Source organism: Humulus lupulus, chromosome 3 (assembly GCF_963169125.1).
Source record: "Humulus lupulus chromosome 3, drHumLupu1.1, whole genome shotgun sequence".
NCBI lineage: Eukaryota > Viridiplantae > Streptophyta > Magnoliopsida > Rosales > Cannabaceae > Humulus > Humulus lupulus.
In genome coordinates this window covers 250861165-250933253 of record NC_084795.1, presented here as the reverse complement: position 1 = coordinate 250933253, position 72089 = coordinate 250861165, and the positions used below count along the sequence as shown (strand labels likewise).

The window sequence follows — 72089 nt, the reverse complement described above, 5'->3', positions numbered from 1 at the left end:
TCTTGGAAGAGAAAACACTTGCTGGACTTTGCATAAAATTGGTTGGAGGCTAAGCAATGCAAAATTGTTTGAAGATGATCAACATGATCATGAACCCCCTTGCTATAGACGAGTATGTCATCGAAAAAAATGATGACGAAGTGACGGAGATAGGGTCGAAATATCTGGATTATGGTAGCTTGGAATGTGGACGAGGCATTTGATAGACCAAAAGACATCACCACAAATTCGTAATGGCCCTCATGAGTATGAAATGCCATTTTATGAATATCCTTCTTGTCCATGCGAATCTGATGGTATCCAGAGCAGAAATCCAACTTTGAGAAAATGGTAGCACCACCTAGTTCGTCAAGCAGTTCATCGATTGTAGGAATAGGAAATCGATCTCACGTCGCAATGGTGTTCAAAGCTCAGTAGTCTACACAAAAGCTTCACGTTCTATCTTTCTTTTTAACCAAAAGAACCGGAGAGGAATAAGGACTAATGTTGTGGCGAATGAACCCGTAATCAAGCATTTCGCGAACTAATTTCTCCATGAGATCCTTCTGGAAGTAAGGATAGTGGTAGGGTTGAACATTGACCAGAGAAGAGCCATCTTGTAAATGGACGCTATGATCGATGGCCCACTACGGGGGAAGCCCAGTTGGTGTGGAGAACACCTGTGCAAAGCCACGGATAATCATCTTATCACAATCCCGATAGTTGTGATTCTAAGGAGGCTAAATCAGAGGTTGGCCAGAATGATGGGCTGCCAAGACTTCAAAACGGAGTAACCAAGAGACCCGATCATCACACAGTAAGGAATGGAGTTGGGACACGAAGCTGGTTGTACGGACACCGGGGTATTACCCTCTAAACAAACTATTTGGCCATTCCACTGAAATTCAATTGTGAGCTCTTTATGATTATGAATGCAAGGTCCCAAAGTCCATAATCATTGCATACCCAAAACCACATCGAGCCCCCAAATAGGTAACACAAACAGATCCACAAAAAGTCAATAACCCTGTAATGATAACTCAACATGTTGGCATTGAAATGAACAAGTAGAAAGATGGCCATTACCCATATATACCTTGAACTGCTTGATCGACACCATTGGAAGTTGCAACTTAGAAGCCAAATCCTCTTGAATGAAATTGTTGTTGCTTCCTGTATCAATGAGTACTTCGAGCTTAGCTTCACCATGGGAGGCAAACAACTGGGAGATGTGAGAATGAGTTGAGTTCAAAATTGAATTGAGACCAACCTCCTTCAGGGGAGATTCTTCCTCAACAACTTCGGGTGTAGAATCACCATCATCATCATCAGTACCACAAAGGAGAAGGATTCGATTCTTACACTTATGATTGAAGTTGAACTTCTCATCACAAGTGAAGTACAAGCCCTTGTAGCGGCATTCCTTAATTTTGGCTGGAGAGAGATACTTAACCGATAGTGACAGAGTCATAACAGTAGTGCGGTGAGGGGTGGCTGAAGGAGTCTGAGATGGGGTGGTCACTGAGGTCTTCGCAGAAGGTTTGTTCGAACCATCGTCCCTACGACTAAAATAACAAGTGTGAGAGCTGGCGGTTTAGTTGCGATCCTTTAGATCATCATGCCGATCCTCAAATAATTGGGCCTTGGACATAGCATCGCCCAAATCCACCTGTGTGGCTAGTAAGAGCTCTCGGCGAATTTCCAATTTTATCCCCCAAACAAAAAAATTAAGAAACATTGATTCCTCAACTCCAGTGATATGAGTCATGAGGCGTTCAAACTCAGCTCGATATTGGGAAATCGTACCTGTTTGGGTGAGCTTAGCTATCTTACCCAATGTATCATCATAAACCGATGCTCCGAACCTCTTGTGTAATTCGTGAAGGAAGACCTCCCAGTTGGTGAGGGTACCGGCCTTCTCCACCCACTGGAACTAAATCGCTGGGTCACCATCAAGATGGAAAGCCACAACAAATAATCGAAGAGCTGGATCAACTTGATGTAGGGTAAAGAACTTGTTAATCTTATAGGACTAGGTTTCCAAATCCGAGCCATCGAAGCGCGGAACCTTAATGCGGAGGTTCTTGAAAATGGTGTTAAAGTCGCAAGCTAAACGAGGGTCATTGTGGTCGCGATTGGGCGGAAGCTCCATGGAGGCAGGCGGTGGAGTGACCACCGAAGCAGAGTTAGCAATGGGTGAAGTGATATGTGGAAATCTTATCATCGGTAGAGACTCGATGTTGATCCAAAAACGAAGTGAACTTCTCCAGCTGCGAATCAACATGCTGGCGCAAATTGAGCTCCATAGCCTGTAAGAGTTTTGCGATTTCCTCATTACGCATGGTGGAGGAGGAATAATGACAACACCAATTGATAGAAGAAAATGCATACTTCGAGTCTGTGCCAAACTCCCAAGTCTTAATTCGGCAATTTTATTCAACATGAAAATCAAATACAAACAAATCTCCATATTTAAATAATTCTAAAAACTAAAAACAAAATTGTAAGAAAAATTGGTTTGGCTTCCCAAGCCGATACAACAACAAATTAACAACTCTCAGCAAACGTAAACTCCTCTAGCCAACTTGGTTTCTTGCGTTGCCTCATTCCGAGCCCCAATGTGTCACCAGCTTCACTGTGATCGGCTTTAGCAGCCATTGATGTATCTTGAGTCATTCCCAACCCGTGGTTCAGCTCCCTTTGTTCGTTCTCAAGAGCTTGGGCTTTCTCAACATCTTGGACTTCTTGTTTTGTAGAATTTATCTAAGTCTTGGGCCCTTTTGTGGACCATTTGATAGTCCAAATGGACTTGGGCTTTGGTAACACAAACACGTCTAAAAACTTCACATTTACTTCAAATGCAAACCAAACAATAAATTTAAAGAAAAAAACTTTCAAAATTATAAAAAAAAAATTTAATTCTATACACTAAAAATATAAAAAAAAAAAATGAAAAAGTCCAGTACGTGAGGTAAACTCCTCACTCTTTATTCCATTCGTATTTTTTTAATATTAAATCAGTAAAAAAAAATATAAAATTTTAAGAATAATAATAATAATAAAGCCGTCTAACTTCTTTTTTTTATACATAATTAGTCCCCTAAAAATATATTTCTGGCTCCCTCACTCGTCACTGCTTGAAAAGGTCTATTGTGCTCTTATTATTACTCGTAGAAAAGTGACTCAAAAAAGAAATAATCCGAAAAATGTCATTTTTGTAATAGATTTCTTAAAAAGTTGTTTGACCTTAAACAGCCCAATTGAAATGTTGGGCTTGGATTTGACCCTGCAATGAAGATTCCATTATGTTTAAGTTGCAGATGAAGATTAGACTGTTCTTCACTCACTCTTTAAGCTCGAATTCGAACATGACGACCGTACGGATGATAGGCAAGAAACTCTTTTCAGACTCCTTATTATTGTTTTATTAATTCATTATTAAATCCAAACTCACACCTCATTCCGTCTCTGTGATTTTGATCTTCGCGGCCCCCTCTGTCTCTCACACATTTTCTGAACGCTCAGATATAGCAGTCAACTTCACAGGTCAGGCATTTCATCGAAGACCTTATAGTTTATTTATTTCGACAAAATTTGTCTTTTTTATACTTCTGAAATTCGATCACAATGAATGCGCCAACAGATGGAATGTTTAAAGGAATGTATAATGGAAAACAATGCCATGTTGCGGATATAGCCACGGTTTTGAGCAGAGCTTGGAGGGCTGGCGTTGACCGCATAATTGTATTTCTCTCTTTAAATTCATAGCTTTTCCATGCTTGATTGGCTCAGTAAAAGCTTAATTAAGTTGGGATTTCGTGATTTATGGATTCAGGTTACTGGTGGTTCGCTTGAGGAGTCAAGGGAAGCTCTTGCCATTGCCGAAACCGATGGTTTTTCAGTTGCCACGTCCTTTTTTCTTGTAACTCAAATACAATATCTACCACCGCAGTTTTGTTGAGCTGAAATAACTAAAGGGTATTCATGGGTTGTTGCAGGAAGGCTTTTTTGTACGGTTGGAGTGCATCCTACGAGGTGCAAGGTTGTTCTTTAGGGGTTCCTTTCTTTGCTCAAGTTTTTGGAAAAAGGTTCATAATTAGTGTTGGTTTTGGTTGAGTCATCAGTTATGATTGAGCATGGCTTGTTTTGTAATTTTCGTTAGGAGTTTGAAGAGAGTGGAGACCCGGATAAGCATTTTCAGGCTCTTTTGTCATTAGCTCAAGAGGGGATAGAGAAAGGGAAGGTATGGACTATATGATATATCTATCTCTTCATAACCTAAAAAGAATGAAATGCATTGAGGACTGTGACTAGTTTATATTCTGTTGTGGAGGGAAGTTTTTGAGATATGGTTATAGTAATGAATTTTTTAACTTTATGTTTCTGTTGTCTTTCGAAATTTGTACATAAGGTGGTTGCGATTGGTGAATGTGGACTAGACTATGATAGGCTTTTCTTTTGCCCTGCAGAGGTTCAAAAGAAGTAAGTTGGTTTGTCATATATAAGAACTTGTGCGTTATCAGTTGCTCATATGCATTGTTTCATTATGTGACTCATTGGTTATTATTTGTCTTTTTGGGGAAAATTTAGGTATTTTGAGAAGCAGTTTGAATTGGCACATGCCACAAAGCTACCCATGTTTCTTCATATGCGTGCGGCTGCTGATGATTTCTGTAAAATTGTGGAGAGAAATAAAGACAGGTGAGATTGCTGAAAACATTGGTTTATAGAATCTAAATATGAATTTAATCTAGTTTGTTACGAGTAAAACTGAGAGCTTTGTGTTTCTCTTAGTTTTCCTCTTACAAGGAAATGTGGAAAGCGAGGTAGTTGCTTCAAATTTCTCTTATTATTTGAATTTGCCGATAGATTTATGACAAATATTTTTACTTTTTGTAATGGCAACTGCAATTATGGTGTTTATGGACTTTTTTTTGGCTCTTCTTTAGGTTCACTTCTGGGGTCACCCATTCATTTACTGATAGTGCAGAAGACAGAGACAAACTTCTTTCCTTTAAGAATATGTATATAGGTAGACATTGGAGTAATCTCTCATCCTTGTTGAGCAAAACCTATAATTACACATTTAATACTCGTTTAAAATCCCAGATGGTCGTCATGAATGTCTTAACTTTTTTCTTTTTTGCCCTCCGGTATGAAACAGGTGTAAATGGTTGCTCTCTCAAAACAAAAGAAAATCTTGATGTTGTGAGGGACATTCCAATAGAGAGACTAATGATTGAGACGGATTCGCCATATTGTGATATTAGGAGCACTCATGCTGGAAATACTTTTGTCAAGTCCATTTGGCCTTCTAAAAAGAAGGAGAAGTATGAAGAAGAAAGCCTTGTCAAAGGCCGCAATGAACCCTGTTTAGTTCGGTAAGAAACAGTGTTGTGGCTTCTTTTGTGTTGATCTGTCGAACGGTTTTTTGGTGGTAATAAATCATTTAAATTTTGGCAAAAGAAGATTATGGAATTGCTTATACTGTAATAGGTGCTTGTTGGATGTTTGTTTGAATCACTGTCATTATACTCATTTTATCTATTAACTTCTATACTCGCAATGGCTAATGTTTCTAGGCAAGTTCTTGAGGTTGTGGCTGGTTGTAAAGGTATCAGTGACATAGAGCAGCTGAGCAGGACAATATATCACAATACTTGCAGGTATTTTGTTATGGTTTTTCTGGAGTGCCTTGAATTGATATCACAAGCAATGGATATTTTGCTGAAGTTTCTAATTGTTGATTGTATCATTATCCTTCTGATCCCTACTCAGTCCTTAAAACCAAATTTACCATGATATCGAATCTTATTTTACTATGTGCCAGAATCTTTATCAAAACATGTTTCTTTTCATTCAGTTTAAGGTGTGAGATCATGTTGTTGTGCAGGGTTTTCTTCCCCCAGGATCTTGATTCTGCAGCAGATGCCCTTCTTTCATCAGGGCACAATCCATAGCCAGCTAATTATTATTAGCTCCCGTAATTTCAAAATCTTGATGCCAAAGACACTCATCATTATTATTGAGTATGCCATGAGTCAGCTTTTTCCCGTATAGAAGATTCTTCATTAAAATGAAATCTCTCTCTGAATTGCTCAGGTTATACTTGCATATTGTATTGTATTGTATTGCTAACCAAGTTCAGTTCTAGAAACTCGCAAGCGGGATCAACATCACTCCAAAATAAATAAGTCGATTTGAATTGATTTTTTCTCTTATACGCATGCATTGCAAATCTCACAGGAAAAACAGAACAAGCTCAATAAGCTTTTATTTATTCCCTAAAAAAATGCTTGCAAATTGTAAAAAATTATTAAGAGCTGGGATTTGGGGACTCATCAAAAGGGACAAAAAGAAGAAGAAGAAGAAAAAAATTCCAGAATAATTACTTATGAATTAACGCCAGCAAACAACTCATCATTATCAACAACTTCTGTTACAACTGGTGATGGAGGAGAAGCCTGAGCAGCTCCTCTGTCAGTGGCTATGTTTAATCTCAATGGCCTTCCTTCTACCTCCTGTTTTCCATACATGAAAAAAAATTTAACAATCTCATCAAAATTACAATAGAACTATACAAGAACAGAGTCAAATAATATGATCACTTAGTTTTTGCTCACCATTCCATTCATGGCAGTTAAAGCAGATTGCGCGGCCTCGGCCGTTTCAAAGGTGACGAATCCGAACCCTCGAGATCTTCCGGTGTCCCTCTCATAAATGACCTTGGCGCTCAGCACGCCTGGCTGCGTAGCAAAAGCACTTTTAAGAGCCTGAGAAGTTAGAGCCCAACCAAGGTTTCCTGCATAAATTTTGTGAGGACTATCCACAAAGTTCCTGTTGATCTCCCGTATCTTTGGCCCCATTAGTTCCTTTTCTCCTCCTCTTGGCACTTCTGGGAAATTTACCTTAATAGTTCTGCCTGCAACTTGCTGCGTCAACAGATGAAACATAATGAAGACATTCATAACTGATTATACTTCTTAGTACACAAAATCAAACTAACTTAAAACCTAATATTTGTAAGAGATAAAGTATAATTTGTTACCAAGATCATCATTAAGATTCTAAGAAAAGTACATTTGTAGAGGTGTTCATAGCTCTTTTTATAAAAACCTTGTTGGGAATAATAAACTAGAACAATGTCGAAACAGCCAATGTTCGAACAAATAACAGAACACGAATGATAAATATCACAACAAGCAAAATGAATGGCTAAACAATAGGCAGAAATTGCAATGGACCTACGTCCAGCCTTTCCTCTAAGAGAACTATGTAAATCACCAATAATTGTTTAAGTTATACCAAAAAAAACACCATAGTACACTCTGCTACAAATGGTTCTACACAAACCCCTCCAAAAATCACTTTCTTGGAGCTAGCCAACGGTCTCTCTTGTCTCACAAACTCTCTTGTGATTTCTCTCTACAGAAGTTTCTCTCTGATCTTTTCTGAACTCTCTCCACAAGTCTAACTCATCTTTTTCTCCACTTTTGAAAATGCCTCTCAACTCCTATTTATAACACAACACAACTAACTTTCCTAAAATAGAAAACCTCTAATTTGGGTGGATTACATATCCCACAGCCCGTTTCATTTCTGAATTTGGGTTAATAAAAAAATGCATGACAACGAGACAATTTTCATCATAAATTGAAGTGAAACTCAAGCTTAAAAGCAGACGTATATATAGATATATTTATATACTTACAGAACCATCGAACTTTCGAATAGCCTCCTTAGCTTCCTCAAAGGTCTCCATTGTAACAAACCCAAATCCCCTGCTCTTATCTGTAACTTTATCATGTATCACCTAACAAAACCTCGAATAAATATCCATAACATCATATTAAAACTCCATCATTAACCATTTTTCAAAAATAAATAACAAGGAAGAGGAAAGTCTCAAACCTCAACAGAAATAACGTTACCAGCCTCAGCAAAAACCTCAGCTAATTGTGTAGAATTTATAAAATAAGGCAAACTTCCCACATAAAGTCTTCCAGCACTGCCACCAGAGCCTGATACTTTGGGCTTTTTTGCTTCTTCTCCGACTACTTGAGCAACTTCTGGTTCTAGGCATTCTTCATCTGAGCTAGGGGTGTCGTCTTCAAGCTCTAGGCCATCGTATACAGACGAGAATCGGCGGAAATGGGGAGGAGAAGAGAGTAGTGAGATAGAAGCGAAGTTGGGGAATTGGGTGTTGAGGGTAAGGTGTTTGGTGAGGTTTTTGGAATAATGGGTGGAGATGCGAGTGGGGATTGGTGCGAGCGAATGAGTGATTGAGAGGTTTGAAATTTTGTTGCACAGAGAAGAAGAGGAAGCGGCATTGGTGGCCGCCATTGAAGAGAGTATAGAGACTAAGAAAATGTCGTTGGGAGAACAGAGTCAGAGAGCTATCGACTGTGTCTCCCTTTGGATAAGACTACTTTCTTTATTTATTTAATGTATTAATATGTGATGCTGACCTTTTTTTTTCTTTAAAAAAATTATAACAAAATAAATTCAAATTTACTTTTTTGTTGTGAGATGCACATACGACGCTAATAAGCCTACTTATGATTAGTGTCCACACTTTTAGGGTGTTTCGTAGACTTGTTTAAACAGTGGAGTATCTCGATGAATTATTCTATGTTTGTTTAAGTAACATGCCATCCATATTTACTAGTTTTAAAGTTTTAAAGTTTTAAAATTGTAAATATTATTTATAATTACAATAAAAATTTATTTATTATTTTTTAAATATATATAATATAATTAATTATAGTTCTATAATATATAAGTATTTATATTAATAATTTTTACATATATGATATTTAAATACAATAATGACTAATATATATTTACATGACTATATGACATATATATATATAAATTACAATAATATTTAAAAAAAAAAGTAATAATAGAAATAAAACAAAAATAGAAAAAGTTTTAGTGTAGACATTAATATACATGCATCAACTATTTTTAGTTTCTAATGTACTTACAATATCTTTTGGTGAATTTGACGAAGAAAAAGAGTTACAATCACTTAATAAAAAATAAACTATCACACAAATTTATAAGATAAAAAATAATAATATGTATGCATTTATTATTTAAAAAAAATATGATTTAATTATTTAAATTATCATAAAATATCTTAAAAATATCATGTTTTAATTAATTTTTGTTTAAGTTTATGTTTGTTCTAAATTTTGAATTTGGCAATGACAATAAGAAATTATATATTATATGTTTAATATAATATTAATATTATATGTGGATTTTAAATTTAAGTTTGTAGCTAGTTGATAATAGATTATATTATATTATATTATATATTTAATATGATATTATTCTAATACGTGAAGTTTAAGTTTTATTCGCCTGGTGATCTTCCCCGAGCACTGCAGGGGAGAAAAGCTAGAAAGGTACAAGGCGGTGGTGGAGTACTTCAACACTTGCTTGGAGGAAGGGGTTGAAGACTTCAAAGTACTGGTGAAGTATCTTCACCAAGACAAGCCTCCCTAAGGCCAATCTCCCTAGCTCCCCATTGGTTGGGTGGAGCTGGAGTCCCTCTTCGCAGGGAAGCTTGGGTGTCACATTGCTCCGTTGGCAGCGGAGCTTCTGCAAGGGGTGAGCGCCTCTTTCTGCGATATGCCTTCTCGCAGCTATGCGCGGTTAGGGGGCGACAACGAAATTTCCCTCTTCGCGACCTACCGCTACGCCTCAGCCTGGGTAAGCCTCTGATCCCTATTTGATTTGTTAGCATACTTGTGATTTGGTACTTTGTCTTTGTTCAAACTGCTGCCTTATGCCAGCACATGGGGGACGTCATGACCACGAGGTCCTTCGATCTGAGCCAAGCTCGGGAGGAGCTGGCCGTGCTAAAGGCTCAAAAGATGATCTCTCCTGAGGAGCATTCGCGACTCTAGAATGCTTTCGAGGATGAGAAGGCTCGATCATAAGGGATGGAGAAGCGAGTTGTGAGGAGTAGTCCTGAGTCCAAGCTGTGGAGAACACTACATTCAAGCTGGTCGAGTTGGTAACTATCCGTTACAAAGCTACCGAGGAGGCTGTAGCTAAAACACTAGAGGACGCCAAGGCTGCTTGGGAGGAAGTCGCCAAGGCTTTGGGAGAAGCCTCCCATTCCGCGGATGAGGCTGCCAGGGCCCGAGGGGAAGCCTTGCAAGAGACAGCGATGAGAGCACAACTGGTTGCGTTCGAGGTGGAGGACCTAAGATGCCAGGTCGATGATCTCAACGAGGAGGTCACTAAGCTCAACCAGGAGGTCGATATTCTCGCCGAGATCACCCTCTATGTTGCATGGATGAGCAACAGGGAGATGGATTTGACCTTTACTGATGACCCCAACTTAAGGTTGCTCTTCGAAGAACGCCTTCATGCGGATGAGGCCCCCGCCGTTGCTGCTCAGGCTTCCATGGAGGCATGTCAAATTCCTTAGGTTGATCCCATCATAGATGTTATCGAGAAGGCCCCTCTTGGCGAGATCTAAGCTGCCTCTTTGTAATTTTTGTTTCCTTTTAGTTGTAAATAGGCCTGCGTGCCATCCTTCCCCTTTTCTAGGGTATAAATAGTTTAATGCTCGAGCCCCTTAGCACAAATGTGTATATATATTTTTTGAGAATGGTTTTTTCTTGCTCTATTCACTTGCCTTCTTTGCTTTTTCACTTAACACATTTTAAAAAAATGTTTAGTAATACTGCAAATTGGACTTAAAATTTACAAGATTTTCCTTCAAACTTTTAATTGTAACGTGATATCACGAAAAAGATTTATTTGTTTAACCTTGTTTTGTTCACCATACGTGGGCCTTAGTCTCATGAGGCTAAAGTCTTGGTTGCCTAGTTGGTACAACTCGGGACTTGTGCTCGAGCTAGGCGACTCGGGTCTTGCACATTCCATTTGTGTTTGGCTTCCTAACACACATTGTTGCTTCACGGGAACTTAGTCCTTGGTAAATAACTTTAGGTCATTACCAAGTTTGAGCAACTTGATGCTTGTACCTAAGTCTACGCGACTCGAGACTTGGAAGACCAAAACAACTTAGGATGTTGGGAACTTAGTGTTGTTTCAAAACAACTTAGGATGTTGGGAACTTAGTTCCCCCCAGTCTGAGAGATGGGTCTTTTTTCAAAGTTACGAAAACTTTAGGCTTGCCTCAGAGAATAGGCTACTCGGGGTTGCTTAACTTTCTGGCAACTTAAGGCTTAGACCCGAGTACATGCGACTCAGGTTTTATACCTTTGTCCTTTTTGAAAGTCAGGAACTCGTACAACTCCGCGGGCACACAATCCTCGGGAGACAAGTTGAGTTCTACGCCCTTAGGATACTTAGGTTTTGTGATGCTTAAGTTTTGGCAACCCAAGGATTTAACCTGAGTACAAGTGACTTAGATTTTATACTTTCCACCCTTTGGAAGTCAGGAACTCATTATTGCTCTGTGGGCACATAGTCCTCAGGAGATAAGTCAAGTTCTCCACCCTTAGGATACTTAGGTTTTTATGACGCAAGGTTTACCCCACTCTTAACAAGCTTAGTTCCCTAGGTCATTTCGCTAATTCTCACAAGACTCGACTCTATGTTTACTCCGCTCATAATAAGCTCAGTTCCCTAGGTCGTGCTCCGCGAGTGGTTACCTTTCGAAGTGACTAGCTATGCCCCCCAAGTGATTAGAGACTAGCCTGCGTTCACTTGTCCAGGCCAGCGAGCGGATACTCCTCTGGTAGTGAAACATAAATAAATAAATAAAAAATACAAGCAAATTCTCTTAATTTCATCTATAGTGTTTTGTACACACGATTTCCATTAAAGTGCCTAGAGGCTACAAATGATTACAAAATTTAGAAAATAAAATTACTCATATCACTGGTAATACCGCCGAAGATGCTCAACATTCCAGGTGTGGGGCACTAGCTCCCCGTTCAGTTGGACCAGTTTGTATGTCCTGGGACACACAATGCTCTTGACTTGGTACAGACCTTCCCAGTTAGGGCCCAACACTCCAGCCCCTTGATCTCGGGTTGCTAGGAAAAATCTTCGCAACACCAAGTCCCCAACCTCAATATTTATGTCTTTTACTTTTGAATTGAAATATCTGGACACCTTTTGTTGGTAGGACGCTACACGTAGCTATAAAGCTTCTCGGAGCTCCTCAACAAGGTCCAATGACTCTCGAAGTAAAGCATGATTCATGGTCGGGTCGTAAGTAGGTGGGTGGAGATTGCTGACTCAACTGGGGGCATGGCTTCATACCCGTAGACCATGGAGAATGGTGAATTGTCAGTGGAGGTCCTAGCAGTGGTGCGGTAGCTCCACAATGCCTTAGGCAGCTCCTCGGTCTAGGTGCCTTTCGCCTGTTCTTCAAAGTGGCTTTAAGCATCTTGTTAACTGCTTCCACTTCTCCATTTTCCTGAGGATGAGCTATGGAGGAGAAAATCTTCATGATTCAATGACTTTCACAAAAGTCAGTAAACAATTCACTGTCAAATTGCAGGCTGCTGTCAGAGATTATCTTCCTCGGGTGCCCGTAATGGCAAATGATGTTTTTGATGACGAAGTCCATGGCCTTCTTGGAGGTGATCGTAGCGAGAGGTTCAGCCTCGACCCACTTTGTGAAGTAGCTGAGTGCCACTATAACATACTTTACTTCTCCCTTTCCTGTGGGCAAGGATCCAATCAAGTCAATGCCCCAGGCAGCGAAGGGCCAAAGACTTGTCATCTGAGTGAGCTCATTTGGTGGAGCTAAGGGGACGTTGGCGTAACGTTGGAGTTTGTCACACTTCTTGATATAATCCATCGAATTGCCCTTCATCGTAGGCCAAAAGTACCCTTGTCTTAGAATTTTCTTGGCGAGGCTCAGCCCCCCAGCGTGGTCACCACAAAAGCCCTCACGCACTTCTTGGAGGATGAGTTTGTCTTTTTGCTTGGACACACATCGGAGTAGTGGCAATGAATATCCTTGCTTGGACAATTTGCTTTCCATGATTACATACTAGGCACTTGGTAAAGTAACTTCCGAGCCATTTTTTTGTCCTGTGGTAACTCTCCGGAGATAAGATACTTCACGGTGGGTTCCATCCAACCATCGTGGGGCTGGACCACTTCTACCTCCTCGGGAGCTGTGATGCTCAGAGAAGCCAAGTAGTCAATCGGGACCACATTAAGGAACTCTGCGTCCTTAGTGGTAGCAAGTTTGGCCACAGCATCAACATTGAATTATGCTCCCTTGGTACTTGTCAGATGGTAAACCTTTTGAAGTTGTGCAGGATTTCTTGGTTCTTGTCCAAATACGTGGCCATCGTGGTTCCCCAACCTTAGTACTCTCCGAGGACTTGGTTCACAACAAGTTGAGAATCGCTAAATATTTTGAGGCTCTCAGCTTTGAGGTCCGGGGAAACTCAGAGATCGACAATTAAAGCCTCATACTTGGCTTTGTTGCTTAAGGCGTCAAAGCAAAACCTTAAGGCACTATGAACCCTATGCCTCTCGAGGGACACCAAGATAAGGCCTGCTCCGACTCCATTCTCATTGGGGACCCATCTACAAACAACTTCCATATGGTCTCGATAATCTAGGTCTCCTCGGGTCTCTCATGTGTTCCCGTGCACTCGACAATGAAGTCTGCCAGTGCATGCCCTTTTATGGCAGTCCTCGAATGGTAGGTGATGTCGAACTGGCTCTGTTCGACCGCCCACTTGAGGAGTCTCTCAGAGGACTTCGACTTCTGGAGGACTTGCCTTAAAGGCTGGTTGGTGAGAAGCTTGATTGGATGCGCCTGGAAGTAGGGCCTGAGCTTCTGAGAAGCTATCATTAGGCAAAAAGTCATCTTTTCCATAAGCGGATACCTAGACTTCGTCCCAAGGAGTCTTTTGCTTACATAGTATATGGGGTGATAGACGCAGCCTTCCTCGCAAACTAAAGCAACACTAATGGCATTCTCAAAGACAGTCATGTAGAGGAGGAGGGATTCTCTATCCACAGGCTTTGACAGAATCGGGGGATTCACCGTGTGCGCTTCCAACTGTTGGAATTCTTGTTCACATTCCTTCGTCCATTCGAACCGCTGACCTCCTCGAAGGGTATTGAAAAAAGGAATGCACTTATTGGTAGCCTTGGAGATGAAGCGGTTGAGAGCGGCTATTTGACCAGTCAGACTTTGCACGTCCTAGTGCTTTCTTGGTGATGGCATCTCAATCAAGGCTTTGATCTTCTTGGGACTTGCCTCTATTCCTCAGGAACTGACAATAAATCCTAGGAACTTCCTAGAGGCTACCCCAAAAGTGCATTAATGGGGATTCAACTTCATCCCAAACACGCAGAGGACTGAAAAATGCTTCCGCCAAATCTTTCACGTGCTTGGGGGCTGTCCTAGACTTCACTAGCATGTCATCCACATATACTTTCAATTTCCATCCCAGTTGGTTCTTAAACATCTTGTTACTAGACTTTGGTACATGGAACCATTGTTCTTGAGGCCAAACGATATCACCTTGTAATAGTAGAAGCCTTTGTCTGTTCGGAAGCTGGTGTGTTCCTGATCCGCAACATGCATGGATATCTGGTTGTACCCCGAGTACGTATCCATAAATGATAGGAGCTCATGCCTAGAGGTAGCATCGACCATTTGTTCAATCTTTGGCATAGGAAAGCAATCCTTTGGGTAGGCCTTGTTGAGGTCGGAGAATTTGATACATGTTCTCTAGGTGACGTTAGGCTTTGACACCAACACTGGGTTTGACAACCACTTTGGATATTATGCGTATCAGATGAAGTCATTTGTGAGAAGCTTGTCAACTTCAGGCTTCAAGGCCTCCCCCCTGGTTGGGTCCATTGTCCTCCTCTTTTGTTGCACCACGACAACATTCGGGTCTATGTTCAAGGTGCAACAGATAATTTTGGGGTCAATTCCCATCATGTTTGCGTGAGGCCAGGCAAAGACGTCCTGATTCTTGTGGAGAAAGCTCATCAAAGCTTCTCGGACCTCCGCCTTGAGGTTCTTTCCTGCTTTTACTTTCCTTTCGGGGTTGGAGTTGTCAAGGATGACTTTTACAACTTACTCCATGGGCTCAATAGCCCTGTCATCTCCAACCCCAGGGTCCAATTCGTTGGACTCCCTCTCTTTAAGAACAGCCTGGACCTCCATCTTCGCTGGAAGAGGTTACTCGGGGGCCACCGCTTCAACAACCATCACTAGATTCTTTAGTGACACATTGTAGCACTGGTGGGTCCCATTCTGATCCCCACAGACAATGCCTATTTCTGCCTCCGTGGGAAACTTCATGCACAAATGGTGAATAGAAGTGACTACCCCAAACTCCACCAAGGTCGAACGTCCCAAGATGGCGTTATAGGCAGATGTTCAGTCCACCACCACAAAAGTGCATTACATGAAGGCCTGGAGAGACGCTTCTCCAAGTATCACTGGTAGCTTGATTTGCCCCATTGGAATTAGACCTTCTCCCGAGAACCCATATATTGTGGATGTGCATGGGGTAAGGTCACTTCTCGTCAGCCCAATCTTCTCGAACGCTGAGTTGAACAGGATGTTCACAGAACTCCCACTGTCTACCAAGATTCGAGCCACCATCTTGTTGGAATTTGGCTCTTGACCACCAAAGGATCATGGTGGGGAAAGTGCACTCTCTGAGCATCATCCTCGGAGAAGGTGATGACCTGGTCCATCATCTGAGGCGTTTGTGTTGGGAGACGGGCTAGCTCCAATACTTCATCATCATGATTTAGGGCTTGCACATAATGGTTTTGCGAGCCCCTTGACGTGCCACCCAGGTAGAGTCCTCTAGATATTGTCCCTACTCTTCCATTCACCGGAGGAGGTCCATAGGCCGCTTGCTGTGGGATAGTAGGAACTTGGCCTGGGGCCTGAGGAGGTGCCAGCTGTTGTGGAGGAGGTATGGCCATGGATAGAGCCTGGTTAAGGTGTGCTCTAGCCCTGGTGTACTGGTGAAGATGTCTCAACTTGATGAGATTCTCAATCATATCTCGAAGTTGTTTGAACTCGTTGGTGTGATGTCCAACGTCATTGTGAAACCTACCGAACTTTGTGGAGTCCATTCGCTCCCGGTCCCTTCGAATAGGCTGAGGCTGCCGATAGTGGATTTGCTGCTCCGTGGCAAGGAAAATGTTTTCCTGAGTATCGATCGAGTCTGTAAAATCAGAGTACTAAGGATTATACTTCTTCTTGGGAGCGCCAGCTCTCTTGGGCTTCTTGCCCTAGCCTTCCCCCACCCCCATGTTTGCTCCTACTGGGGCCCTTGCTAGGTGTTGCTGACTGAGCTGGAGCCGCTGTTCCATACCCAGAAGGAGTGGTACTAAAACCAGCCTGGGGAACAGCTGGACTGTACTGGGAGGCACTCATGACACTCATTTGTACAGGAGTGTATGGTGAGAACTGTGGTCTCAGGCCTACGACAGCTGAGACTATCGGAGCTAGGAATGAAATTGACCCTCTAAATGCTCCAATCTGGGCATCTTCCCAATGAATATACTCGTGGGCCTGGCGTACAAATTCGTCGAGCCTGTGGCATCCTCTCTGCGGAAGGTTGTCCCATAGCGGAGATCTTGGTTGGATGCCAGATTGTAAGGCCATAAACTGTTGGCCATCATCGACCATTTTGGTCCTGGCTGCTTCTTCCTTAAAGCGTTTAATGTATGCCTTAAAGGTCTCAAGAGGTCCTTGCTTTATATTGGCCAAAGCATTGACCTCGAAATGTACCTTTCGAGTAGCAATGAATTGTCTTCGAAAGGCGGCGGAGAGTTGGGACCAGGAATGGATGGATCTTGGTCGGTGCTTCTTAAACCACTCGTCTGCTGCTCCCATCAAGGTTAACGAGAAGACGTGGCATCTTGCGTCCACGAAGACGCGGTGGACAGACATCAATCTGTTGAACTTAGATAGATGGTCGGAAGGGTCTGTGGCTTCGCTGTGGGGAGTTATGTATGGCATCTTGAAGCCTCGAGGTAATGGTTTTGGGATTAATGCCCTTTAAAGCATATGTGTTGAACAATGTTTTGTGAAATAAATAATTAAAAATGAAAATTTGCATTTATTTATTGTTTATTATTATTATTAGAATAATATTATATGAATATCAAAAAATTTCCAAGTTCGTTATTGGGACTACAATCTTGTATTGGTATGAGAGGATTAAGATTGTAGGGAAAAAATTTAAATAGTTCCCAGCAGATCAACGTTATATGGAATATTTGGATTAAATAATGTGAGTAAGGTTCACTAGTACTATGAATACATGCAATCTAGATCCGGATTACTGATATAGTAAGACATCTTAGTGGAGTTACTTTGTATAAAGTGATTATACATGAGCTGGACCAGATATGTTATTAATAATTAATAATATCATTTAATTTATAAGTATTAATTAAATATATAAATTATATAATCATATACAAATTGATCTTAATCCTGAAGTTATTATGAACTCCTGTTTATGTCATATGAGTTCCTTGATTCACTCGTTATGGTTTGTCAAAAAGATAGGCTGAAAACTTTTGTTTTGGAAACTCATTGATGTAAATGGTTGTTGACATAATATATAGATATAGAATCTATACCTAAAGTAGGGTACGTCTGCCACATACTCGTAATACAAGGGTTTATAAGTATGTTAATCACTTGACCAAACAAATTAAATATAATGATACTATGAAATACAAAAATTTTTAAAACTTTTATATAAACTTATTAATAGAAACTATTACACGTGTGAATACTTTAAATTTAAATATAGCAATTAGGAAAAACCCTAATCCACTATTGCATTACTACTGAGTCCGTGCTCCACAAGTTGCCAAACATCTAAAGCCACACCTGGAAAAATGTTTGAAAACAACATAATGAGCTAACACTCAGTAAGTAAATCTCATGCATACACATACACATGAATGTCGTGAGTTTGAAGTGCACATATACTAATATGTTGACTTATATACCTATGCATTTCATTTATTGATTATGCACTTTCAAACTTTACTTTTATGCTTTTTCTTTTACTTTCACATTTTTATGGACCCATTATCTTTTGTGCACACTGTTCGATTAAGTCAATGCCTACAGGGCTTGTTGCACATATAATATAAAATTCCATAAGTTCTCCTTCAGCTAGCCATCATCGCAGTCGGGCTCATCATATTACTCATTTCATCGTTGCCATATTTACCATAATAAGTACACATATAAATGGAGGAGAAAGATGGGAACATGACAAACATATCTGAATGGTCAACTATGACCTAGCCCACATTAGTGGGCTGCCACTATAAGCCTTATAGATCTCCGTCTTCTTTACTGAACTTACTTAATTGCTTCCTCGAAATAGTGGCATCTTTTTTAACATCTTATTATCACTTTGCTTAAGCCTTGTTGTCAATAAAGTGTTCAACTTTACATAAGACTTTTCAAGGCATTTCATAACTTTTCTCATATTATTATGCATGGTCTTATATCACATAATAATTTTCACATAATTGTACATGCCATGCATACATGCTGATGTTGAAATGCCAATGTTCATGATTCATGTTTGATGATATTCAATCAAGGCACTGTATCACATTGTTGGGGTTTTATGCCCTAATTAAATCCCATTTTCTTTGTAATCTCATTTATTATCAATAAAAAAATAGAAATTATTTTTTGACTTGGTCAATCACTTTGCTCACATGTTTTATTTTCATGATTATTTGTTTAATATAAACTCTATTAAATCCCAAGCATATAGCTAATCGTATTTATAGTGACGTAATCACAGTGGAATATAAATATGATTATATGTTCAAAATACGTTAGTCCTAAGATTAGTCAGTGCACAGGATTTACACTGACTTGCCAATCTACGATATGATCTGCTTACACATTGTAGTGTTATGTTCTTTCCATAACATTAGCAAAGTAGATAAGATCGGATGCATTTGTTACATCGGACAGGACTGCTATTGATAGTTGATAGGATAAGTAAACATACCGTTATTATCTATTCTAGTCATATAATATAGTTGACCATATGTAAATTCAATCTCAATTCTGAGTGGTTAGTATTCTAACTGATTGTTTTATTTGAGTTCTTTGACTTGTTCGTTACCAGCTTACCCTACGGACTTGCCCATACTTACATCTTGGGAACTCGGTAGTATAATTGAGTGGGAGTGTTAATCATAGATATGAACATCTATAGCTTCCGATGAAGAAGTGAAACGATGGTTTTCTTTTAGTTTGGTTCAAGGTGTTAAATGATAGAGATCTCATTTCAGTAATTAAATTAGTTTACTGAAATATCATTTACAAGGAACTAAGTGTTTTAAGGATAAAATACAATGAGGGGTAAAACGGTATTTTAGTCTCATCTCATTGTAGAGCGTTTATAGAGGATTTAGTGACAATTATGGTTGTAACAATGGATAATTAATAACATATCTATATTTGTTATAGAGTGTTCTTTGAATTCAAGAGTGCAATTCTGAGTCTTTAGTGGAGTCATGAGGAATTAATAAGTTAGTAAATTTATTTGTTAGATTTATGATAACTTATTGGAGCTTGATTTCATAGGCCCATGGTCCCCAATGTACCTTGGATAAAATCATCTAGATATTCTCAATTAATTGATTTAATTATCAATTAGAATTATCAAAGTTGACTAGGTCAATTTTCGATAGTTTCACAGAGTTATGTAATTTTTAGAAGAAAATATAAATTAGGGCAGATTTATTAATTAAGATAAATTGGTATCTAAATTAATAAATAAGTTAAATCATGGTTCAAATTATAAATATTTTATTTGATAAAGGATTCAAATAATTATTTAATTAATTAAATCAATAGAAAATAATACAGACCTTGATTTTAAGTCAAATGGGTTTATAATCAAATGGAAAATTTCACGGGCCTAAAACCCATGATAATTTCAACCTAGGGCTGATTATTGGATGTTATTTTATTGATTTTTTAATTAAAGAAATGACCTAATTGAGTCTATAAAAGGAATGCTAAGAGAGAGTTGAAAACACAAGTTAAGTCAGACAGATGACATACACTAGTTTTCTGATAGGTTTTAGATTCTCTCTAAACAGAAGTCATTTTCTAAGCCTCATTATTCGTTCTCTTCTTCTCTTTGTATCTATCTCATGTGTTGAGAATTGGCCACTCTAGTCTAGGTGATTCTAAGGATGTTTTGGAAGACTGTGAAGATAATAGAAGATCAGTTCAGTTTCTTGGTAATACTCTGCGACAGAAAGGATACAAGGGTTAGAGAAACTGAAGGAATGACTCATTCATTCCGTTGCGTATAATGTAAGTATTCTTATCATTATTTATATTTGAATTCAATTTTAGAAACATGTTCTAGGTTATCTCATATTAATTTGTTTAATATTAGATCTACATGAAAATAAATAAAGATCATGTATAAGTTTTCCTAACACATATCTCATATAACTCAAAACATCTTTAGTCATAATATATGAAGCTTTGGGTTGGTGGCGTTGTTATACCTTGACGTAGAGCTATGGCTCAGGTCTAAGGTTTCCAACCTAAAAACTTAAAGGCTTCATATATCATAACATGTAACAAAATCATTAACACATAAAGTAATCCACATATTCATCAACATACGAACACACACTTGCTCATAATCCAGACCAATCTTAATAAAATAAGACAACTTTCACATATCACAAAATTCATCAATTATATGTCATACAACATCATTCTAATATTCATATCACACAAAACTCATATAATCATTCATCGCATACTTATAATATGCATCATCATCCCACATTTAACTCATCAGACATACACAATTAATTTAGTCATGCATCTCACAGTTAAGCACAAAATGTGAGATTTACTTACCTTAGGTCCTTAGCTTATTTTAAAACCTCTCTCAAATAGTTAATCAATCCAATCCATACAAATCTTATTCAAAGTGCATTATTTATTAAATTATATCAAAATAGTAAATATACACTATTGATAGTATATATTAACAATACTAGAAACCACATAAATGATAATAATAATTATTATCATCATAATGCTAATAACTTTTCTACATCACATATATTATAATATTAATAACAAAATACCTCAATAACAATATGTATGTAAATGTATATATGCAAATAATCATTTTATTAAAAGAAATCATATTTTTAACATAAAATTATAATGATTAATATAATGATAATAATATAAATATAGATATTTATATTACTATTAATTAGTCATAAAATCAATCACATTGATATAATAAATATAATTTCTACAAAATTCAATAATCTTACAAATATCAATAATTGTGAGAAAATTAATATTTTATATTATCTCAGCATTCAAATATCAACCAAAATATTAATACACAATAATAACTGCTAAATAATAGCTTTTACTATAAATCACACTTTACATATATAAACTTATATTATTTATTTAACAAACAAAATAATAAAAATAAATGATTGAAATTTACTATTCATAACAATTTCCATATTAATAGAAAATCAATAAAATATATATTTTACAATTTATTAAGTGTCTATTATTTAAAAAAAAAAATTGGGCAACACAACAACTATAAAATGGACAATCCCAAAATCAAAACATGTATAAAATATACATATAATCCCATACAATCAGTATAATTATAGAAATATTCAGTGCATTAAGAATATATAAATATATACTATAGATACATACAATAACAATTACACTAATCAATCACAATTAAATCACAATATATTGGTCAAAGAAATTATACCACAATGATCGGGGTTTTAAAACGAGTTAAACGATGATTTCTGAAGCTCAAAATGAACTCTGGAACCTCGAAACTAAGTTTTGAGTGTCGGTCTACGGTGGATCGCAGTGGCTCGTGGAGGGCCTGCCACCCAACTATGGTGTGTGGGAACAATTTATTAGTTTGAAGCCCACAACATGAGGATGGTGGTGACAGATCAACTAACGGATGCTCGAGGTGGCCAGATCCCAACTTTGAAGTCACGTGGTGGCCGAACTTAAATCGATCGATTGAGGTGCTTAATCGATCTCGCATGGTCGATAGTTTTGAGGCCTTTGAATCCAACAGTCCAGTGCGTGGCTATATGTGGTGGTTGGAAAGTGGTCGTTCATCTTCGACAACAGTAGTACACCAGAGAGGAAAAGAGAGGGGAAGATAAGGAGAGAGAAAGAAAAATATTTTTTTTGAGAAAACAGAGAGAGAGCTATGGGAAAATAAGGCTGATGCCTTCTTCTTAAAATTACATTTGGACCCAAAATATTAAAATTCTTTTCAAATAATCCCCTTAGCAAAACTTTCTTAATTTTATAAAAATCCCAAATTAAAATTATATGGCATTTGGGTCCAATACTTGACTACTCAAGTCTCTCTCTCTTTAATCTCGTTAATAACATAAAATCATGCTTTAAACATTATTTTTCCATTACTATTTCTTAAATTTGTAAACTTGTTTTATGTATTGAAAACTTTGATTTATATAAAAAATGCATTATGAAAATGTTGGGTGTTACAATTCAAGGTAAGAGTTGAAATTGGGAAAAATCAAGGAAATGACATATTTGGAAGAAATTTGTTCTTCAGGATCAAATATGTAATTGAGACAAATTAATATATTAATTTTCAAAAATAATTTTTTATATAAAATGGGCATTTAAATATTTAAGATAATTAATTTTGAATTAATTAGTTTTATTTATTTAAATAATATGAAAAAATATTTATGATAATTCAAATTGGATTCGAATTTGAAATGATATTTATTCTTTAATTAATTTGATAAGATAAGTTATCAGGTTTAGATATTTTTGAATAAATAATTATTAAATAATAATTAAAAGAAAGTGTTTGTAACACATCCCTAAAATCAGGGATGTGTTACACGCCAACTATAGTGCTAGCACTGTAGTAGCGTGTAATGAAGATCCAAGGTTGGATCTTTATATTTATTTTATTTATTTAATAATTGGTTTATAATTTGAATTTTGAATTTAATTAATTCTTTTATAAATCTATCAAATAGAAATTGTTTCATAATATGCTTAAGTGAAATAATATCCTAGAGAGAAAAATTCTAAGCTTTTCACAGAGAAAGAAAAATATAGCCTAATATTTTCCTATCCCTGGAAACTATCTCATACCTAATATTGCAAGATCTCATGAGTTGAGTACATCTTGTGATTAAGAAAATTTCCCACCATTACTCTAGGTGCCCACACACATCTTGAGGTTTAGAAACGCATATTGAAAGATCTTACTCTAAGTATTTACAAGGTTGCTTTGGATTGGATGTTCATTGGAGTTACTAAAAGATAGCGAGGATTCTTGATTGTTCTAAAACATGTAAATCCCCATCTTTTTCTTTCTCTTTGATTAGTGTTTTGCATATTAATGGATCTAGTTATTTAAAGATTGTTTAAATAATTTTTTTTTGAATTCTCTGGGCCCACCACCCCATGCTTTCCACTACGCATATGGTAAACCAGTTACCAACAAACGGGGCTTCAAAAATGTGGGGGGCACATGGCCCCCATCTTCATCCTCCGAGTTAGAGTCGTGGCCTTGTCTTTGGGCCATCTTCAACGTTATCTTCTTTAAACTCTTCAATTCAACGCGGAGAAGGTCGTAGTCTTGGTTGACACTCTATGTTGGATATGCCCTCTAGTCGGGCATGGCTTATCTCGTCCAAGCGTTAAGATTGTCTTGAAGGTTCGGTTGTGGATGTCTCCTGGGGAGGTCCTCGAGAGCTGCGCTGTTTCTGCGAGCGTTCAGGTCATCTCACAGGTCGGGCTGTACATCACAGCGACAACCTTCCTCGGGGAATCACCATATTAATTGTTAACCGAGATGTTGATTCCTTATTTTAGAGGATAAGTGTAACGCCCGAACTCCAGGGACCGTTACGGTGTTCCTTGTAAACAGTGCTAAACTCGCTAATCGAATCATTTGGCCAAAATCGTGAACTAAATATGATTAGCGGTTTAGGGATTAAAAATTTTGGTTAAGATGTAACGTTTCACTAGAACGTTTAATATATACATTGGGATCCCGAAAATATAGTTTCAGAGTCTATTACAGAAAATATTTACAACAGGCCGTTCTAAGCGGCAAAACAGGGTTCAACCCTAGTTCCACTTTAAACCTCGGCCGTGAAGGACGAGTAGCTGCATATGTACACATCATCACCTAGGCTCTCCAACTCAAGGATGGTCCAGCTTCCTCTTGCCTTTACCTACACCACATAGCACCTGTAAGCCGAAGCCCAGCAAGAAAACCCAATAGAACATGATATAATATCAACAATAATCATAATAGCCATTCAGGACCAACGGTCCAAAACAGATAGGTGACAGTAGCCAAAAGTCACAGAAGTGGGTACAGCTCCCTTTAGCCATGTGACGATAAGATCACCAGGGCTTAATTGATTAGTGGTTCCTTCATAAGTCTGATCAGGATAGGTGCATGGTGATTAATCACCAACATAACCATCCTCCCGAATCTAGAGTCGTAACTAAGGACAGCGTCCCCCAGCCATGTGACAAACAGTCACCGGGGTCATATACCTTGGCTGTGAACATCTGGTCTTAGACCAGGTAAGCGCTTATAGTTCTCATTGACCTTCCGGTCGGTCCAGCATTAATACCCTATATGGGTCATTCAATGCCAACCTCGATTAGATCTAATCTTCATTTGGCCCGGCGTTCACAACGCTCTGCCATTTCTGACTCTTGGGTCAGTGAAACACGACCAGTGCTCAGCCCATTGTGAACTTAACTAATAAGTCACAGCTTCACAGATGGATCTGACACCATTGCCGATTCTGACTAATAAGTTAGTGCCATACACAGGTAAGTCATGCCACCAAATATATGTCGCATATCCAATATCCATAAACAAGGTATTCAGCATGCTTACTTAACAAGTACTAATACAATTAGGACCATGCACAAACCCAAAGGCACAAGCTCTGAACAATATCATAATCAGTACTCAAAGCATGTCCTAATCACATGTTTCTCATGCATCACATGCATAATATTCAACAATCCAACATGCACCAATAATAGCCATGCATGTCACGTTCAATAGTCAACCAACATGCATCAGAAATAGCCATACATGTCATACTCAATAATCAACCAACATGCATCAAGAATAGCCATGCATGTCATACTCAATAATCAACCAACATGCATCAATAACAGCCATGCATGTCACATATACACAGGGTGCAGTTTTCTTACCTCAGAGTCGAGCTAGAATGATTAAAAGAACGACCCTTGAGAACGATTAACTTTTAGTCCTTTAGCGGTCACCTAGTCATAACCAAATATAAGATACCATCAATAAAAATGATCAACATAAGTTTCCGAACCAATATCTAGCCTCCAGGACATCAATCCACACTTAACCAAGTAGTAGGATCAACCCCGAGGCCTATGGTAAGCATCCCTAAGCTAAAAACACAATTTTGGCCAAAAATGCCCTGATGGGCCGCGGCTCACCACAGCCATGCCGCGGCTCATCTCCTTGACAGAGGCATTTTTGCCTCAGAAGCCACCCTAGGCCGCGGCACACTAAAGCCAGGCCGCGGCTCATTACCCAGATTAGCCAACAATTCAACACGCACCAACTCGACCTCCCCAGCATATTCCCTTAGAACCAAGCCTTCAAACTAGTTCCAAACTTTCTCCAAACACTCAATTCAACCTCTAAACAACATCTATATCAAATCCTCATCAAAACCCAAATCAAACATCAACCTAACTCCCATTAATTCCAATTAACCACCAAGAATTCACAAGCTGAAATCTTAAACTAAAACAGAGTATAAACCAGAAACTTATGGCTGAACTTACCTCAAATCCGAGTTTGAACCTCCTTTAATGGCTTAACCAAGTTCCTAAGCTCCCACCTTTGATTTCCTAGCTTAACTCTTCAATTTGGGCTCTCAAAATCCAAAGGAAAAATGAAGGGAAAAGCTTGTACGGGAGAGAAAGGAAGAGATGAGGATGGTGCTATGTTTTGTTCTGTTTTCCACAGCCTTCTAAAACTCAAAGGTTGATATAAATCCTTAAGGTCAAAAGACCATAATGCCCCTAAGCCAAATAGATCCCTCCAAAGACTTCCAAGGGTAAAACCGTCCTTTCCCTCTTATCTCGTTAATTATAATTAACGCTCTCCAATTCCCGCTATTCTCAATATTCTCAAATACCAATAAATCATATCACATTACCCTCTTACTCCTGGTAATGTTCTAGTCATCAAAATGACCCCAAGACTCACCCCGAGCCCCGAACTTAAACCCGTTATGACTAGACCGAACTCTTACATCTCATGATCGTCTCATGCCGAATAGCTTGAACCAATCCACCTTATAATGTGGCTATATTAATTAATCACAACCATGCACCCAAGATACACAATTACGCCCACAGCAGCCAAATTACCAAAATACCCTTATAATAATAAATACTCCCATATGCATGCATTCACCATCATATAATAATATAATTCACGTAAACATGCATATAATCATTAAATACCATAACAAATCAATTATGGCCTTCCTGGCCTCCTAATCAAGGTCCTAAACCTTATTAGGAAATTTGGGGCATTACAATAAGTTTCTCCTGTGAGCCCCTTGTCTGGAGTTCCTTTGGGGTTGGCGAGGCATTAGTGGCACACCACCTCCAGGCCTGGTGTGATCTGTCACAGCGCGCCTAGGAAGAAGGTCCTGGGCTCCGCAGACGCTAGAGGCCTGACGGTGTCCTCGGGCACCGTGACACTCAAGATCGTTCGCCCTCCTCGGGACATGAATGGGCTCGGAAGCCTGATGAGTCATCTTTCTCTTTTGAGAGGGCTCAAATTTTTCTTTCCCACGAGCTTGAGTCATGGGGGTGCGGGTGCATAGGTGGCATGCCAGTTGGCGGATCTTGCGCCATATTAGTGGGGTGCTCATGAGGCATGCCCACTGATAGAGTAGGTGGCACTCCAACTGGGTGCGCGGGTAGCATGCCAGATGGTTTCCTAGGTGGTACTTCTCCTTGAGGGTCCACTTCTAGCCCTTGACCCGCTAAAGTGGCCTTCATGGTGTTAACCACCTCCTGTAAGGCAACGATATTCCCCTCCCGGACCTCTATTTTTTGCTATTAGGAGGCAACTTGACCTTTGAGGGGCACCACTTCAGGTGGCTCGTCCATGTAGAATGAATGAGAGTACTCACTCTCGTAGTAGTCGTGTCCATCCTTGCAATCATATCCGTCATCTTCATTGTAGCCGTCGTCATGGGCCACCTCCGGGTTTGCTGGTGAAGGTGGTTGACTGGACTCTCCTCCCTCAGCAACGGTGGGATGAGGGATTTCGTCAATGGCATTCCGTCTGGTAGTCACCATGAATGCATCTTCAAAGCTTTCTTCAAGCTCTCTATGAAAGCACCAAATTGTTGACTGTCTTTTTTGTTATCAACTAATTAAATTAAGCTTAAAGAAAATGCAATAAAGAACACAAAGATTTTATATGGTTCAGGTTATTAACTAACCCTAGTCCACGAGTCACTTGTATTAGGATTTGGGAAGCTTGGAGGTCTCAAACTTCTATGGAGCTCAAGTAGCGTTTTAGAAATGCTCTGAATACAAAAATGGGGATTCAATCTGGGATCCTTTACAAAGTTTGCCCTAGTCCTATTTATAGATGGCTGAGGAAAATTAATTCCCTTAATGAGGATTTTATACATTCATTCTCCCTTAATGGGGTCTTAATAAATAATAAATACACATTCCTGTAGTTAATGAGCTGGTGAGCACGAGCGTATCTCTTCGGGCCCATTTACGAGGTTACAACCCAAAACTTTATGGGGTAATGAATAGTGCTCAAAAGTATAAATTTATTAGTCTTAAAGTTTAAAATTAATTAAGTTTTAATTAATATTTTCATGGATTTATTGTCATATATTTTATATTTGAAAATTTTAATTTTAATTTAATTTGTATTTAATTTTCAAGAAATAAAATGTATTTTGACACAAAGAAAAAGAAAGAAGAAAGAAAGAATTAAAATTGAAGAAATCATGAAGAAAATGGAATTTTTGACAAAATTAGGCCCAAAACGGAGCCCAAGCCCAAAGTCTTCAGCAACCAGCAGCCGAGCTAGAGCCGCCTGACATGTGCCTGCCACACCTGCCATGCCGCCTCCGAGCCAACCAGGAGACGCCACCTGTCCCACTCGCCTGGCTGCTGTCTCCCACGCACCTGACACACTCCACTGCTGAGCCAACCAATGCGCGCCACGTCGCCCAGATGTCCCCACTCGCTTGTCATTTGTCCCCCACGACCCAACAATCCACCAGTCGAGCCAATCGGTGCATGACATGTGGCCAACGTGTCTCCTTTACTGCTGCAATTTGTCTCCCACTTTGCACCAATTTTGCAGCCATTTTTTTCACTCTTTTGTACACAATTTTAACATATTTTGGGTCATACTTCCACTATAAATAGAGAGCCAAATGTAAGAAAAAATCATAAGATTGTGGAATTAAGTGTGGAGAGTATAGTTAAAGAGAAAAACATTATTTTTCCTATTTTTCTTTCATTTCTTTTACATTTCTTTGAGTGAAAACAATGCATATTTTAGGCTAAATTCTCTTGTGGAAATGCTAGAGTGAACTTCATGTTTCACATTATAGTTTTAATATATTGATTCTTTATTTTGTTCTTCATTTCTATATCTTTGTTACAATTAAATTTATTTTCTTCTAATTTTTATTCTAAATTTATTAGTGTCTTTTACATAAGTCTAGTCATGTTCTTCTTATGTAATTTAGGATCTTGATTTAATTTATGATATTTGTTATATTATATGCTTTTTTTAGCATTCTGCCATTGGTATTTTGTCGCTCTAAGGTATATAATATGATAGGTTTTTAAAATTAGAAGTTAGTATAATTGAATTAAGAACATATTTTAAGGTAAGCTTTATTATATATATTTTCCAACTATAATTAATGGTGTAGAATTATAGTTGAGTAGAATGAATCAATTTTATTAATATATATATATATATATGTTTGCATGAATGAAACTTATGCCTTCCATATTTTCTCTCTGATTCTAAATTCCTCAATTTTTTTTATTTAGTGTTTAAAAAATATATATATTCTTTTTCAAAGTTTATTATTTTTAATTTACTAATATTTCTTTTTTGTATTTGACATCTCTGTGGATACGACATAGCCCGATTATTACTGCGACCGCTTAGGAGTTTATTGGGCGATATCAATTTTTGGCGCCATTGTCGGGGAGGTAATTCTACAATTAAAGGTTTGCATAGTAAATTATTATTTTTTATTTTAAAAAAAGGGTAGTATAATTTTTTTTTATTTCTCTTTTATTTTATTTTTCCTTAGTAATTTTTATTTTTATTTTTATTTTTTATTTATTCATTTATTTTTAGGTTTTGAATTTATTTTCTAGATTTAGGTTTTTTTCCGAGAAAAAAAGCATAAAATTTTAAAGCATAAATATATATATAAAATCAAAGTATTGAGAACATTTGTGTAATTTTGGAAATCAGTAAAAACCAAACTTGTTATGTCATAGAAAAATTGGTTCTTAAATAAGGTTTGTGTTAGCGTTACCCTCCAACCTTTTCTAAGAACATCTAAGAGTTCTAGAAAAGCTCTTGGGCCTAATGTGGTACTTTGGCAGCCTTCCCAATTGGCCTGGAAACATTTTTGGTTTATACTTATTACACTATTACACACTTGTGCTTATAATAGTTAAAAAATAAAAAAATATATATATTTATGCCACGAAATAGAGACGCACTAGGGAGATTCGTGAGACAACAAGTAGAAGCTTTAGAAAACTCTCCTAGTTCGTCGTTTTCTTCCATTCGTTCAAATTCACCGAGACTTCCTGAACCACCCACGATTACTCATCAAGATGAAGTCCAACCAAGAACGCTATAGGATTATTTACATCCTACGCGTACAGCCACACCTTCATGCATAATGTATCCCAACAATATGCCAAAATTTGATTTCAAACCCGGCATTATTAACCTCTTACCAACCTTCCATGGGTTGGAAAATGAGAGTCCGTACGTGCATATACGGGAATTCGAAGAGGTGATGGCGACATTCAACAACCGAGCTGATGTCACCAACATTGCGAGATTGAAATTTTTTCCTTTCTCTCTCAAAGACAAAGCAAAAAGCTAGTTGTATTCCTTAAGGCCTAGATCTATCGGAACATGGGACGAAATGACAAAAGCATTCTTTGCCAAATATTTTCCGCCCCACAAGACTAGCAGCCTTAAGAGGAAAATCTCTACCTTCACCGAGAAAGACCATGAAACTTTCCATCAGGTCTGGCAGAGATTTAGAGATTTGATAAATCAATGCCCACATCATGGATACGAAAGCTGGCGTCTGATCAACTATTTCTATGATGGTCTCACAACCGAAAAAAGACAATTCGTACAAATGATGTGCAATGGCGAATTCCTTCAAAAAGATCCTGATGAAGCTTTCGAGTACCTCGACGATCTCGCTGAAAATTCCTACACATGGAATGGACCGAGTCCTATGGACAAGCCACGATCAACTAGAATCTACCAATTGAGGGAAGAAGACTACGTCAAAAGCCAAATTGAATCATCGAGACAAAAATTTGAGGCTTTCAAATCTGAAGAAGGTAGAGGATCTACATGGCTGCAAAGGTAGAGACACGAGATTCATGCTTCATCTGTGGAGGGGCGGAACATCAACCGTAAGAGTTCCCAACTCTTGGTGAGTTAAGAGGAGGAAATGAGGAACAATGCAATGCTTTAGGGGATTACAAGAAGCCTTATAACCCTTTCTCAAACACTTACAATCACGGTTGGCGCAACCATCCAATTTTCAGCTGGAAGGATTCAAACCAAGCATCTGGGAGCCAATGGAGGCCTGAGCAGCAACGTCCACCAACAACATACATTGCTCCTCAAAATAACATGCAGTCAAGTAATTCTCTTGAGAATACTTTGCAAATGCTTGCGTAAACACAAATAGCCTCAACTTAAGAGCTCAAATCTTGTTTCACACAAATGGTAGAGGAAATGAAAGACATGAAAATCCAAATGACAAAGCTAAACACTACTTTGGCAATTCAAGAGCATGGTAGACTTCCCACTCAACCTCTAATCCATCAAAATCCTCCTCTCTAGATACAAATTACAAAGAGGTTAATGCCATCTCTACTCGAAGTGGTCAAAGTACGATTTCACCGTTAACTAAGACAACAAGTACATCAATGCCCGCTCTAGACAATGATATGCCAATAAGAATTCCAGTAAAGGAACCCTTTCCTCAAGCTTTGAAATCCACTGGAAAGGTACTGGAAAATCATGGTGAAATCCTAGACCTTTTAACACAAGTGAAGATCAACTTGCCATTTTTGCATGTGATCAAAAAGTGCTGACTTATACCAAGGTTATCAAGGATTTGTGCACCATTAATAGAAAACACCATGTCAAGAACACTTCATTCTTGGAAGAACAAGCTAGCACGGTAATTTTCTGCATGACACTGCCTAAGTACAAAGATCTTGGTTGTCCCACCATCTCATGCCAAATTGGGGAGCAGGAATTTGGTCAAGCCCTTCTACACTTAGGAGCAAGTGTAAATCTCATGCCATAGTCAATATACTTGCAATTAGGTCTAGGAGAACTCAAGCCCACATCTGTGGTGCTACAACTGGCTGATCGATCAGTCAAGAAATCTCAGGGAATAGTAGAAGACGTTCTAATTCAAATTGAAAAATTCTATAACCCTGTTGATTTTCTCATCTTGGACACTCAATCTGAAGTGAGTATAGAGTCCGAAATTCCCATCATTCTCGGTAGACCTTTCCTCGCAACAGAAAATGCACTCATTAACTATAGGAATGGTCTCATGAAAATCTCTTTCGGGAACACGACTCTAGAAGTGAATGTTTTCCACATCGGCAAACAACCACCTGATAACGATGAATGTTTCCAATCATATCTGATCGATACACTTATTTCGGAAGAGGTCGAAGTGAAATTCACATCTAATCATTTTAATCACATCTTCCAAATTTCATAAAGTTCTGAGCCCGATGAGTCTAAAATCAACCCTGAAATCTTCAAACACTCACATGCTAGAAGAACCATGTTTTGGAATCCAATCTTTGAGGAACTCCCTCAAGATCGAGAAACACCAAAACCCTCCATTGAACAAGCTCCTCAACCAAAGTTGGGACAACTTCCTGAGGGTCTTAAGCATGCTTTCCTAGGAGCTGACAACACTTTTCCTGTCATAATATCCTCCAAGATCAATGCCACACAAGAGCGCCAACTCATTAATGTGTTGCAAGAACAAAGAGATGCATTAGGATGGAAGATAGCTGACATCAAAGGTATTAGTCCTTTAATTTGCTCCCATCACATTCAATTGGAAGATGGGGCTATACCATGTTGTGACCTTCAAAGAAGATTGAACCCAACGATGAAGGAAGTAGTTAAGATTGAAGTCTTGAAACTTCTTGATTCTGGAATAATCTATCCTATTGTTGACAGTAAATGGGTTTGCCCAACTCAGGTTGTTCCCAAGAAATCAGGGGTAACAGTGGTACAAAATGAAAAAGGGGAACTTGTTCCTACCAAGGTCACAACTGGGTGGCGCATGTGCATTGATGATAGAAAATTAAATGCAGCCACCCGCAAAGACCATTTTCCACTTCCATTCATCGATCAAATATTGGAACGTGTGGCGGGTCATCCTTTCTATAGTTTTCTCGATGGTTATTCAGGGTATTACCAAATCAAGATTGCCTTAGAAGATCAAGATAATACCACATTCACTTGTCCTTTTGGTACTTTTGCCTTCTAGCATATGCCATTTGGCCTGTGCAATGCTCTAGCCACCTTCCAGCGATGCATGATGAGCATATTTAGTGATATGATCGAGAAATGTATGGAAGTATTCATGGATGATTTGACAGTCTTTGGAGATTCCTTTGAATCAAGCCTTCTCAATTTAGAGTTTGTGCTTAAACGTTGCAAAGAGAAAGGCTTGGTACTCAACTAGGAAAAGTGTCATTTCATGGTGCCATCAGGCATATAGTCTTGGGGCATGTCGTGTCGGAACAAGGATTTGAGGTTGATCAATCAAAGATTGAACTCATATCAAAGCTGCCCACCCCCAAGACTGTTAAAGACATTCGATCTTTTCTTGGGCATGCAGGATTCTATAGGAGGTTCATACAAAATTTCTCGACAATTTCTCGCCCTTTGTCAAACCTCCTAGAAAAAGATGTTGTGTTCAGTTGGACACCTGAGTGTGAGGAATCTTTCCGAATGCTCGTTGCAAAACTCACTTCCACCTTTATCATTCAGCCACCAGATTGGAACTTACCGTTCGAAGTTATGTGTGATGCTAGCAATTATGCTATAGGGGCCGTCCTAGGTCAAAGAAGGGAAGGGAAGCCCTTCGTTGTCTATTACGCAAGTAGAACTCTTAACATTGCTCAGATGAACTATTCTACTACTGAAAAAGAGTTACTTGCTGTAGTATTCGCACTTGACAAGTTTCGTTCCTACCTGATTGGTTCACCTATCACAGTCTTTATAGACCATTCTGCCTTAAAATACCTCCTTTCCAAAAAGGATGCTAAGGCACGTTTAATTAGGTGGATCCTTCTGTTACAGGAATTTGATCTGACCATAAAGGATAAGAAAGGAGTTGAAAACGTGGTAGCAGACCACTTATCTCGTCTTGAATTTTCTGATTCCGCTGATGGCCCATCCATTCGAGATGACTTCCCTAATGAACATCTCTTCGCAATCACTAAGTTTCCATGGTACACTCATATTGTTAATTACTTAGTGATTGGAAAACTTCCAACTGCATGGAGTGCACAAGATAAACGTAAATTTTTGGTCGAGGTTCATAACTTCTATTGGGACGATCCATATCTTTTCAAGTATTGCCCCGAAAAAATTATGAGACGTTGCATTCCAGATGATGAAATTTTTAGTGTCCTGAACTTTTGTCATAATGAAGATTGTGGTGGTCATTTTTCTATGAAAAAGACTACTGCAAAAATCTTACACTGTGGTCTTTATTGGCCCACTTTTTTCAAAGGCACTACCAATTTCTGTCGATCATGTGAAAGGTGTCAGAAATTAGGTGCTTTATCCTGGCGACATATGATGCCATTAAACCCAATTCTTGTAATAGAAATATTCGATTGTTGGGGGATAGACTTTGTGGGACCATTTCCACCTTCTTCTGGCTACCTTTACATTCTCCTTGCCATAGACTATGTCTCAAATAGGTGGAAGCTATGCCTTGTCGAAATAATGATAACACAACTGTTGTGAAATTCTTAAAGGAAAATGTGTTATCTAGGTTTGGCACACAATGAGCTATCATAAGTGATCAAGGAACCCATTTTTGCAACTATTCTTTCGATACCTTAATGCAAAAATATGGTGTAATTCATAAGGTTGCATTGTCCTATCACCCACAGCAAATGGCCAAGCTGAGTTAGCCAACCGAGAAATTAAGCAAATCTTAGAAAATATGGTTAATCCTGACCTCAAAGATTGGTCCTCATGACTTCTCGATGCTCTCTGGGCATACCACACTGCTTACAAAACTCAGCTTGGTATGTCTCCTTATAGGCTAGTCTATGGTAAAGCCTGCCACCTTCCTGTTGAACTGGAACACAAAGCTTATTGGGAAATTAAAAGCCTAAATTTTGATCTCAAGGTGGTAGGACTCAATCGTAAGCTTTAGTTGTCAGAAATTGAAGAGTTAAGGAACAATTCTTATGACAATTCTAGGATCTACAAGGCTAAAATGAAAGCGGCCCATGACAGGCAGATCCTAAGAAAAGAATTTGAGCCAAACCAACGAGTGCATCTTTATGACTCTCGTCTGCATATCCACCTTGGCAAGCTGAGATCAAGGTGGACTGGTCTATATGTTGTAAAATTGTCTTTCCCAACGGTGCTGTTGAGGTCACAGGCCCAACTGATGGGAGAGAATTCAAAGTAAATGGCCAACGATTGAAACACTACATAGAGAGGGTGACCCAGCCTGAAGAAGTCACTCTCGTGGAACCAGTTTACCAAGCCTGAGTAGTGTTCCAAATTGTTTGTACATAGGTTTGTTTTCTGTTTATTTCCCTTTTGTCATTTTATTTTATTTGTTATCATTTTGTGTTTTCAGTTTTTTATGTTTTAGAGAATCAATATTCTCTTTATCACTCAACGCTCGCTATTCAGGTGTTCTCTTTCCCTGCTCTTTTACATTTATTATAGGGAATTTACTCATTAGGTATCCTATGTTTTTGCAAAGTATCATTTTAGTACCCTTTGTTTTCAATAATGCTCATATGGTACCCTGTATTTTAAAATTATACATATTTGATACCCTAGACTCAGATTTGATAGATAAAATTTTGTCAATATGATCAAACTGTCATCAGTTATATGTAATTAAGTAATTAAATTTAAATTTGGAACTTACATAATTGACAGCAGTTTGATTAAATTGGTAAAATTTTATTAATTAAATTTGAGTTTAGGGTACCAAATATGTATGATTTTAAAATACAGAGTACCATATGAGCATTATTGAAAACAGAGGGTACCAAAATGATACTTTGTAAAAACACAGGGTACCAAATAGTTACTTACCCTTTATTATATATTGAGACATTGAGGACACTGTCAAATTTTGGTTGAGGGTGGTGAGCATATTCATGCACGTTCATGTTGATTTTTGTCATATTAATATTTTCACGATCAAATTTTTTAAAAATTACTTATTTATTCTTGCAAAATGTTACTTTTGCCACTACTACAAAACTATACTTAGATGACACACATGAGACGACGGTTTTAGTAGACCTGTCTTCTTATGTTAAAAATAAACATATGACGACTGACTCTCTAGAACCGTCATGCCATGCACAACAAAACTTACATTAGACAACAGTTCTTAGAAGAATGTCGTCACGTGTTTATTTTTAACACAATTAGACAGTTCTACTTAGACTGTTGTCTTATGTGCGTCATCTTAATATTATTATTATTTAAGGCTTATTGAGATTTTTTCCCCCGAACTATTACCGATCCAAATCGTGCCCCCCGAATTTTTGAACTGGTTAAAAATTCCCCCTTAATTATTCACGTTACTGAAATGTGGGACTTCCTTCCAATTTCGCTAATGGAATGGTGATGTGGTAGTTTGGTGGCCGATGTGGTATTGCCACGTCAATGCTTCATTTATAATATAAATAATAAATAGTATTCTTGCCCCCGAACTATTACCATTACTAAATTGTGCCCCCTGATTTTTAAAAATTTACAATTAAACAATCTTTTGAATATTAAAAAAAAATGAAAAAATCATTAAAATTTTAAAAAAATTGATGGTGACAAAAAATTGGCTTGGGTGTTGGGCATGCGTCAGAATGAGGGTAGTGACATTGTCGACAGACTGGGCTCATGCGGGTCCCTTGCGACATTCAACTTTGGTGTCGCCTATGTCGCTTTAAGTTTTTATTTTGTATGATTTAATTTAAAAAAATGATTTTTTAGTTTAATGTTTTTAATATTTTCTTTTAAATATTCAAAATATTGTTTTAATTTTAAATTTTAGAATTCGATGGGCATAATTTGGTAACTGTAATAGTTTGAGGGGTAAAAGCCTATCTATTTTTTAAATTATACAAGTAGCAATCTACATCAGCACTCCAGTGTCGCCATATCACTATTCTCTTAGCAAAATTGAACGGAAGTCCCTCATTTCAATAACATGAATAATTCAGGGGGAATTTTTAACAGGCCAAAAAATTCAGGAGGCACGATTTGGTAGTCGTAATAGTCCGGAAAAAAATCCTAATAAGCCTTTTTTTAAAAGGGTATTAATATATTTAATATTATTGGATCACATATATATTTTAATATTTATAAAAAATATTGTCTAGACATATCTATTAATACTTTAATTAGTTGTTAAATTTTTATATATAATATTATACTTTTAATTAATTAATTATATTAATAATACTTAAAACTTAAATCAAATAAAATCATGCATATGTCTAATATTAAGATATATTACTCATGCATATGTTTCTTATTTTTTTTAAACTAAAAATAATTTATATAAAAAAAAATTTAATCCACTTGTAAAAAAAAGATTATTCCTTACAAAAGAAAAAAAAATGTTTGCATGTTTAATATGTGATATAATTTTTTTTTGAAAGTAATGAGTCATATACACGAAATTAATAAAACAAAACAATAAGAGACTCACTCAAAATAGCCCTCAATCGTCAAAAATAGCCCCAAATGAAATTTAACAAAACAAGAAAAATCCCTAATCTTTTAATTCTACCAGTTGGCTTCTCTGAAACTCACTCAAAATAGCCTCAATTGTTTTTCTCTCATGCTCACCAGCTCACCCGCTCGATCTATTCTCTCTCACACTCAGCCCTCTCGATTCGTTCTCTCACTCAGCCTCTACAAGAACTCAGCCTCTGCAAGAACTCAGCTCTCGTCTCTCTCCATAACGTCGAGCTGCTCTCTATCACATTCAGCCTCGGCAAGAACCAGGCGACCCTGCCGACGCAAGAACCAGGCGACCCCCCCGTCGACGCAAGAACCAGGCGACCCCCCCGCCGACGCAAGAACCAGGCCACCCTGGGGTAAACTAGGCAGACCTCCAATTGTTTATGAGGTAATTTTTTTTTAGATTCAATTTAATATGGAGAAAATACTTTAAATATAGTCACTGTATTTTTTTGTGTTGGAATTATTTTTAATTAAGAGAATCACTCTGCAACCGAGAGTTTTATGTGTACATAAAAGATTGAAGTGTTGGTTTTTGTTGAGTTTTAAAGTACTTGTTTGAAGAGTTGTTGTTCTTAATTCTTTCCTGTGCATACCAGTTGTTTGTTTCATTGTTTGTACTGAGTTTGAGTGCATAAATGTTTATTATTGGTGCTAAGGTGTCATTACAGGATCTTGATATTGTGTAGGAATTATTTTTGGGTGTTCAAGGTGTCATTACAGCTGAGAGTTGTCTTGACAACACCAAGATTGATTTTTTTCTTCACTGTTTTGGAACAAATGTTTTTTTCAAAAATTCAGAGCAAAGGGATCAAAGCTGATACAATAAAAGAGACAATCTTGTTCTTTTTGGATTTTAAGGCATTTGCTTTTAGCTCATGATTATAGACCATAGAGACAACCTTTATTCCTTTTGCAACATTTTCTAAATGATCATTACCACCTTTCATTTTCCATAGCAGTTCAAATTATGTACTTTCTTACTTCATGGTTATTCAAGCCCTTGCCATTTTCTTTTTTCAAGTGTGAATATGTGATTATATGAAGCATACATTAGCAAGAAGGATATTCATTTGTAATTGAACAACATAAGCTAATCAATATGGCAGTAAATGAAAGTTGCATGCTTTGTATGAAGAATGCATGAATGTGATTTATGAGCACATAATAATAGTTTATGCATAATGGCATAGAATAGTAAAAGTCAGAACCATGCCCTCAGCTCTGTGGGGTAATGCATAGTATGACCATTTCCTTTCTTTTGTTCCCTCCATTGAGATAAAAGGATTCTTCCTGCCTTCGTCTTTCAAAAATTTCAAAACAAAAGTTATTTTATGTGATATTTGCTTGATCCCAGAAGAAAAGCATATCTAATTCAAAATCTGATGACCATGTATGTTTGTGTTTTAATCATTTTGATCACTTTCGGAACACGAGTTCACATGTTTTAATAAATCTATGGGTTATGCCAGTGGCTTTATAGCTTCCCAGCAGAAATCAACTCTAGCAACTAGAGCTGATTGTTCAAATGATGAAAACTTGCTTGAATGCTCTCCTTCATTTTGTGATTTATAGAAACAAGTTTTTGGATGTGAACATTACAAGAGAAATTGCAAACTCCGAGCTGCTTGTTGTGGCAAGTTATTTACATGCAGATTTTGCCATGATAAAGTCAGCGACCATTCAATGGATCGGTAACCTTCTATTTGTAATTCATTTGGCATCTTCAATTATTTGATTATATGTATTTGATTCAGGATGGTGGTTATGTTTATGTAATTAATGTGCAGGAAGGCTACAACTGAAATGATGTGTATGCAGTGCTTGCAAATTCAGCCTGTTGGACCAGTATGCAAAACGCCTTCCTGCAAGGAGTTCTCAATGGAAAAGTATTATTGTAGTATTTGCAAATTTTTTGATGATGAAAGGTATGCACCTTAATTTCTATTGGAGCAACTTAATCGTCAATATGTTCAGGTATTATACTAGTTTTAGCATTCACGTGCTTGCAATCAGATTTTGATTTTAAATCTTTCATTTATAGTTGCATCTTCAATATTATTTTACCTTGAGGAATATTATTGGACATTTAGATGAAATTATTCATTTTAACTTGGCGTTATTATATGCCTTTCTGATTGAAAAAAATTTAGACTTCAGAAGCATGCCATATATGTACTTGTTACCATTTGTTTAACTTTCCCTTTGTATGATAGCATAACAAAACACTTTTAGTACTTAGGCCATTGTAGAAGTAGAACTGTTAATTAGGCAATTATAATTTTTGGTACTTATTATCACTTTCTCTTCTTTTCTGGAAGAGAAATTATTCTCACATGATTTTGACATATTAATGCAAGTGCTTCAAACTTCGTAAGGTGCTATTTTCAGACTTCCTGGAGTACTCCAATGTGATATCGACCTCTCTCCTAAGATACATCCTGGCCAACATGGAAGTTTATTTATTTAGTTTTTTCTTTTTCTTTTTTCATGGAATTACGCCAGAGACTAGAGTGTTTACTCTATAACTCTTATGGACTTGCTTGGGCAGTTCACTGCTTTGTTAGGCAATTATGCTAGAAAATATAGAAATGAATTATCCATGTCAAAGTCTTATTATTAGGTGAATTTTAAGAAGCATGGCACTAACTTTCTAGAATGGATATGAAGGTGCAAGGGAAAGATCGGCTATACGTTAAATTTGTTGCAGAGCAGCTGGGCCTGGATGGTTCATATGTTCCTCGTACTTATATTGAACAGATTCAGCTGGAGAAACTTGTAAATGATGTTATGGTATGAGTCTTATTGGCAACGATGCACTCTACAACTTCTGGATGAGTGAGTGGTACTAACATGCTTAATCTACAGGCACTGCCAGATGATTTAAAGACAAAACTCAGCATAGATGATGATTTTGCTGCAAGCCCTAAAGAAGCTCTTTCCCGAGCATCAGCAGATAGAAGAATGAAGCATATCGGCCTGTACTCTCAATTTTTCTACAATTTGATATATTTTCCATCTAAACTAAGAGAAAATAAGAGATGGAAAAGAAAATATATGAATAAGTGTGGAAATTGAATAAATGACCAAGAAGCCAAAGAAAAAGGGTTTCATTCATCATATGTACTAAACTAGCACTGGTCATTTTTTAAAAACCTCGGTACAAGAATCCAAAACTATAACCATTTCAGTTAGTGAGAGCTTGCAACAGTTTTTATGGGTACATCCCCTGGTTGGAGACACTCTGTCTGATCCAAATGATTGTTCTATTAGACTGAATTGTTATGTAATGTCTTAACTAAAGTGTTATTTACACATGAAGTTCTTAAAAAATTAAGGGCTTTTAGTAGTGTAATTCAATAATTTGTGAAATTACTGAAAATGTGGGGTGGTGATTTATCCCTCACTCTGTATCTCTGTTTTGGCAGAGGTGTGTCACAATCATATTCAAATCAGAGAGACAAGACTATGGCCAAGCTAACTAAACTGGCTGTTAACCACAGAAGGTTTGATGGAAGGGCCCCAGATTCACCTGCACCACTTTCAAACCAGGTAAATGGTTTTCGCCTCTATATAATCAGAGCGATAAATTATGTTGTTTATTCAGAAAATGAAAAGGGAAATAAACAATCATAGAGTCCTTAAGAATTTTTTTTTTTATTTAGGTTAACAAGAAACTGAATTGTGTAGTGGGCATAGGAAATCATCTGAATTGACTCTTAACTTACTATGAAAAGAATAATCCATATAATGTATATCAAATATTAAAGTTCAAAAGTGGGTTGACTTCCTAATGATAATGGAATGAAACGTGAATGTAGGCTGTGTGGCTTTGCTTTTCATCCATCAATATTTTTTTTTAATTTTTGGTCTCAGGGAATTATAACTCAACTTTCTGAACAAATTTCTACTCTAAACGAAAGGATGGATGAATTTACATCTCGCATTGAAGTATTGAACTCCAAATTCTCTGTTCGGAAAGTCTCAGCCAGCCAACAAAACTTGGCTATGCAGGCTGAAACCTGCAATGGTTCGGGACCCACTTCTCTTTTTGTCACCGGATTAAGTAATGGTTCTTTGACTGGTTCGCTCCTGCCCAATTCTTCATCTTCTTCTCAATTGGCTAAGGAGTCCCCACTGATGGAAGAGGTGATGAGTCTGACTGCTGTTTTAAAATTTGGCAAGATAACAATAATCAAGCTTAGTTTTTAATTTATGACTTAGTTTTTATTTTGTGTTTTGTAGTGTGGTGGAAAGAATACATATACACTTGGTGAAATTAATGAAATTCGAAATGAATGGGCAGCCAAGCTTCTTGAGCGGATGAGTCATAGTTAGAGTAACTTTTGAAATCAGAATTAAAAAATATACTAATTGTAGTATTTAGTTAGTACTTACATAGTTATTCCAAGTGTATATTTTGATATTGTAATTTTAGATTTGGAACATACTGAGTTCTATTGATTTTGTCTGCCTATTGATTATGTCTGAACTATGTTGTAATTACACAGGAAATTATGAATGAATATAGTGGTTGAAAATAGAGAAATGAAAAAATTCTCATATTCTACATGGGACGTCAGTCTCCATGAACTTGTTGTCTTATGTATTGCAGGGGACGATGCTTGCACATAAATTGTCATCTCATGTACTGCAGGAAGATGACGCTTTAGTAGGAACTGTCGTCTCATTTATTACAGTAGATGACGCTTGCACAAAAATTGTCGTCTCATGTACCACAAGAGACAATGTTTGTATAGGACCCATCATCTCATGTACGACAGGAGATGACACTTTTATTTCAACTGTCATTTTATGCTTTACATGACATGACATTGTATGGGACGACTGTATTAGAACCGACGTATGAGAGTCCATACGATGGTTTAAAACCATCGTCCTATGTCAATTTTGTAGTAGTTGAGTCAATTTTTGTTATCTGTATTACTAAGAGTTTCTCTAGAGTTACCTAATTCACATGCCAAACGTTGTGGTAAGATGGTTGTTAGCACATATTTGCTTAGAAATTTTCCATGTTTAAGAATTCATTTTTTTCTGTGAGAGATGAGACTTGAGAAAACAACTTAAATTTTTTTATTGATTCTTAGTTATAATTATTTGGACAAGGTATTGTGGTATGACTGGATGATGTTTTAGGGATACTATTTTCTATAGACAAATCTTATTAGAGAGCCTTTTATTATGTTCTTCATAAAAAAAAAAAGACAAAAAAAAAAAAAAAAGAAGAAAAAGAAAAAGAAGAAAAAAAAAGAAAAACACAAGAGCAATAGTTCTATAATTTTCAATTACGTTGTCTCTTGTGTCCAAAAAGAAAAAAAAAGTTGTGTTTATTAATTTCATGTTTTATTTTATGGCTCTTAGAATAAATGTAAAGATTGTCTATTTAACTTAGAATTCCCGAAAAACTGGTTTTGTGGTACTCTTTATGGTGGTTGTCCAAATAATTTATTTCCTATCTTCGTTTCAATTATTATTTAAAAGTTTGTCTTAAATATATATCCATTTGATGAGTGCTTACTTCTTTATTTCCAACTCCATGAGAGAAACCATTAACTTTAAATATTTTCAATTACATGAGAGGTTAATGGAGTTGAGACTTTTACTTGGCATAATTTCGAAGGCTTTATGTGCTATGGTTTGCAGTAAGAAGGTTCGAGTTTGGTGCACACACTCACAACTCTAGATTTATTCAAAGTAATTTTTGATAACTCTTGTTGACTTGTTACTAACATTTTGTGTTAATACTTAAGTTCTTTTATAATTTTTGACCGGAAATATATCACATTGACATTTATTATTGCGCTTGAATTGCTAGAGACTAGTAATAAGCTGGTTGTGAGTTGTGATTAGTGCTCAAAAGTATCAATTTATTATTCTTAAAGTTTAAAATTAATTAAGTTTTAATTAATATTTTCATGGATTTATTGTCATACATTTTATATTTGAAAATATTAATTTTAATTTAATTAGTGTTTAATTTTCAAGAAATAAAATGTATTTTGACACAAAGAAAAAGAAAGAAGAAAGAAAGAATTAAAATTGAAGAAATCATGAAGAAAATGGTATTTTTTACAAAATTAGGCCCAAAACGGAGCCCAGGCCCAAAGTCTTCATTTTCAACAACCGTGATCTCAGATTTCTTAGGCACAACTTGAACTGGAGTAACCCATTGACTATCAGAAACATGGTAAATGATACCTAAATCTAATAGTGTAATGACCTCTTCTCTCGCTGCTTCTTTCATATTTGGATTTAATATTCTTTGACATTCTCGAGAGGATTTAGCATTCTCTTCTAGATGGATTCTATGCATACATATGGATGGGCTAATTCATTTAATGTCTTCAATGGTCCAACCTATGGCTTCTTTATGTTTTCTAAGGACATTGACAATTTATCTTCCTATTATTTATCTAAGGCGGATGCTATGATAACATGCAAGGTTGAAAACTCTCCTAGATAAGCATATTTTAAATTTTCTGGCAAGGGTTTCAGGTCTAACTTTGGAGACTTGAAAATTGATTGAATATGCTCTAGGGGTGAAAAAGGTTCAGTTATGGTATCATTTAAGGGCATATATTCTAACAAAGAATTCACATCATTCATAGAATCATCAACATGTAAGCTCATACCAAAATATTTTTCACAAAAGTCAAGCAAGTCATTTCTATCATCTTAAAAAATATTCCCAATCATGTTAACTTCATGCACTTCCTCACACTTAACATATTTAGCAAAATTAAATACATTCAATTCAACAGTCATATTTCCAAAACGCCATTACGACGGTTAATAATTGCATTAGATGTAGCTAAGAATGGTCTACCTAAAATGATAGGAATTTGAGCATGCGCATTTTCCACAAGTTGAGTATCAAGAATAATAAAGTCAACAGGAAAGTAAAATTTATCAACTTTTATCAAAACATCTTCTATAATCCCTCTACGAAATTTCACAGAATGATCAACTAATTGAAGAGTTATAGAAGTAGGTTTTAGTTCACCTAGACCAATTTTTTTTTTTTATAAACAGAATAAGGCAATAAATTCACACTAGCACCCAAATCAAGTAAAGCTTTGTTAATAAAATGATCACCAATAATACATAAGGATCTTTATATTTTTACAAGACACTTATATTGAATAATGGAACTAGCTTTTTCAGTTAAAACACATTTTTAGGAATATTAGTGTTTCTTTTCACAATACAAAGATCCTTAAAAAATTTAGAGTAGGCGGGAATTTTTTTAATGGCATCTAAGAAAGGAATATTGATACTAACTTGCTTAAAAACTTCTAAATTGTCATTATATTGGCTTCCCTTTTAATTGGAAGTAATATTTGTGGGAATGGGGCTTTGGGAATGAAATGATGGATTGGAGTATCCTCATTTGAAGAGTCATTGGCATTAGGACTAGAAGGTTGACTCTTTTCTTTTTCTTTTTCAACCTCGGGTATGCAATCGGGTTTGACAATGTTCTTTCCGGACATAAGAGTTGAAATTGATCTGGCTTCTCCATTATGGCTAGACTTTCCTATCTCATATTGGCTTTTGGATTTGGGATAGGTTGTCTAGGAAATGTTAATTTTCTCTATCAGTTAAAGTAGTAGCGAGTTGTCCTACTTGTGTCTCGAGTTTGGTAATTGATTGAGTCTAGTTTGGTAGGATTTGATGAGTAGATTTTATAATTTTTTGTAAAGTATCCTCTAAGGAAGGTTTCCTCTGTTGAGCGTATGGTTGATTTTGGGGGGCATGATTTTGGTGTTGCATGTTGTATTGGTGCCCTTGATTCATTGGAGGTTGGTTTTGTCTCCATGAAATTTTTTGATGGTTTCTCCAATTTGGATTATAAGTGGATGAAAATGGGCTATCATTCGGTTTCCCATAAGCATGAAGAGCATTGGCCTCCTCAGAAAAGGCCTCTTGGTAGGAAGGACATGATTGGGCATTATGGAAAGGACTATAACATATAGAACAAACATCTTTTCTGGTTTGCATTGGAGAATTTATAGTTTGGCTTATGGATAAAACTTCTACTTTTCTCGCTAATTTGTCTAAGGATGTTCTTAAGTCTAATTCATCTTTTACTTCATAAATTCCTCCTCTTTTTGGTGAATTAGTTGATCTAGGCCCATGATCAAAATAATTCCATTGTTGTTAATTGACAGAAAAATCTTCAAGGGCGTTCTAAGCCTCTTGCCCTTGAAGTTGAAATTTTTTCCAGTATGCATAGATTGAACCATTTGAAGATAAGATTGAGTCAAACCATCGTAAAAATATTTTACAAGTCTCCATTTTTCAAAACCATGATGAAGTCATTTTAATAATAAATCTTTCCCAACATTCATAAAACTCTTCATTATCTTTTTGAAAAAAGTCAGAGATTTCTCTTCTTAGACTATCAATTTTAGACATGAAAAAATTTCAACAAGAATTTATTATAAAGTTGATCCCATGTGGTTATAGACCCCGTGGGAAAGGGATTTAACCAAGCTTTTGATTTGTCTTTTAATGAAAAAGTGAATAATCTAAGTTTGATTGAATCATCAGAAAAATTTTGAAATCTAAATGTTGAGCAAATTTCTAAGAAATCTTTGACATGCATGTAAGGATCATCTCTATCTATCCCATAAAAAGGTAGCAATAATTGAATGATTGTTGGTTTAAGCTCAAAATGGGTAGCGTTAGTGGCAGGAAAAAAAAAATACATGAAGGAGCATTAGATGAAATAGGTGAAAATTACTCAAGTAAAGTTTTTTCTTGCACAACGTTTCCACCAGCATGATTTCCAATATCATTAGCCATTGGTTCCATGATACTTAAATTTTTACTAACACTTTCAAATAAAGATAAATTTCTTTTTAATAATTGATTTTCAGTATTACGTTCCCAAGGATGCATACAATTTTCACAAACAAGGCAACAAAGATAATCTCAAGCAAACAATTTTATAACGTGGAAGATCAGTTAAAATTATAACCATAGAGCATACTTATAATTTTAAGAGACTTCACAACAATATAGTTTTTTTTGCTTACTTGTCTCCAAGCCTATTTGATTCCACTTACTCGCACACTACTAACAACTCCCGGAGGTTAATTAGTAGAGGCGAATTGCGAATTTTGTTCAAATTTCCTTTAAGCAAAGATTGTTTATAATGAAAGGACAAGATTTAGGTTTTTTTTTCAAGTATTTTTTTCACAATTACAAAATAATATGATATGAGAAATAAAATAAGACAAAATAGATAACGTTAACTAAAATTGACCAAGAGTTGGGAGGCATAGCATGCCATCAACCATAACAAAAATAAAGTAAAAACTAGGGGGAAATTTTCCATCAACTAGTAAATAAGGTAAAAAAAAAATTAACTAAGAGGCACGAGTGCCATCAACTAAAGAAAAGAGTTGGTAGCCATAACATGTCATCAACCATAAAGAAAATAAAGCAAAAACTAGGAGGCGAAATTGCCATCAACTAGTAAATTTGCACAAAAAATATAACAACAAAAATAAATAAAGTAAATTACAACAAAGGTTAGGAGGCACAAGTGCCGTCAACTAACAAAAATGTAATGAAAATAAAAATATTACAACAAAAGTCACAAAAAAATTAGGAGGCACAAGTGTCGTCAACTAAAAAAATGTAATAAACATGTATATATATAAATACATAAGTAAGGTTTTTTTATGGGTGGTAGAACCGTCCCAATTTTTTTTTTATATATTTTTATATTTTTGTAGTTTTTTTTAAGTGCAAAAATTAAAATAACTAGTAGAAGAATTCACTAACCTTGAGAAAAAATTCATTTCTTTTCTTGCAACTCCCCGGCAACGGTGCCAAAACTTGTTGGACCCAAAATTGGGTATGTTTTAAATATGTAAATCACAAGCACACGAATCGTATATATAGTATAAAGTTCATAAGCAAGAATGTCGAATCCAAAGAATTTTTCTAAAATAAAAAAAATAAAAAGAAACTATTTTAACCCAAAATTAAATAAATTCTAACCTAGCTCCAAAGATTCATAATATTTAATGTCAAGAAAATAAAATAAAAGATAGAAAATAAAGATATTTAGGAGAAGAAAAATAAACCAATTATGATTTGTAAATAAGTTATAAAAGAAAGATTATTAAGATACTAAAATCCACAAAATGTAAGTTTAATACTATTTATTAGTATATTGATTCCCAAGTTTTAGTGATAGTTAAAATAAATATAACTATCATTTTCCAAATAGATTTATAATTTAAGCACAAATTATTTCTAAAAATATAGGATTTTTCTTCACTTTTCAAAAAAATATAATTTCAAAGTATTTAATGTGAATCAACTCAATGAAACAACAAAAAATCAAATAACATTATTTGTAAGGCAAAACATAATATTTTTGTTCTAATCATTGGATGTGTACAATTTAATGACACATCTTAATCAAAGAATATTATATTTTGCAAAATGAAGAATAAAGTGAAATATTATCTGTTATCCCTATTAGGCCCGGATTAGTCCGGCCCAAGCCCACTGCACCCGACTGCCTATAAATAGGGCTAGTTGTGCACTGTAGCGGGGATCCCAGATTTTCTCTTGTAAGCAATTACTCTGCTAAAACTTGAAAAAAACTCCATTGTCAAAAGCTCTCTATAATCTAATACAATAGAGCCGTGGACTAAAGCTCATTAACACCCCAACCACGTAAAAACTCTATTTGTTCATCTTTTATCCTTTCTTTCCGGCTCTTATTTCTTAATATATTTCTAGTTTCCGAAAAACTTGGTAAACATTTTGGTGCTTTCATTGAGAGCTGAAGGAAGCTTGAATCAATCTCGACCATTTGCGAAAAATTGTGAACACCAGGCATACTGTGTTTGATCCTGCTCACAAGCAACAACAAGACAATGGAGAACCATTGCCCGATCAACCATTTCCCCAAGACCAACCTGAGGATACGCCTTATCAGGGGCCTCTGCTCGATGATTCCCAGAACTTCGGGGATGGGGTGACTATGACGAAGGCTATTACGAGGAAGATGAAAGGGAATATGAGGATCATTAGGCTGAAAACCCCATCGATCTTGAAGAAAAAATATGGAGCCTGAACAGGAGGACCTAGAGGTGGTCTGCCTGAGACAACAGGTCCTGGATCAAGAAGCCAGGATAGCTGAACAAAAAGAAGCCACCCGCCAAATGCAAGAGTCACTCCTGGCTCTTCAGGCCTTCATTGCTACCCAAGGATTGGCAGCCAATCCTACAACCGTTCTACCTCCAGGAACGCAGCCGCATGTCCCACCTATCAGGACTAGCGTACCTAACAACACTAGCCCTATCCCTCCTCCGGGACCACATCCCGGAGCAGCCCGTCGAATCCTGCTCAAGAGAAAGGAAAAGCCAAAATGGTAGATCCTATGGGAAAAACAAACCCCCAGAAGAAAGCTCATCCCGTTCCAAGAACTGGGGCTGACCCTGCGCAATTCCCTAGGAAAAGGCGGATGAATCTTGTCCTAGGACGAGATCATCCGAACAATCTGCAGGGGAAGTGCCCTTAGGGTACTAAGCCCTGAAACGTCCCTAGACAGGATGAACGAGAATGACTATTTTATCCCAATGCCTCCGTGAACAAGGATCACGGAGGGCATAAACGTGAAGAAACCATAAGCCATCAGTTCAGGAGACAATACTTCCCGAGCAGACTTGCGTGATGGCCTTAATGCCCAAAAGGAACCGGCCCGCAAGGAAAAGATTCGCCCCCGAGGAGGCGACTTTAGGAATAACCTCAATAACTGGAGGAAAGAGAGAGTCCCCATGGATGATGTAATGGCCAAAAAGTTCATAGAACAGTTGGCCGCTCTTAAGAAGGTCACAGATCGCTTGGTCCGGAAACAAGAAGGCGGAGGTTTCGATTTCGAGGAAGAGGAAAAGGAGCCATGCGCCAAACACATCCTTGATGTGGTACTACCAAAGGGGTTCAAGATACCGAACCTACCTGCCTACACTAGAAATGCAGACCCCAGGGATCACTTGTTCCGCTACAATCACCTGGTGACCGTGGCTCACATTTGTGACAATGACAAGTGCTTATGTTTCTCGATCACTCTGGCTGGACCCACAGAAGAGTGGTGGAAAAGACTTAAGCTGGGATCAATCTAATCATGTTCTGGATTGCAGTCGATGTTCCATAAGAAATTTGTGGCCACCATGAAGATGGACATGCGAATCGGCACACTGGCCAATGTCAAACAACATCCTACGGTGACCCTCAGGGCTTACATCCAGCGCTTCATGGAGGAAGCCTCAAAAACTAAAGTGGATGACGGATAGCGCCTGGTGGCTCTCCAATCCGGGATCAGAGCTGGATCCCCTCTCTGGGACGACATGCAGTGCAGCAAGGTGGCCACCCTTGAAGAATTCATCAGAAGGGCACAAGGTTTCACCAACTAGGAGGAGGCCCGAATCCAGGCCTTTGGGTGGCAGCCAGCGACCCAGTCGACTGCCCAATCCCTCCCTGGATACGGAGCACAGTATCTGACAAATCTTTATCCGATACCCCCAGTGACGTCCGGATCTGCTGGGACCCATGTGGTGACATTCATGACCCCGACGGTCTATGGGCCCACTTCAACAGGGTACGCTTCGAATCCGTTGACCTCATTTTCCAAGTACGGAGTGGCACCCACTGGGTACAGTGCTGCACCTGGTGGTGCCCAACCGCCTAAAGTTGGTGGAGCTGAGGTAAGTATAAACCCTTCCCAGGTAAAAAGATCGGGCAAAGGTCAGAACTGATTCGAGCCCACAAAAAAGGGAAAGATGGATTACGAACCCCAATACACGAAGTATACCAACCTGGTTGACACCTGGGAAAACATCTATCTGGTAATGGGCAATGTAGTACATTACTGAAAGCCAGCCCCCATGTTCAAAGGGGGAAAGAATTCGAGGGACACCAATAAAAGGTGCGCCTACCATATAGACATGGGTCACATGACTGAAGAGTGTCGTCAGCTGAAGGACGAGATCGAAAACCTGATAAAACTGGGGCAACTCCACCAATGGGCCAGAATGCCAATAGGGGTTCTGGGACTGCCAGCAGTTCTTGGACAACCTACGGCCCCAGGTGCACCTGGATCATACCGACCTCCTCAGGGAGGGTACGCTACAGGTTTGGGAGAACAAGCCCCCCAGAGGGCCCCAATAGTGCAAGCACATGGACCTGGAACGTCATATCCTCTCGGAACTGCTCCTTTACGAGTAGATGGTCACATGGCTACCATATCAGGAGGCCCACATCTGGGAGGGCCATCCGGAATGATCAGAAACGATACCTCAGTGAGCTCGATCACGACCATGAGGTATACGCCTTGGTCCAAACTCTGGTCCAACGCCCGAAGATGATGAACCTGCCCATCACGTTCACGGAAGAGGATGCCCGGAACGCTCATTTCCCACATCATGACCCCTTGTTCATTGATTCCCAAATCGCTAATAAAATAGTATCCCGAGTGTTGGTGGATGACCAGAGCTCCATCAATGTATTGTTCAGGCCAGCTTTCATAGCAATTGGTTTGACCGAGGTAGATATGGCTTCATGCCCAACAAAGATCTACGGCTTCAATGGGGATTCATTGCTCTCGATGGGTAAGATTCAACTGCCCATGACGTTGGGGAACAAGATTCAAGGCTCGTTCAAATATTGCACTTTCGTAGTGGTGGACTGCCCCACTGCGTACAACGTTATTTTTGGTCATCTCGCATTGGTCGATTTCAGCGCAACCACCTCCATATGCCATCTCGACATGAATTTCCCATGTAATAATTGAGGAGAGGGAACCGTGCGGGGATATCAGAAAAGCGCCCGAAAGTGCTATCACGTCTCCATTCGACCAATCTACATGGTCCGTGAAGAGCCTCTTGAAGAAGAAAATGCTGATCCAATCCCACCACCACAACCGAGAGGAGGACGAATTGGATCCCCGGATAGGAGCGAATAGTGCACTAGAACCCATGGAGGAGGTGGAAGTGGTGTGAATCAATGACAGTGACCCGACCAGAGTAATCCGAGTCGGGAGGCACCTAAATTCGGAGGTCAGGGCTGCCATAATTGCCTGAATGAAAGAGAACCAGGATGTCCTGGCTTGATCGCATTCGAATATGACCGGGATCGACCGCAACGTCATATGTCACATCCTGAACATTGACGTAAATGAAACTCCCGTTCAACAGAATCGGAGACCCCTAGGGGCGAAGAGGGCAGAAGCCCTCAAGTTGGAAGTAGAGAACTTGTCATCAATCAACTTCATTTGGGAGGCCTTGTATCCCGTTTGGCTGGCCAATCCGGTGTTGGTACCGAAGCTGAATGGGATGTGGAGGACTTGCATCGACTTCACTGATCTTAACAAGGCCTGCCCGAAAGATTGTTTCCCTCTGCCCCAGATTGACCAGATGGTGGATGCTGCATCTGGGTATGAGGTATTGAGTTTCATGGATGCCTACTCCAGCTACAACCAGATCTCAATGCATGTAGATGACCAGGAACACACCAGTTTCCAGATAGACAAAGGTGTATACTGCTACATCGCCATGCTCTTCGGGCTTACGAACGTCGGGGCCACCTATCAGAGGCTGGTCAACAAGATGTTCCAAAATCAACTGGGGAGGAACGTGGAAGTTTGCATAGATGACATGTTGGTCAAGTCCAAGAGCTCGGCTGAACACGCAGATGATCTGGCAGAAGCATTTGCCATCATCCGGAAGTATGGGATGAAGCTGAACCCCAAAAAGTGCACTTTTGGCTTAGCATCCGGGAAGTTTCTGGGCTTCATAGTAAGCTCAAGGGGAATAGAAGCCAACCCGAACAAGATCAGAGCGTTGATCAAAATGCCTTTGCCGCAGAAGAATAGCTTGACGCTCAAAGCTTGACTGGAAGAATAACTTCTTTGAGTCGCTTCGTCTCGAAGTCCATGGATAAGTGTATCCCATTCTTTTATATACCTCGCGGAAGCTAGAGGTTTGAATGGACGATTGAGTGTGAAGAGGCCTTCCAAAATTTAAAGGAGCATTTAGCCCAAGCGCCAATCTTGTCAAAACCAGTGGATGGGGAGCCATTGTACCTGTATTTGGCAGTGTCGGAACACGCCATCAGTGTCGCTTTAGTGCGAGAAGAAGGAAAGGTCCAGCTCCCGGTCTATTACGTAAGTAAAAGGTTATTGGGCGCAGAGTCCAAATACCGATTAATCGAAAAGTTGACATTTTGCTTACTGACCGCCTCCAGGAAGCTGAGACCTTACTTTTAGGCCCACACCATTAAGGTACTGACGAACCATCCCCTACGACAAGTATTACAGAAACCCGAATCATCGGGGAGACTCTTGAAGTGGGCCATGGAGCTTAGCCAGTTTGACATAGCATATGTCCCCAGGATTTCTATCAAAGGACAGGCCCTGGCTGACTTCATCTTAGAATGCACTCGGATAACCGAAGATGAAGAACCCGTCAACCCCATAATGCCTTTGTGGAAAATCTTCATAGATGGAGCCTCGAATGAAAATGGGGCCATGGGGGGGATCATCTTAATATCCCCTCAAGGTCATCAGTTGCAAAGTGCCCTATGTTTCCAGTTCAAAGCGTCAAACAACAAAGTTGAACACGAGGCCATGCTAGCCGAAATACTCTTGGCTTGGGAGGTAGGAGCAGCAAATATAGAAGTCCACAGCGATTCCCAACTGGTGGTCAGGCAGATTTCGGGGGAATGCCAAACGAAGGGGGAAAAGATGGCCGCCTACATGACACGAACCCGGGAGTTACTCCAATCTTTCAAGAAATACTTCATCCGCTAGATCCCCAGGGAACAAAATGCATTTTGCAGACACATTGGAAAAATTGGCCACGAATGTTGAAGCAAAAATTATTGGGGTTGTCCCGATCGATCGTCTTCCCGCGCCTAGTATTTAAGCCCCCACAATCATCAATGCCATAGATTACTCCATGCCCTGGATGGGCCCTCTCATCCAGCACCTAACCACTGGGGTATTGCCCACGGATAGGGCTGCCCCCAGGAAACTTCAGTACCAGGCCCCCAGATACATCATGATGGATGGAAAACTCTATCACATGGGGTTGTCCATGTCATATCTTTGATGCGTATCTGGGATAGAAATGAGTGCAATCATGCACGAACTGCACGAAGGTTTTTGCGGAGATCACACAGATGGACTCAGCTTGTCCAAGAAAATCCCAAGGAAAGTATATTTTTGGCCAACGATGAAGAAGGATTGCGTTGATTACATCCGCAAATGTGAACAGTGCCAAAGGTACGCGAATATCCCGCGAGCTCCTCCAACAAAAATAACCATGATGACTAGTCCCTGGCCTTTTGCAGCATGGGGAATCGATTTAGTAGGATCGCTCCCGGCTGGGAAGGGTGGGGTAAAATACACCATTGTAGCCGTCAACTTCTACACCAAGTGGGTCAAAGCGAAACTAATGAGCACCATCACCTCCAGAAAGGCCATGGACTTTGTCATCAACAACATTGTGTGCCGATATGGCCTTCCTCAAAAAATCGTGTCCGACAACAAGAAGCAATTTGATAGCGTCCACTTCACTGACTTCTGTGGAAGACATGGCATCATCAAAAGCTTCTCCGCAGTCGCAAGGCATCAAGTAAACGGGCAAACAGAGGCCGCGAACAAGATTTTGAAGGGGACATTAAAGAAAAAGCTACAAACCTGGAAAAGTAAGTGGCCGGAAGAGTTGCCCCACGTCTTATAGGCCTACTGGACCACAGAAGAACGTCGACCAGACATACTCCCTATTCGATGGTGTACGAATGTGAAGTGGTCATCCCAGTAGAAACGGCAGTCCTGTCTCACAAACAGGATACATATGATCCCGTCCAGAACCATGCCTCACTCCAATAATCCTTAGATCTCATTGAAGAGATCTGGGAAGAATCACAAGCGCAGCTGAAGATGTAATAGGCAAAGATTGCCAGGCACTTTAACTCTAAAGTTAAGAGTCGGAGATTCAAAACCGGCAATCTAGTCCTTAGAATAGTCTTCCCTACAACTCAAGATCTAGGAGTGGGGGTTTTGGGACCAAACTAGGAAGGACCTTATGAAATCCAAAACGAAATATGTCCAGAAACGTATCGCTTAAGGCGATTAGACAAAATAGAGGTCCCAAGGGCCTAGAACGCAGAACACCTCTGCCAGTACTATCAGTAGTCGGGAGGATCTGATCCTGTTTTCCTTCCTAATTTTTCTTTTTTTTTACAATGTACGCCCTATGGAAATTTCTTGTTTAATGAAAATGGTGTATACAAAACATCATAAGAAATGTTGTAAGGAAAGAAAAAGTTCATGTTCGTCTTCATTTTTTACACAAACAAGTGACCTAAGACTACACTCTTCGATCACTTGGGAGGTATGACCATCTATACAAGTAAGTCCAAGAATAAAGACAAAACAGGATGCAAAGTTGAGAGCTTAGCCCTGAATCTAGACTCGTATAGACTGGGTGTGCAAAACCCAACTCCTAACAAAATAGGATCCAAGGCTCAAAGCCCAGTCCTAACCCGGACATACAAGGTCCGAGGGGTTCAAAACCTAATAGGGCGCAAGGCTCAAAGCCCAGTCCTAACCCAGACATACATGGTCCAAGGAGTTCAAAACCCGATAGGACACAAGGCTCAAAGCCCAGTCCTAGCCCGAAACTATATGGTCCGGGGGTGCAAAACACAACTCCTAAAAATTGGTTGACCTAATGTGGTCTCAAATAACCAAATCCCTATTCATGTTTTCTTTATGATGGCCCAGAACCATTGAAACGTGAGTCTTAGGTTTAAGTTGTTTAAAGTTAGTCTTATAAACGGCCCAGGCCGTTGGAACCTAAACCCTCTTTGAAGTCAGATCCGGATAGAGGAGGAGGTTCATGTTCTTGTCCTGGAGCCAGGCCATGTAAACGGCCTCGTCAAAAGTGGCCTCCAGCAATGCATCAGCCTGCTCCTTTGCTATGCAAGCCTCCTCGCTCTGCTTCATCTCTAGCTGAACCGTGCCCTCCAAAGCTTGATTCCAAGACTCAAGGTTTGCTACCCTCTCCCACTCTTGGCAAAGTTGGGCCTCAGCTACCTCTAGAAGTGCCTTGATTGAAGCCTCCGAGCCATGAACATGATGCAGCTCTGCCTCCAGGTTGTCCACCAAGCTTCCTCATGTTGAGCCCGAACTCGAGCAGCCTCCTTGGTAAGGGCTTCCCTAGCAGCTTCCTGCTGATTAACGACCCCCTTTAGCTCCATCTGAGCCGTCTCTAGCTTCATCGCCATTTTTTCCACCAGATCCGTGTTCATATGGGCCAATAGGGCATCCTGGAACAAACCAAAGTTAGAAAATGTACAATCAACAATGATAGTAAAATAAAAAATTAGACGAGCATGTGACTTACTGTGGTGGCCTGGTGACGAATGGCTTGGGAGATGAAAAGGGCATCTTGGCTGGCCAAGGTGGCATATCACTTAAGTGAAGGGTGGACATGGTAGCCCCCACCTAGGCCAACAATCCACAGCAAGCGGAGTTGTATCCTGCCCCAACTTAGGCCAGAACCTGATCTCTGCTACAAGTCGATCCACGATCTGTTGGGGAGCATTGAAGGCCTCTAGACGTTCGTCAAACTCCACCTTCCGCCGAATGGTCAGGGCCCGGTATACCTCATCCTGTTTGTCCCGACCATTGTCCCAAGCCCGGGACACCATTTTCATCCTCTCCTCCTAGAAGACCAGGTCCCCTTCCTCAGGAAGAGCTGGGTTGACAGGAAGCCTTGGAACCTTCGGGACCTCCTGCGTAACAATGAGGCTTTCCCTAGAGCAATGCTCCTCAACTAAGGTCAGATCCTTGGTCCTGGCCCTCTTGGCCTGCTTCGTAGACTCCAAAGCGACCGAGTCCACCTTCCTCTTGTCTGTCCCTCCTCCTTCAGAAGGCTCCTGGTCTAGGTTAATGACCTAGCGAGGAGCAGGTTGGGGAAGAATCATTTTGGCGTGCACCATCGGAAGGGAACTTGCAGCTAGAGCCCTCTTAGAAGCATCCTGGACTGGCTTTGAGTCCCCAAGGATTAGCTCTATGACTTTCTTCTTGGTTGGGCCCTTGACGACCCTCTTCACCAAAGCCTTGGCTGCGGCTACCCTGGCCTCGATCATTTCCTTCATTTTAGCCACAAGGTTGGACATCTCTAGATACTTGAGATAGATAGAAAAAGGAAACTAATCAATAAAATACGTGAATGGGGATAGAAGTCAAAAAATAAGAGAAATACTAGTCTAAAGTCCTCCGGGATGAACACTTATCTAAAGAACGAGCACGACTTAACTCCCCTAGTGCAAAAGCATGAATTCGATCCCCCATGTCATCCGGGTCTAAAAACCTACCATACTGAAGGAACCAGGATGAATGCATGAGGGACAAAAGATCCACTACAATGGGGCAAGGAAGCCCCACGTTGCTAACAGTCCCGGGTGGATAATGATGATACCGTTGCATATTCTTAGCTAAGCTCTCAAGGTGAGGGGCATAAGTAAAAATCAGAGGCGTTTTACCTTGCCTCAAAATACTAGCCCTGAGAGTTCCAATGTTTGGCTGCCTCCCCTCAAGAATGGCATCCAGTTCTTCGAACGTGACCCTCTCTGCTTGATGGGACTGCTCTTTCTTCTTCTTCTCCTCGTCTGCCCGGGCCGGGACCTCCACTGGCTCGATGTGAATGAGGGCCAGCTCCTCCCTCAAGGCCAGATCCCTTTCGCGTTGTAGCCCCCGGAAGCTGGGGGCATCTATCGATTGGTGGGCGGTAAGCAACTTGACCAAACGAAGGTTGTCCGTGGTCACAAAGCCCCCCACGTTCAGTTCCTTGGCGCTAACAACACTAAGTCAACAAGGAAGAGAAGTGACTTACCCAAGCACTGGAAGTCCAACACCAATGTGGGGTTCTTCTCCAGGAGGAACCTGGATGTCATAAACCAATAATTTCTGACATCCGAGGGTTGCTTCCAAGTGTTGAATGGAGCCAGTGGATACCACGGGATTTCAGTCTGTAAAACTCGTCCCGCATCTTGTCCTTAGAATTAAGTTGCGGCTCTAGCATGTAAAAGTACAAACCTCTGCGGGAGTAGACGCTGGGATCTCCTTCGATGCACAGAATATGCGCCAACCCGAGAGCAACTTGTACGGTTAGGGCAGAAGCTGGACCGGCGCGATCCCCGTGAATTTAAGGAATCGCGTGAAGTAATCATGGAGTGGGAGAGTAGCTCTCGCACTGATGTGCCTATGCTCTAGGCCCCGAACTCACCCACGCCAGTATGGGCCTTCTCCTCCTTCTGGGTCAATCGGTAGTAAAAAAATCCCTGGAGTCGACTCCACTCTTAAGTGTTTCTCCAGGGCATCCAACATTCGGTAGTTCCAGAACTCATTCTTCTCCCCACCCATTTCCCATGTTTTTCCAGTGGGAAGTTTGTGCCCTTCCAGGACTATGGGTCCCGATTGAACGAGGTCCCCCGGATGAAGAGTGATACTGCGACTCATGATCAGGGACCTGGAAACGACAAAGAAAACAAGAACCAAGAAATTAGCACCAAAATCGAAGAAAATTGGTTGAGGTACGGGGGTCCTCCTAAAACTGCTTGGAGAAGTCCCCTCTGGACCTAGATCAGGGATCAATAAAGATCCCAAGAACTTTAGTCGGGAACTAAAAACCAAAGGTTTTTCTAACTCACCCAAAACAGTCTAGAGGCGTCCAAGCTGATCCGGGACAACCAAACTAATAGGAGTTATCACCTATAAAATCTACAATTCAGGCCTACCACTATCATACCTAGAACCACCCTACACGATGGTCATGACCCTAATAGTTTTATGGTCGCAGGAATAGCATTACAGTAAAAACGACCAAAAAAAAGGAATAACCAGATGAAAAAATGACTAGAAAACTTACCAAGGAGTACTGGATTTGAAATTCATAAGGTTTCAGGCGAAAAGTCGACAGAATCTCAGCCTTAAATCTGAGAAGATGGTGCAGCAATTCATCTACTGGTTGAACCAGGGGTGAGTTGTCTGATGGCTGAATGGAAAGAGGCCTAGTCGGAAACAGACGGACACGGAGGTGAATTAGTTGTTAGAGAATCTCGTCGGCAAAATGGGACATAAATTTTTTTACTCTCTGCTCTGAATATACGAAATGTGTAAAGTTTGAAAATGATTTTCTATTTATAGGAAAGAAATTCACTATTTGATCCAACGGTCCACAATGGGGATCCCAAGATTATCCCCATCTGACGGTCCCGGATGACGCAGAGGCTTCAATTGGCCTAGTCGAACACTGAATCGTGGATTCATCAATCCACGATTCGCACCTACCCCATCCAACGGTCCATGTTGAAAATCTCAAGGCTATCCCCATCCAACGATTCCAAATGGTACAAAAGCATTAAACAACCTACTCGAGTACCTGATAAACGTTTTTGTACAGACAGGACGTCTCGATAATTACGTTGACACCCATCGGTCACTTGGACAATCAAAAGATTCTTTCCAGATCTTTAAACTGGAGACACGTGTCTGAAACATTGAGAATTTGAAAGGACGGGGATCGCCCAAATGGCCCCTAAGTAAATGAACCTGACTTCTTGAAAACAAACCGGGATATTTGGATTTGATCTGAGAGAGTAAGGCAAGTCTCCACCATGCAAACACGAATGAAGACTTGGGGGTAAATGTTATCCCTGTGTTTCTACCCGTGACACGTGGCCTGACTCAATGGGTCTGTGGGCCCTCTTAAAGAGGTACGGGCCCATCATGAGCCCAATGAATGGGGAAGGAAGAAGTCCTGACATCCCAATCATCATCAAGCCCCACAACGTTCGAAGGGTGCAACCATAACGAGGGAATCGAAACTATGATGCAGGCCCGACTCATCTTCCCAGTCCCAACCTACCTATATCCTCTGGGATGCCAATAGAGGTGGCAGACTAACTAGTCGATGGAAATAGACTTGGTCTAGAATCCAGGGGAGATGTTCAGTGTCACAATGTCTGTCTTGGAGAACGAACCCGAGTCTTGGTGAACGAACCTAAACTCCGATAAATAAACTGGGACATTGGTAAACAAACCTGGACCAAACTTCCGGATAGGGTAAGCCTGATCTTCCCTAACGCTGACATGTCTCCAAGAAATACGAAAGTTGGTCTCCTCAACTAACCTGCAGAAAAGGGTACATACAAAACGTACACTGTTCCTAGGAAACAGTACTACCACTACTCTGACAGATCCTATCCCAAGGATCTCCTTAGAAGCCCATGCGGATCAGTCCGAGCTAACGTACTATGGGTAGCTGTAAGACATGGGTATGCCTAAGCCGGCCTAATGGGCCCAAATGATTACATTTTATTATATATCATTCTTTGTATTATAACTCCATTAGCGAGCAAACCGTAATTATATCCCTATTGGGCCCAGATTAGTCTGGCCCAAGCCCACTGCACCTGACTGCCTATAAATAGGGTTAGCTGTGCACTATAGCGGGGATCCCAGATTTTCTCTTGTAAGCATTTACTTTGGTAAAACTTGCAGAAAACTCCATTGTCAAAAGCTCTCTAAAATCTAATACAATAGACTCGTGGACTAAGGCTCATTAACCACCCAACCACGTAAAAACTTTGTTTATTAATCTTTTATCCTTTCTTTCTAGCTCTTATTTCTTATTATATTTCTAGTTTCCGAAATACTCGGTAAACATTAACTAACAATCCAAAATACAAGATATTAAAGATGAAAGACATATATGAAGAAGAAAAATCCATAAACTTTGTTTCATTACAAGGGAAATCAACATACAACAATAAATACTATCTAGTTACAAGTTGCTTCATCATGATCTTAATAATCTTTTGAAAAAAATTAGAAGAATATAACTATAATCCAAAACATATTACAAAAGAAATACATACTTGGAACAAAATGGTCTTCCAAAAGGAAGAGAGAAAATGTAGAAAAGATGATAGTAACCCAAAAGTTAAGCACACCCAAAATGCTCTTGAAACTTCCTATTTATAGCCAAAATAAAGTGTTAAAATAATCAATTTAAATTAAATAAATTTATTAAATTAAATTTTAAATGAATAATAATATGGCATATGTGGAGGTAAATTTTGGGGTGTAATGATTGATTTTGTAGTAAATTGTGTAGAAAAGTTGGGTAAAAAGTGACATTTTTGGACATTGTGGGACAAGGGGATTCTGTTGGGCTCAAGGAAAATGGTGCAGGAAGCTGGTGTGGGTTTAGGTGACTGGGTCATGGGCCTGGGACGCTGGTGGGCTCGGATGGAGTAGGTGGCCCGTGGAGCTGAGAGGTAGGGAGCAGCAGGCGTGGGCATTGGGGTTGGGAACAGCAGGCGGACTTTGGGGTTGGGAGCAGCAGGTGGGCCTTGGCTCTGCAGGTGGGTCGTGGGGCTGGGCTAAGAGGAAGGGAGCAGCTGGGCCTGGGCTCCTTAATTTGTAACAAAGCCATTTTTTTTCTCTTTGATAATGCCACTTTCTTTTCTCTTTTTTTCTTGGCTTTTCAAGCACCAACAATACAACAATTTCCAACAAAATAAAATCAAATTAAATATTTTCACATATAAAATAATTCATTTTAATTCTTTGAGAATATTAATCAAACTTAATTTAATTTAACATTTAAGATCAATACACGTGCATTTTTTTACTACTAATCACACAATACTAATTCAAATAATTAAACTACAATATTTTACAACAAGATAACTATAAAAACACACAAAAATCTATAAAATAAAAATAAACCTAATGAATTCAAAATTACATAAAAAAAACTCAACAAATTCATCAAAAACTTAAGAACTTATTAATAATTAGCTTATAAATAGTGGTAAAATAACTCTATTTTGTGGAGTTATACATTATTCTAAGAGTTTTGCTCTCATCCATTTTGAAGTAGAACTTACTAACCTCTTTGAAAGAGGTTTTGTAAGTGGTTCCGCTATGCTCTCACTTGTCTTAATGAGATTGATATGATTCATTCTCGAATCAATTGTCTCACATGTTCATGGCTTAGACTTATATGTCTAGACTTCCCATTATATATGCCATTATAAGCTATAGCTAGTGTGGCTTGACTATCACAATATATTGAGATCTTCGATACCTCATCTGCAGAGATTGAGATATCGAACAAGAGATCTCTAAGCCACTCGACCTCTTTGCTGGTTTCTGCTAAAGCTATAAACTCGACCTCCATTGTTGAGTGTGAAATACATGTTTGTTTCTTGGAACCCCAAGAAATTTCTCCTCCTTTGAGCATAAACACCCAACCACTTGTGGAGAGATTATCTCCCACACTTGATATCCAACTTGCATTGGAATATCCTTCACGTATCTTCGGGAACTTTAAATATTGAAGGCCTAGCTGCTTGGTCCTTTTAAGGTACCCTAGAACTCTCTCAATTGCTTTCCAATGTTCCATGGATTGCTAGTAAACCTAATTAATTTACTAACTGCATATGCAATTTTCGCTCTTGTATAATGAGCGTACATTAGACTACCTAATGCACTTGCATACTCAAGTTGAACCACCGCTCTACCATTATTTTTTTCAAGCTTTATGCTTGAATCAAATGGTGTATTTTCCTATTTGATTTTGATATGACTAAACTTGTCAAGCACTTTCTCAACATAGTGCGCTTGACTCAAGACATAACCTGTAATGCCCTGGATAGCCAGGACCGCTACACTGTGTACTTATAAAGGTGCAGGCTTGCTAATTAAGTCATTTAGTCAAAACGTGTCACTAAACCATAAATGTGCTAAGGATAAAATGGTTTTGGTCTCAAAAGATACATTTCATATAATTAAACAAATTTACATATGGGATCCCAAAAAGGAACAGTGTTTAAAGGTTAGTTTACAAAATTTCCAAAATACAGACTACCATCAGCAACTATAAGGCAAAAGAGACATTTATAGCTTTTCTGTTCCTGTTATCCTCTCAACCGTGGCGACTGAGCAGCTGGTCATGTACATTCCGCTCATAGAGCTCTCCAAGTCAGGGCTGATCAAGTTTGCCCTTACCTTTACCTGCACCACGTAGCACCCGTGAGCCAAGGCCCAGCAAGAAAACATATTACACATCTTAACAATCATATCAAGAGAATAATTCATCAAGCATGATCAACCACTTAACATTCCACATTAATCACATAGCATGTAATCAGAATCAAAGATGCAACCAATCATTAATAACAGTCAAATCACATAATAACTAGGGCCGACAACTTAGGTTTCACCCTCTGTTTACCCCACTGACTTCGGCCGCTTAAACCGAGCTCAGTGCATAATAAGCTGTCCTCGGCTACCAGTGGCCAAGCCGCGCCCTGTGCGCAAGTGTAACCTTTGGCACTCTTAGGACATTGGTTTGCTATTTACATGGCATAATACCATCCTTTTCAATGCATACATATTAGGGAACTCTTAGTCCTATTACAAATACACAACCAGGTGCAGTTTTCTTACCTTTGGCTTCCAAGTGAACTAGTTACGAGCGATGCTCCTTGAGCGCGATCGATCCCCAAGCCCTAGCTTAGCACCTAGTCACAACCAAGATAAATGATACCATCAACAATCTTAAATGAGCTTCTAGACAAAGTTCTAGTCTCCGGAACATTGAACTTCAACAAACATGGTAAAAGATTCAATCCCGAGCACCCTAGGTTAAATTCCCATGCCTAGAATCTCAAAATTCCAAAATCCCTTAAGGGCCGCGACATTAGCCACCCATGCTACGGCATGGCCCCAACCAGAGGCCTCCCAATTCCCAAAAACAGGTAAGGGCCGCGACCCTACTTAGACCATGTCGCGGCCCGCCTTCCCTCCTCAGCACACATCAGCTTCGAAGGGCTACGACTCACCAAGAACTATGTCGCGGCCCGAGCCCTTCGTACCCAGAAAAACCTCCATTTTTAACTCTCAAACCTCATGCAAACTCACTCAAAACTACCCCAATTCCACAACTCAATTACCCAAAAACTTCCCACAAGATTCCAACAACACAACCCAGCTGAAACCTAGACTAGAAACCCATCAAAAACCCACTTCAATCACTAAAACTTTCTAACTCAAGAACTCAAAACCCAGCCATGGAAACACTATAACTCAACCTTTAAACCTTAAATTAGAGCTTACCTCAGTTGCAGAACCAATCCTCCAAGAGTTTTCTGGCCTAACTTCCAAGGTTCCAGCCTCAATTTAATCTTCAAATCCAAAAACCCAAAACCTCTTAGAACACACTCAAAAGCACAGAATTTCAACCATAGAAAATGGAATTCAATGCTTAACTCGACCTTGATTAAGTTCCTTTGATAATCCTTGAGCTAATCCTCTAAACTCCAGCTTCAATTCTTAGATTTCCAGCCAAAACCTCTATGTTTCTATGTTCTTCTTTGGGAGAGAAAGAGAGAAAGGAAGAGAGGGTCGGTTTGCTATATTCCATATTTTTCTAAAATATTCTTAAGTCTATCCTTAAGCAATCAAGTTAATCCCAAGGCTCGGGGTACCGGGAACGTCCCCGAGGGCAAAATGGTAAAATCCCCCAATATTCCCACCTAGACTTCCTAACCTCAAATATATCTCCAATTATTTATTTTCATAACCCGATAATCTAAATAACCACCCGATACCTAAAACACCTCTTGACTTGTCCAAAGTCAAATATTAAGTCCCGTTGTGACTTTCCTGCTATCTAGCTCCCTAAGATCGCCTCAAGTCGCCTGCTGTAGATTTACCCACATAATAATGTGGTTCTCACAAGTATAACATTTAATCACATTTATATTCATATAATCATACAAGCATGCTTATCATGTAATCATACATTAAATCAATAAATTCACACATAAACCAATTATGCCCTCCCGGCACACTAATCAAGGCCCTTAAGCCATATTAGTGATTTTGGGTCGTTACATAACCCCCACTATTTCTTCTCACTTTTATACCCAAGATGGTATCAACCTCTCCAAGGTCTTTCATCTTGAAAGTGGAAGATAGAAACCTCTTCGTTTCTATTATGTCTTTCATCTCATTACTCAAAATCAACATATCATCAACATATAGACACACCAAGAGGACATAGTCATCACGAGTCTTAGAGTATATGCACGTGTCTGCATTATTGTGTCTAAACCCATCTGAAATTATGGCTTTATCAAATTTCTCAAGCCATTTTTTCGATGCTAGCTTTAAACCATATAATTATTTAACAAGCCTACACACCAAGATTAAACCTTATTATGTATTTCATCTCATTACTCAAAATCAACATATCATCAACATACAAACACACCAAGATGACATAGTCATCATAAGTCTTAGAGTATAAGCACTTGTCCACATTATTGTGTCTAAACCCATCCGAAATTATGGCTTTATCAAATTTATCATGCCATTTTTTTATGCTTGCTTTAAACCATATAATGATTTAAAAGCCTACACACTTTATGTTCATTTTCCCTTAAAACAAAACCCTGTGATTGTTCCATATAAATCTCCTCATTGAGATCTCCATTTCGGGATGTCATTTTGACAACCATTTGATGAACATAAAGGATATATATTGATGATAAGGTAAATAGTACTCTTATATTGGTTTTCCTAGCAATCGGTGCATACTTGTCAAAATAATTGATTCATTCCTTTTGTTTAAACCCTTTGGCTACTAGTCTTGCCTTGAAGGTTTGTAATGTGCCATAAGTGTGATATTTCCTCTTAAATGCCAACTTTCACCCAATTGGTTTTGAAACTTGTGGAAGGGCTACCAATTCCCATGTGTGGTTTGAAATAATTGAATTCATCTCATCATTTATTGCCTCCTTCAAAAAAATGGAGTCTCTTGAAGACATTGCTTCTTGGAATGTTTTGGGATCATCCTCAACTTAAAGAACCATTGGAAATTTCCATGTGACTCCTTCAAGGCTTCCCTCTACTAAGTAGAATGTCTCCACTTGAGAACATATCTCATTTGATCCCAACTCTTTAAGTCTTTGGCTTCTCCGAGGCAATATAGGTTTCTCATCAACCTTTTGATCTTTATCTTTAAGAGATTCTCCAACACCTGTGGGTTTTTGAGAGTTACTGTCACAATATAACATATTCTCAAAGAACTCAAATTCTCTTGATTCAATTATCACATTAGACTCCAAGTGTAATGGCCTACAGGCCTTTCTATTTGAGGCATAGCCAACAAATGCATACTTTACGGCCCTTGGACCCAACTCGGTCCTTTTAGGCTCCGTGCTCTTGCAATAAGCAAGGCACCCTCACACTTTAAGATAGCCTAGATTAGGTTTATTTCCTCTCCATAACTCATATGGAGATACATTGTTCTTTTTCCATAAGAATTCGATAAAATATATGACATGCAGGAAGCAAAGCTTCACCCCACAAATTATAACACAATTTAACATGTAAAAGCAAAGAGTTATTAATGGTCCTATTCTTTCTTTCAGCTATTCAATTTTGTTGTGGAGTGTATGGTGCAGTGCATTCATGTATAATGTCATGTTGTTCGCAAAACACATTGAAATCATTCAAAAAGTATTCACCACCTTTATCATTTGTAAGAGTCTTTATTTTCCTTTCCAATAGATTTTCTACTTCAGCTTTATAGATTTCAAATGTATTAAAAGCATCATCCTTACTCTTAAGAAAATACACGTAAGTACATCTAGAACAATCATCTATAAAAGTCATGAAGTATCTATTTCCTCCTCTAGTCAACATGCCATTCAATTCACATAAATCACTATGTATTAAATCTAGCAAGTTTGTGTTGGTATTAAAAGTGTAAATCAGAGTTACGCAGCGGAATAAGTCATTTTAAAAATTTATTAATACCAGACAAGATCATACATATATAGATATATTAAATCACATACAAATAGATTAGATATTACCTATTGAAGCCTATCAAGAACCCACGAATCCTTTTGTATAAATCAACAATCTTCTGATCCAAATTTTGAAAGCTCACACATTGATCTTCCAGGCCAATCCTCAAACACACAAGGACGTGTGTGGGCACGTAAGATTCAAAAGGTTGATTTAGAACTCTCTAGATGTTCTCAACACATGAGATCTAGAAAGGTTTGATTGAGAGAAGATGTATTGAATAGTTTTTCAGGTTTAGGAAAAATTATCGCTTTCTTTTTAGAGAGAGAATTTGATAGTCTAAACTTTAACAACTTATCCCTGAAAGTATCACTCTTTTAGTTTTATAAAGATAATTAACTTAATTAATTAATCTTTATTTAATTAAAATAAAACTTATCAGTTATAACATATTCAATAATTTAATTTTAATAATATTTAAATAGAATAATTAAATAACTGATTAAACAAATAATTTTTGAAATGCAAATTTCCAATCCCAGGGATACAAATATCCCTTTGTGTGGCGCCACACTCAGTGTATAGTGAGTGTGTCGCACCACACTATTAGGGCCTCCCTAATTTCTCATTTTTTGTTTAATCGATATTTAAGACAATATATTTATCCCAAAATAAATATTAGTTAATTCAAAATTAACTTTATCTTAAAATATCAGTTCTAAATAAATAAATAAAAATCTTAATATAATAAGATACTTATTAATTCTCTCTTTATATTAATCCAAACATGATTAATATTTATTTTTAACATATAGTTTTTCAAAATAAAAAATATATAGTTAAATAGTTAATTAATTCATAATTAATCAATTGCCCATAGTTATCACATAATTATTTCCTTGCCATGGAAAATTAATTCATTTGCAATTAAGTCTTTCACTCTACAAATCTTTCTTTTGACATCCTTTCCCTTGACAGTGTAGGACATATGTGATCTGGGGACCATAGATATATAATACGAAGCTCCAATAAACTAGATTATTAATTAAACACTTTAATCTAATAATCTTATTTATTAATTCCATGAGTACTCCCCTATAAATATGGAATTTCACTCTAAGTATTTATAGAATTATATTTACAAAGTTTTCTCTGGTAGTTCATTGATATAATAAATAAATGTAGTTTTGTCCTCCATTTATTAGTTCGTTAATTAGAGCTGGTCAAAAAAATCGTTTTACCCTTCTAATTATCTCTTGATCCTTAAGTAGCATTAATTCACTAGCGAATAATTAATCTATAATCAAATTATAGATTTGAGCTCAATAACTATTCAGTTCCAAAATTAACCCTTAAGGGAACCAATATTCGATCTGTTAGGAAAGTATGGATTCCCTTATTGTAAATCATGTTCCCAGCCATTCATGATATTGAATCTCCAAAACAAAAGTCATTAGCCTCATTATTCTGAGAAACATTAACGAGTAAATCAAAAGATCCAATAAACACAAACAAGAGTTCATGAATACTCAAGATTTAGACTGATCAAATGATCATCTATTATGATAAGAATTAAATATTTATGTCAAACGACAAGTTTATAAAGATAATTAATTATCATCGGTCAGGTCATATATAATCTCTATTATATACAACACCTTTACTAAGATGTTTATCCACATCAGTAATCCGAATCTAGATCACTTGCATCTTGTATGCTTAGTAAACCGCACTAGTAACCATTCATTAAAGATTCCATACTTTAATATGTTCTAATTGCTGACGCGGTTTTTCGCAAACAGTGAATTAAGAAAATAACAAGGTTGCATTAGTGCTTGATGATAAACCGAAATAAGAAATTAACTCTCAAGAACACTGATCTTTTTACGTGGTTCAGTGGTTAAAATCCACCTAGTCCACGAGTCTATATTATTACTGATTTTCTCTCTCTATTTTGGCAAAGTTTCAGTATTACAGAATAATCATCCCCCTTCCTGTCCAACATTTTCAGTATTTATAGAGAATTCCTTGGATAGGTTTGGGTAACAGCCTAAGTCAATCACGGATATACATATTTATTACATTTAATATGAAATATTCCCATTTATACTAGGATGTGATATGATCATGAAATAAATGGTCTCCTAATATCTGGGACATTAAATATCACAGGCTGGCCATAAATGATCGTATAAAATATCCAAGTCTTTGGGGATCCGCGGATGCGCCATATATCCAAGTTACCACGGGCTGGATATTTCTTCGAGCTCGTACTATGGAGGCCGTGCCTTATGAATATTATAAGCTCACACTTCTCAACTTATGCATCCCTAACTCGTATAACCATCATGAAAACCATGCTGTCTACGTGGATAATAAATGGACTCCTTGGCTATTTCTTCCATGTATTTATTTGCTAGCTGTACACGAGCTGAGTGAAAAGACTCGTGCTAAAATTAGGGTACACATTTGCCCCCCAAGTCCCTGCTCATGGTTTATGACGTCACCTTCTGACCTACACAGTAGGGACTTGTAGACTTCTATTGCAATAAACCATGCCTGCCCACTACTCGAGTACTGGACACGTGGAACACTATAATTGGTGTCTATTCGGGTTTAGAGGACTGTAATAATTGTCTTGTCACCTTTTTCCCGCTGTTTTGTCCTTTGAAACATAGCCCTTGGATCTTGTACTGACCAAATCGAATGGCTCAAATTGATCTATGCCGTTTACGTATAAATAGGGTAGACAATTTCCATAGTTCACCACCTTTTATTAGAAATCTTTCTTCATCTTCTCTTTTCTGCATTTTCAAACCTTTCTTCTTTCTCAGAGAAAACCCAAAAACCATCTGTTGCAAAAACTCTCCGAAACCCAGTTACTCAATTGCTCAGGAGTCTTCCAGGAACTCTCCCTTGCAAAATCTACTTCTTCTATCAAAAAACACACTGTAAGTCTTTTTGTTTCGAAGAAACTTTTTCTTTACTGATTTCTGTGTTTTATTTACCATGCTCATCCACACTTCACCGTAGTCAATATTAGGTTGTTTTCTAAATGTTTTTGGCACATAGGCTTCGACTTAGGTTTACTGAGTAGGTCTTAAAATATCTCTTAAAACTATGATATTCATAAAACTGGGTAATTTCTGGGTAAATTTGGGCAACTTATGGTGAATTTTAGGAAATACCCATTCAGGATATAGAAGATGAAAGGTTGTTAGGGTTCGAAACTAGATTACTTAGGGAACACACTTCTTGGGTGGTTTTGCTCTAGACTGCCCCCCAAGGGCAGTAGTGGTCGGATTTTCTGACACACGGATCCCTAAACATTAGGGGTCTGTTGGGAAACCGAGGCACGTAGCATAGGGTAGCGCGTGGAATCATGCAGCGGGCTTAGACTAACTCATCTCGGATATCAGAGACATCATTCTCCTCCGTACATCCGTGTCATAACCTATACAAACTCTTAGGTCGCCTACTAAGTAACTCGTCATTGTTGCTCGTTAGGCGATCTAATGGCACCCAAGAATAACACACCAAAGAATAATGCACCCAGCTCTTCTGCTCAACAAACAAACAAGGGGAAATAGATCGCCTCAGAATCTCCTCTTCCTCACTTCAGCCTAGTGGTGGAGAGGGAAGTTGTGGTTGAACCCAATGCGTTCTTCGAGGCAGAGACAATCGCTTCCAAGATTACGACCCAAGGAAGGGTCGACAAAATTATGCTGAGCCATAATATCGAGGTCAGGTCTGGAGTCCTTATTGCCCAACCTCCGCTCGAAGGGGAACGGAGTTGTGCACCTCTCCAGGATGACTTCGGGACCTGGAGTGGCGAGCATTTAAAGGCGGGGACCTTCCTTCCCCTGGATCAGTACTTTGCTGACTTCCTGAATTATGTGAAGTTGGCACCTTTTCAGCTCCCCCCAAATTCATACAGGCTTTTGGCGGGGCTGAAATACCTATTTTTGAAGCACGAGTGGGAGGTCCCCACTCCAGTAGATATTATGTACTTCTTTTGCCTAAAAGCCATCCCAGAGCAAAAGGGTCAAGGTGACGGATTCTACTGCCTCACCAGATTCCCAAACTTTGCTTCAGTCATCGAGCTCCCAAGTCACCCCAACGACTACAAGGACCAGTTCTTTATGTCGAATGGGTTCCGAAACTGTGAGCATTGATACTTCAACCGTCCTTGTAAGTTTTTTTTTTATCTCAACTCGTAAAATTATTCTCTTTTCAAGACATATTCCTTGTGCATATGTTAATTGAGTTTATTTTTTACACAGCCATATTCGCAAGGACAGGGAAGTTAGTGACCCTCGGGGGTCAGTATGAAATGCTGTCTGGGATCCCACCCAGCGAGAAGGACTACCGCCAGCTCGTGAATGATGCCACAATGCTGGCGTGTAAGTTGATTGGCAAAGGCCAAGCGTTGGCCTTAAGAAGGACCCAGGCTACCCTTTTGATAGTCCATGAGCTCTCGCCTTCTCAAGAAGAGGATTCAGCAGCTGCTGAAGGCGAGGAGCAAGAGGAGGACGAAGTACCTTCTGTGCGAAAGAGGCGGGTTCCTGAGGCTGCTCGGGAACCTGATTTAAAACGGGTTGCGTCGGGGGCAGCAGCCGGCCCCTCCGGCCAAGGTAACCCTTACCCTTATAGGGAACTAGATAGGGTTGTTGCTAATTTTAGGTTAGTTAGATTTAACCCAAATCAGCTCGTCCACCGTCACCCTAACAATCTAGACTGCAACATTACCCTACTGCAGTGCATGGACCACTTAGTGTTGCGCCATGATACTTGTTACCCTAAGGGCACTATTGTTGTAGATAACACCTTAAATTTTAGGTCAGCCATTTTTTAGGAGTATGGGACCAATCATAGGTCATGGCCTTCTTTGCTCCAGGGCACCTCTGCCCCTGGATTTAGGCAGTATGTAGACGAGTCTAGCCCCGAGGTAGAACCTGAGCCCGACCCTCCTAGAGTCCAAGAAACATTAGACTTAGATTCCCCTTCTCCTCCAGTAGTCCCAAGGCCGGAGGTCGTGATAATAGAATCCTCCCCCAGCCCAGAGGGTAGGACCTTTATTTATTTCCTTTGTGTATGTTTCTGACTTTACTTGTGAACTAATCCCCTTTTTTTTCTTTTTATATGACGAGATGGAACGACCCGGAGTTCCTGACCTCCGTACAGCTTTCAGAGCAGGAAATTCGACTCGGGTCCTGTAGTGAAAAGGCCCCGATTTACAAAGAAATCCCCTCCTGCGGCAGGAAATACCTCCAAATTCCCTGCTAAGGGGAAAGGCGCGAGCTCGACAGCTCCAGCATCTACTATGACTGAGAAGAGGATTCCTCATCCTCCCCCTCCTCCTCGGTTCACATATTCTCGGGATCAGGTAATACAAGCTGATCCCCCAGCTCCTCCTGCCCCAGCTGCTACTATGCGCATCCCAGTTGATCCCCAGGATCTAGAGAAGATCCCCGAAGCCTTTCAGGGAATCCTCTACAAGACAGCGAGCCACATGGTGGGGCACGCTTATAAAGCTAGCCCAAGGGACCTGAGGACGATAGAGGAACGGAGCCCAGAGAACGTCTTGGAGTCAGCCTTGGGGATGACCCTCACAGTAAGAAACCATTCCTTAGTGACATTTTTATTTTCATCTTGCCAAAGTATACATCTAACTTGCCTTTTTATTTTGCAGTCTACCTTGGCTTAGCACCGCAGTATAGCCCGAGTTAGGGCTA

General features: G+C 38.8%; 4 protein-coding genes, 1 non-coding gene and 1 pseudogene across 5 annotated transcripts; 4 read left to right on the top strand and 2 right to left on the bottom strand.

Moving 5' to 3' along the window:
* The first annotated feature begins 3254 nt into the window (after positions 1-3254).
* Positions 3255-6188, top strand: LOC133823572 (uncharacterized). The gene is made up of 12 exons (XM_062256407.1): positions 3255-3369; positions 3505-3525; positions 3623-3723; positions 3815-3872; positions 3978-4021; positions 4142-4222; positions 4391-4461; positions 4570-4680; positions 4929-5011; positions 5144-5360; positions 5562-5645; positions 5873-6188. Exons 1-12 carry the CDS (start codon positions 3285-3287, stop codon positions 5937-5939), a joined length of 1023 nt encoding a protein of 340 aa, XP_062112391.1. The 5' UTR covers positions 3255-3284; the 3' UTR covers positions 5940-6188.
* A 41-nt stretch (positions 6189-6229) lies between these two features.
* On the bottom strand, positions 6230-8394 carry LOC133823573 (RNA-binding protein CP33, chloroplastic). The gene is made up of 4 exons (XM_062256408.1): positions 7891-8394; positions 7691-7792; positions 6603-6911; positions 6230-6500 (listed from the first exon to the last, which is right to left on the bottom strand). The coding sequence occupies exons 1-4, from the start codon at positions 8320-8322 to the stop codon at positions 6372-6374; spliced, it is 972 nt and encodes a 323-aa protein (XP_062112392.1). The 5' UTR covers positions 8323-8394; the 3' UTR covers positions 6230-6371.
* Positions 8395-30345: 21951 nt separating this feature from the next.
* LOC133827984 (small nucleolar RNA R71) lies at positions 30346-30452 on the bottom strand. The gene has a single exon (XR_009890630.1). It is a non-coding gene; the product is annotated as a small nucleolar RNA R71 (small nucleolar RNA).
* An 8981-nt stretch (positions 30453-39433) lies between these two features.
* On the top strand, positions 39434-40484 carry LOC133825553 (inorganic pyrophosphatase TTM1-like). Its single transcript, XM_062258481.1, has 2 exons — positions 39434-40199; positions 40275-40484. Exons 1-2 carry the CDS (start codon positions 40065-40067, stop codon positions 40482-40484), a joined length of 345 nt encoding a protein of 114 aa, XP_062114465.1. The 5' UTR covers positions 39434-40064.
* Positions 40485-40772: 288 nt separating this feature from the next.
* Positions 40773-41978, top strand: LOC133823570 (inorganic pyrophosphatase TTM2-like). Its single transcript, XM_062256406.1, has 3 exons — positions 40773-40958; positions 41283-41555; positions 41652-41978. Exons 1-3 carry the CDS (start codon positions 40788-40790, stop codon positions 41742-41744), a joined length of 537 nt encoding a protein of 178 aa, XP_062112390.1. The 5' UTR covers positions 40773-40787; the 3' UTR covers positions 41745-41978.
* A 3750-nt stretch (positions 41979-45728) lies between these two features.
* LOC133828177 (small nucleolar RNA R71) lies at positions 45729-45827 on the top strand (annotated as a pseudogene).
* The last annotated feature ends 26262 nt before the right edge of the window (positions 45828-72089 follow it).

Coding starts and splice junctions, on each gene's coding strand:
- LOC133823572 (XM_062256407.1), top strand. CDS start 3,285: ATGTTTAAGTTGCAGATGAAGATTAGACTGTTCTTCACTCACTCTTTA. Junction 3,724..3,814: donor CTGGCGTTGACCGCATAATT/GTATTTCTCTCT, acceptor TTATGGATTCAG/GTTACTGGTGGTTCGCTTGA. Junction 4,681..4,928: donor GTGGAGAGAAATAAAGACAG/GTGAGATTGCTG, acceptor GCTCTTCTTTAG/GTTCACTTCTGGGGTCACCC.
- LOC133823573 (XM_062256408.1), bottom strand. CDS start 8,322: ATGGCGGCCACCAATGCCGCTTCCTCTTCTTCTCTGTGCAACAAAATT. Junction 6,912..7,690: donor TTCGAAAGTTCGATGGTTCT/GTAAGTATATAA, acceptor CTGTTGACGCAG/CAAGTTGCAGGCAGAACTAT. Junction 6,501..6,602: donor TAACTGCCATGAATGGAATG/GTGAGCAAAAAC, acceptor TATGGAAAACAG/GAGGTAGAAGGAAGGCCATT.
- LOC133825553 (XM_062258481.1), top strand. CDS start 40,065: ATGGATATGAAGGTGCAAGGGAAAGATCGGCTATACGTTAAATTTGTT. Junction 40,200..40,274: donor AACTTGTAAATGATGTTATG/GTATGAGTCTTA, acceptor CTTAATCTACAG/GCACTGCCAGATGATTTAAA.
- LOC133823570 (XM_062256406.1), top strand. CDS start 40,788: ATGTGGGGTGGTGATTTATCCCTCACTCTGTATCTCTGTTTTGGCAGA. Junction 40,959..41,282: donor CTGCACCACTTTCAAACCAG/GTAAATGGTTTT, acceptor TTTTGGTCTCAG/GGAATTATAACTCAACTTTC. Junction 41,556..41,651: donor AGTCCCCACTGATGGAAGAG/GTGATGAGTCTG, acceptor TGTGTTTTGTAG/TGTGGTGGAAAGAATACATA.